Source organism: Oryctolagus cuniculus, chromosome 6, assembly GCF_051225735.1.
Source record: "Oryctolagus cuniculus isolate XC-2025 breed Fujian yellow rabbit chromosome 6, ASM5122573v1, whole genome shotgun sequence".
NCBI lineage: Eukaryota > Metazoa > Chordata > Mammalia > Lagomorpha > Leporidae > Oryctolagus > Oryctolagus cuniculus.
This window is the reverse complement of record NC_142872.1, coordinates 155,185,045-155,257,133: the sequence shown is the minus strand read 5'-3', so window position 1 is coordinate 155,257,133 and position 72,089 is coordinate 155,185,045. Positions and strand designations below refer to the sequence as shown.

Sequence of the window (72,089 nt, the reverse complement as noted above, 5' to 3'; positions counted from 1 at the left end):
GAGTGAGCCAATAAGTTATATAAAATGTTAATGATTTGTTGGTATTACTGACTTGAATGATCTTTTCATTTTCAATGAGAGGACTTGCATCTAATCTGGGGTAGACATCGAGGTCACTTTGGACCTTGATAATTTAACAGAGAACAGAGGCTCTGATAAGGACAAAGGGCAGAAGTGTAGGGAGTGAATTTTCTTCAGACAGAAAGTATGTGTGAAAGCCTTGAGACCAGCTTGGCAGATCCAGGGATGTAAAAGCAGCCTGTCTGTGCAGATGGAGAGAAAGTATGCAGACAGAAAGAAAGTGAGGCTAGGGAGTCAGGTAGAGCTAGATTACCTGGACTTCCCAGACAATGATGGCCTTTGCCTTAACATGATGGCAATCAATGAATATTTTTATTTGAATGTATTTATCATTTTGGTTACCACAAATTGAAAGGAGAGTGCTCAGTTTTGTGTTGCTTCTTTTTCTCTGTTGAGAGACCTTGTGCAAGAATCTTGAAGTAGCTGAGCCTTGGTAGATGCAATGGCAAAATCAAGGGATGAAACTAATTTTGAAGGCATAGAAGTTCTTTATGTCTGTGACCTGAATTACCCTGACATTCTTACTTTGTTCCTGTGCCTTGGCAAATTTGATTTCCTTTAACTGATAGCAATAACTCCTACACCAGCTCTTAAGATAATTTGCTTTTTGAAAACCATGTCTTAAAAATGTGAATGTCAAATGCAGTTATGAATTGGAAAAGAGGGTACAAAATTATCATTTATGCAGATGATGTGATTCTCTCTCTAGAAATTCTAAGCATCACTTAAAAGACAATAAGAACTGAAAAGAAAGCTCATAAAGAAAGCTAAGCATAAATGTATTTTCAAGTCCTTGAGGATTTTTTTAATATACTAGCAATAATCAGGCAGCACATAGACCAAAATAATTTATAATAGCAAAATATGAGGGTACTTCATGGAGGTGGAATTAAGATGTTTATTTTGATATCCATGCATGTGAGGAGTGTTCAAAATGTTCATGTAAAATGCATATTATAGAAAAACTATGCATGGATGTTTTTATAACTGTCAAGGGTTGTCTAAGGCCCCTCTCAAATTGTTATGTTTACCCATAAATAATTATGCCTTGTTAAAGTCTTTGCATATAGATCTTGAGATGAGTTTACCCCAGAGTACTTAGATAGACCCTAAATCCAATGATAAGTGTTCTTACAAAACACAGAAGAGGAGAAAACATAAACAGAGAAGAGCATGAGCCCATGTGACCACAGAGACAGGGACTGGAATGATGCAGCCCAGAAATGCCTGGGCCACTAGAAGCTGGGAGAAGCAAGGAAGGATTCTTCCCTGGCGTCTGGGATGAGTACATTCCTAGTAACACCTCAGTTTTGTACTTCTGGCCTCTAGAAATGTAAATTTCCTAGATTGTAATACTTTATTATATCAGTAACAGAAAACTAATATAGCATCCAAGTCTGCTATGTTCTCTATGCATGTTCTGGTGAGGGGGAAAACCATTCCTTTGAGCATGGCATTACGTGATTGCTATGTCAGATATTCTGTCATATACTATTTCGTGTATTCCATGTCATATGTTCTGTCATGTGCTATCATGTGCTATATGTCACATGCTCCATTGCATGAGCTCCATGCCAGGTACTGTGTGTTCTGTGTTCTATATCATATGTCCTGTCATATGCTCCATATCATATGCTATTATATGCTCCATCTCATGTACTCTGTTATGTGATCTTTGTCATGTATTATATGAAAATGTCATGTGTTCCATACCATGTAATCTATGCCATATTTTCTTTGTGTGCTCATATCGTGTAATCTCTATCATGTGCTGTATGAGGTATTATATGCTGTATGTCAAATACTCTATGTGATGTTCTCCATGAGGATGTCATATGCTGTATGACAGAATTTCACTAAATTAGTGCTTCTGTGACTGACAACTTAAATCATCAGGAGTGCACCAAAGAAGTACCCCAGCTGAATCCAATGATAATATCTTATCAAGAAGTTTATGCATGGGTATTTTAACAGCTCCCCAGTGCTACTAGTGTGAGAAGTCAGAGCTTACAAGTGTCATGCTATGATCACTAAGGTTTTATGAAACTTTAAGGTTCAAGAATATCTTGGCTTTTCAGTATTGGTATAATTCTTGTACTCTCTGACTTGGACAATGAGATCATCTTTTCCAAATTACAAAATCACCCAAAGAGTAAAAAAATAAGTTATTCTGCACATCCTATCATACATAATTGCACTTATCCAAATATTCTCAAATATATACATGTCTGTCCTATGATTGACAAGAACTCTGAATTTGTTTATAAATTGATTTTTAAATTTTTTCATCCAAAATAAGGGAAATAAACAATCAGTGCCTTTTCATGATATGCCCTATGTCCTTATGTTCAGAATATTTTACACATGCTCTGCTATATAATATCAAAACTACTATATAGACAGTGTTAGACCCATTTTATAAAGAAAGGATTGAGGTTGAGGAAGCTCAGGAGGTTTAATCAGGTAACTCAGTAAATGGACTATTGAATCAAGAGGAAAATTGAATGCTGTCTGCTCCAAAGAATGTGCATAGTATTTTTTCTGATGGTAACGTTTTACAGTGGTGAGGAATGATTTTTTGGACAATAAAGAGTCTGGAAGTTATTCGAGAAACAGACAAATTAACTAAAGAAATCTCAGTTTGGAGCATTACAAAACTTAGCATTTTCTTGCCTATTTGTTTATAATTTGTAATAGGCTTACCTTCAGAAACCATTAGTAGGATGATCCTATTCTATGTCTACATCTCCTAATGTTTAACTAAAATGAAAGAATACAAGTATTCCATTGTTGTTGTTTGGGACAATTGCAGACTCTTATGTTTAAATGAACCATCTATGTCTAGCTGCATTTAAATTAACAATTAACCAATTAATAACCAAGATGACCTCCTATGGTCCCTATCTACTGCCTTTGTGCAGAGACCTCCATGACAAATAGGGCTGACCTACATAACCCATAGGATGTTATAATGATGGTGTGTAACTTCCAACCTAGAGGATTAAAGGCTTTGCAGCTTCCTCCTTGTTTTCTTTCTTGAATCACCTGTTTTGTGGAGAAGCCAGCAGCTGTATAGTGAGGAATCTCAAGTGGTGTTACTGAGAAATTTTATAATGAAAACTGAAATTTCCTTCTAGCAGCTAAACTACCTAGGTGTATAAGTGAGGCATCCCACCAGTGGGCCTCCCATCACAGCTGAGTTCTTAGATAACAAGTCTAGTTGACACATGGCACCCTCTTCAGGGATCCTGAGTTAGGATAACTAAGCTAAATGGCTTCTGAAGGGCTGACCCAGACTACGAGAAAGCACTTTTTGTTTTTGCCACTAAGTTGCAGGTTAATTTGCAATGCTTTGACAGATAATTAGTATGAACTTCCTTCCTTTCATCCTTCTTGCTTCCTCCCCGCCTTTCTTTACCTTTTTCTACATCTTCTTTCTTTTCGTCCCTCTTGTTTTCTCCTCTCGACTTTCCCTTGTTGCTCACATTTTGTATCTTCCCAATCTTCCTCTCTATCCTCATTCTTCCTTTCAACCTCCTTTTCCCTTTGCAGCAAAGTTACAATGAACTCTTACTTCATTGTGATGAGTACCACATAAATAAAATAAATAAATAAAGGGGCCGGCGCCATGGCTCACTTGGTTAATCCTCTGCCTGTGGTGCCAGCATCCCATATGGGCACCGGGTTCTAGTCCTGGTTGCTCCTCTTCCAGTCCAGCTCTCTGCTGTGGCCTGGGAGGGCAGTGGAGGATGGCCCAAGTGCTTGAGCCCCTGCACCTGCATGGGAGACCAGGAGAAGGCACCTGGCTCCTGGCTTCGGATTGGCGCAGCGCCAGCCATAGAGGCCATTTGGGGAGTGAACCAACGGAGGAAAGACCTTTATGTCTGTCTCTCTCTCACTGTCTATAACTCTACCTGTCAAATAAAAAATAAATTAATTAATTAAATAAATAAAAAATACACAGTCCTTTATTGCAAGGAGTGTTTAGCTCATACTGAGTTATGGACACAAATAGATATTACGATGTTATTTTGGAAATGGGATGATGAATAAAGGAAGTGCAACGGTAGAGAGGGAGTGGTTCAAATCTCTCTGGGGAAGTCAAATTTTCAAAAGAATTTTCACCAGAGGGATTAAGAGGGCAGTGGTGATATCCATGGAATATTTCCCAGCCAAACGTAAAAGGATTTACAAAGATCGTGAAGGCACAAAAGCGAAGGACCCATTCAGGGGGTAGAGAATGGTTTCTATTTTGCCAAAGTATGATTTATTAAAGATTGAGGTAAGAAATTAAATTATGATTTCATCCAGCACTAAATAGTAAGGATGGTGATATCATAAAAAGTAATTGAGATTTAGTCTATTCATATCAGTCTCTCTGAACCTTGGTTTCTTAATCTGTAATACACAACCTGATACCAACCTCATAAAGAAAGCACATTATAGGATGACATTGTAGGTGCTCAGTGGGTATTCCTTTCCTCCAGACCACAATCACGCCTTTAAAGTGTTAGATTTCAAAATGTCCCCTAACTTCTACTCGCAATTAGTGTGCTAAACATGATTTTTTAAAGATTCATTTATTTTACTTGAAAGAGTTACACAGAGAGAGAAGGAGAGGCAGACAGAGAGAGAGAGAGAGAGAGAGGTATTCCATCCACTGGTTCAATCCCCAACTGGCCTCAATGGCCGGAGCTGCACTGATCCAAGGCCAGGAGCCAGGAGCCTCCTCTGGGGCTCCCATGTGGGTGCAGGGGCCCAAGGACTTGGACCATCTTCTACTGTTTTCCCAGGCCATAGCAGAGAGCTGGATAGGAAGTGGAGTAGCCGGGACTTGAACCGGCAGCCACATGGGATGCTGGCACTACAGGCGGTGACTTTATCCACTATGCCACAGCGCCAGCCCTTATATTATTTGATGCCTTGATAATAAGGCATCAAATCATGTTCCTCTTTCAGTAGATGTTAAAATGAGTATTTTCTCCCCTCTGATGAATACTATTTGGGCAATTCTGCAGAAGAACTCTGTATCTTTTGACTCTTGGAAGAAAATGAGTGAAGGATGGGAGGGGAAAGAGCAACTTTTCTGAGAATTCAGGAACTGCAAACTGTGCTATGCAGGCTTCTCTTCCTGAGAACAGAGATCCTGGATCTTGCTACATCCAGACTGTTCATGCTGAAAACATTTCCTCTGGATTGTAATGTCCCTGAGAGGAGTGAATTCCAGGTCAGTACATCCCTTCTTTATGAGAAATTACTGAGGTTGCATTTGAAGATTCCTCTTTCTAGCCCTTTGAACTTTTCGGAAGAGGTATTGTCGAGTGAATTCCAGCATGCCTTAGATTTTTCTAGATGAGATGTCTGTCTGTATAGATGGGTTCATATATGTGCCTCACCTTTTCCTCGGTTGTTGTCCCCAGTTCTTATTTTCAAATGATCTCACCCTATGGTTTTGCAGATCTGTGTCCTCCATCTTATGTCTGCATCAAATTTTAGTTTTCTGGCTGTCAGCCAGTCGCTCTCATTGGAAAGGAATCTAAAGACTGCATTCCCCAGTCAGGTGCACAGTGAACACACTGAAGTCTTCCTTAGGTTGTGTTTGTTTTCCTCATATACCTGTGGATGAGGAATATGGGAAATCTTAGCTGATGTTCACAAAATGTGTTTTCAGGAGACCCTAATGTGACATCTGTCAACTTGCTGGTTTCCAGGCTTGGTTCAGCCAATTGCCTGGCTAGGGGTGGATTGGTGATAGGAACAGGAATGCTCCCCCTTGGTACTAATTTACATAAAGAGCTCGTGGACGTTGAAGAGAGAAGCAATATTAAAGATAATTATGTACAAACCCATCATTGTAGAGAAAAGAAAATTGAGACCATTAAAAAAAAAAAACCTGGATATTCTTATCCTAAGTCTCACCTAGGAAGTAGCAGAAAGTGAATGAAATTCCAGGTTATGTTAACTCTTTTGGTTTGATTGCATAAAGTATGTTTTAGCATCTAGGTATAATTTTGAATCCCAGTTCTCACTCCTGGTTACATGACCTAGTGTTGACAGCACTATCGCATAGATTGTAGATAATTTATGTAAAACATCTGACACATTATTGGTCCTCAATAAAAGTTAGTTTAAACCATTGACCGGGGGGATAATGTCTAGGGAAGAACTCTGTGAGCTACATCATTTAAAATCAATGTGAGGCATGATAATCCATTTTGTTAATTGATTAACAGTTAAAGGTGTGGAAGTCCTATAAATTATTGCTGGGAGACCCCTCTCTTCTCTGTGTGTGTATGTGTTGATTTTACTCTTGAAGTTGAAATGAATGTCTTGTTTGCCTACCATTTCTATTTAAATGGGAAAATCAGCTTGAACTATGTAAGTTCTTTACATTATCGACAGTGATAAGGATCCTGAAACCTGATTATAGCCAATGCTTTTTATTCTCTTCAAAGAGGGAGTTGGGCCACAGCCATGTTTTGGGATAAAAGTAACTTCTTAGGCCAACTGGATACCATGTAGTACTATCTGTGATCAATTTCTTATTGTGCTACCTATGGAAATGAATGATAGGAAGCTAAATCCTTATTGCTGTTTTTCCTCTACAAATTATACAAATCAACCTTTGAATATGTTGTAGCATTTAAGGGAGCACTTTGATGTTTCGAGGCTCAGTTTTGATTCTCAAAATAATCTTGGGAAGCTCACAAGGATGATTATCTTCCCTTTGTACAACTAAGGTAACTCATCAGTGAACACCTACATTCTGAGAGCATGCCATTGATCCTCAGTGAACACTCTTCCATATTGTCTAGTCTGCTGTCATGGCGGTGAACCCAAATGCTTAAATCTCTTCACTTCTATTTTTTAAAAAAATTTATTTAAATTATACAAGTTTCATGTATTTCATATATACAAATTAAGAACATAATGATATTTCCCACCCTGTCCTCCCTCCCACCCATGCTCCAACCCTTTTTCCTCCTCAATATACCATTCCCACTCTTATTTTTACAAATATCAGTTCACGATCGTAAAGGTGACCGTACACTAGATAAAAAGAGTTCAACAAATAGTATGAGGTAGAAAACACTGCTCTTCAATGGAGAAGACAAGGGCTGTAAATAATCATCAGATCTCAAAATGTCCTTTTCACTCAAATACTTTACATTTTAGGTACTCTATTAGTTACCTGGAATTAGAGAAAACATATACTGGTCATTGTAAGTCTAGCTTATATCATTCAGTGTAATTGTTTCCAGTTGCGTCCATATTGTTGAAAAGACAGGATTTCATTTTTTGTACAGCAGAGTAATACTCCATATTGTATATATATCATAATTTCAACATTTGATGGACAACTGGGTTGATGCCATATCTTAGCTATTGTGAATTGTGCTACAATAAACATGGTGGTACAGATACCTCTTTCACATACTGATTTCTTTTGCTTTGGTTTAATCCCCAGGAATGGGATGGCTGGATCATATGATGGGTCTGTATTCAGATTTCTGAGGGATCTCCATAGTGTCTTCCACAGTGGTTGTACCAGTTTACATTCCCACCAACAGTGGATTTCAGGGTATCTTTCCCCCCACATCTTCACCAGCATTTGTTATTTGTTGATTTCTGTGAGAGCCATTCTAACTAGAGTGAGGTAAAACTTTATTGTGGTTTTTAAAAATATATTTATTTTATTTATTTGAAAGACAAGAGTTACAGAGAGAGAGAGAACCAGAGAGAGAGAGAGAGAGGGAGAGAGGTCTTCCATCCACTGGTTCACTCCCCAAATGACCACAATGGCCAAAGATGAGCTGAGCTGAAGCCAAGAGCCAGAAGTTTCTTCCAGGTCTCCCATGTGGGTGCAGGGGCCCAAGAACTTCTACTGCTTTCCCAGGCCATAGCAGAGAGCTGGATTGGAAGTAGAGCAGCCAGCACTCGAACCTGTGCCCATATGGGATGCTGGTGCTTCAGGCCAGAGCTTTAACCCCCTGTACCACTGTGCTGGCTCCTTTATTGTGGTTTTGATTTGCATTTCCCTGATGGCTAGTGATCCTGAGCATGCTTTCAAATGTCTGTTGGCCATTTAAATTTCCTCTCTTGAAAAATGCCTGTTCAAGTCATTTGCCCATTCCTTAACTGATTGTTTTGTTCTCTATAAAATCTCTATAAAGAGATTCTGGATGTTAACCTTTTATCCATTGCATGGTTTGCAAGTATTTTCTCTCATTCTGTTGGTTGCCTCTTCACTTTGCTAAGTGTTTCTTTTGCAGTGCAGAAACTCCTCAGCTTTATGTAATTCTGTTGGTCAATTTTGGCTTTGATTACCTGTGCTTCTGGGGTCTTTTCCATGAAGTTTGCCTATGCCAATGTCTTGCAGGGTTTTCCCAATGTTTTGATGGTATTAGGTCATAGATTTAGATCTTTGATCCACTTTGAGTGAATTTTGTGTAAGATGTGAGGTAGGGGTCTTGTTTCATACTTCTGCATGTGGAGGTCCAGTTTCCCCAGGACCAGTTGTTGAAGAGACTATCCCTGCTCCAGGAAGTGATTTTAGCTCCTTTGAATGTTTTTGTGCCAGTACCAGGCTGTTTTTATTATAACTGCTATATAGTATGTCTTGAAATCAGGTATTGTGATGCCTCCAGATTTGTTTTGGGTATATAAGGTTACTTTAGCTATTTAGGGTCTCTTGTATTTCCATATGAATTCTAGCATCATTTTTTCTATATCAGCAAAAAATGTCATTAGTATTCTGACTGAGATTTCAATGAATCTTTAAATTGTTTTTGGTAGGATGGGCGTTTTGATGATGTTGATTCTTCTAATCCATGGACATAGAAGATTTTTTTCATTTTTAAATATCTTCTATTTCTTTCTCTAATGTTTTGTAATTTTCATTGTAGAGACCTTTGATATCCTTGGTTAAATTTATTCTAAGATATTTAATGCTTTTTGGAGCTATTGTGAATGGAACTGATCTTAAAGGTTCTTTCTCAGTCATGACATAATCTGTGTATGCAAAGGCTATTGATTTTTCTGTGTTGATTTTATATCCTGTCTATTTACCAAACTCTTTTATGAGTTCCAATCATCTCTCCATGGTGTCTTTTGGATCCCCTCTATGTAGAATCATATCATCTACAAATGGGGATAGTTTGACTTATTCCTTTCCAATTCATATCCCTTGATTCCTTTTTCTTGCCTAATAGCTCTGGCTAAAACTTCTAGGACTGTATTGAATAGCAGTAGTGTGAGTGGGCATCCTTATCTGTTTCTGGGTCTTAGGGGGAATGCTTCCAGCTTTTCCCCATTCAATATGATGCTGGCCCTGGGTTTGTCATAAATTGCCTTGATTGTGTTGAGGAATGTTCCTTCTATATTCAATTTGCTTAAGGTATTCATCATCAAAAGATGTTGTATTTTGTCAACTGCTGTCTGCATCTATTGAGATAACCATATGGTTTTTGTTTTTCAGTTTGTTAATGTGATGTATCACATTGATTAATTTGCAAATGTTGAACCATCCCTGCATACCAGGGAAAAAATCTCACTCAGTCATCTTGATGAGTTCCTGGTAGTTGACCTCAAGTCACTCTTCAAGTGGGTTGCTGTGTGGATTTAATGGGTTAATATCTACATTTAGAGTCTTAAGATAGTAGCTTGCAGTTTAGATTATAGATATATTTTAGCTTTTATTGCATTGTTCCTGCTCCCTCTACCTAGAACATTTTTTTCTTCCTTACTTTCTACTTACACATCCTTCAAAACCTCTTATGTGCCACCACTTTTTGCATAACATTTAATTGCTTTGTACAAATTGGGTTAAGGAAATTTGTATGTGTTTGCATTATTCTTTCATTATTGCAATTCTAGTACTTCTTACATGGTTTCTGTAATCTACTATTTCCATCTCCCTTTCTGGCCCCTAATGAAGACCAATGTTTTTCTGTGTCTTGCTCATGTTCCTAGGATTGTACCTCACGAAGGTCTGTACCTTGTGACTAGTCCAGTGCCTCTAAGGAATGCTCAACAGGAGTTCTCTATTTGGAATTAGACTGCCTTTAAAAAAAACACAATTGGAAAAGTGATGCTCGAGTGATTAGCATCACTCAAGATTCAGATGGTCTTATGTCCCACCCATGCCTCTGTGCTTCTCTGCTCAGGCATGGAAGGTCACGAGTCAGATCGCTTGATGTCTTCTGGGGAGAGGAAGCAAATGCCTTAAGTTTCCTTCTCACAAAGAGTCAGGAAGTTCAGAGTCTGTATGCTCTCTTCTTTGCTTCCGTCATTGGGAAAAAGGCTATGCCCAATGCTCTTGCTATCCAAAGAACTACCTTCTTGTTGCTGCTTAAGTTACTTTACTTCCCCTCAAGGCAATTAATTAGCCATGAAGCCTGCCTCTACCTATGTTCCCTGATTTGGGTTCCGTCATGGTATTTTGGGACTAACTGGAGACAATGCAGTTGATTTAGAACATATGTGCATATCTCAGGAAATCCTCTGTAGAAGTCATCAATAATAATAATTAAGAAACTCTCTGCTTGCAGGCTGACATAAATATAATTACGTGGGTGAGTTCAGCTTTAAACACGAATGTGCTTCCTGTTGGGGATCCCAAAACAATCTGCAAGCTATCCATCTAATTATTTCATGTAAGCTATGTCAGGGATAATAAAATGCATCAAACAGATTTGCAAAAGAACTTGGATTTCAGGAAATGTGAAGAGTGAATTCATGTTTACATATTTTTCTCCCCAAAACTTATCAAAAGGAACCAAAAGTGACAAAAGAATTAGAAGAAAGAGAAGGAAAACATTAATATTCTTGTACTCATGGAATGGATAGCTCCAGATGACTAACTCTGGAGAGCATTTTCAAGATAAAGATTCCTTTGAACCAAGTAGAAACAGAACAGAACATTATGTTCTAAAATTAGGAAAACAACTAAGTTGTCTCCCAGCTCACTTCTATTTAACTGTAGTCTAGAAAGCAGTAGTAAATGATGTTTTTCAAGTAGAGATAATTTGAAAGATTGGAAAGAAGAAATAATTGTCATTACTTGTTTGTGGAGCAATTGTACACGTAGAAAAGGAAATAAAATCCTATTTAAGCAAATAAGAACAGAATTTTGTAAATGAAATTGGTATTTGAAAAATAATTTTCACATAGTTTTTCTTTAAGAAAAGTTTGGTGGCCGGCGCCATGGCTCACTTGGCTAATCCTCGCCTGTGGCGTCAGCACCCCGGGTATTAGTCCTGGTTGCTCGTCTTCCAGTCCAGCTCTCTGCTGTGGCCCGGGAGTTCAGCGGAGGGTGGCCTGAGTGCTTGGGTCCCTGCACCCACATGGGAGAGCAGGAGGAAGTACCCGGCTCGTGGCTTCAGATCGGCACAGCACCGGCCATAGCGGCCATTTGGGGAGTGAACCAATGGAAGGAAGACCTTTCTGTCTGTCTGTCTGTCTGTCTGTCTCTCTCTCTCTCTCACTGTCTAACTGTGCCTGGCCAAAAAAAAAAAAAAAAAAGATTTATTAAAAAAAGAAAAATTTGGTGATTTAAATATTTTAGTTCTTTATTAAATATATAAATTTAATAATCTATAAATTTGATATGAGCTCACCAAAGTATTAATTAGTTTTTTCTTGGTAGTGGGTGAAAAATTGTTAATGGATCACTAAATTCAATATAGTATAGTAGAAAGATTCTCAACCTAACAAATATTTAGGCGTGTTACAATGTCATAAAAATTTAATTGCTTCATTCTCATACATAAATAGCAAGAAAGTTGTTCATATGAAATAGTAAGTCTATAAATATATTGCATATGTGTGGAAACATAATTTAAGGGCATAATTTCAAACCAGTGGAGAAAGGAATCTTTACTAAGGGGTGTTTAGACAAATAACAGGCCACTTGGTTAAAAAGAAGAAATCGAGCTACTTCTCATTGCTCGTATTTAGCTTAAAATCACTTTTTACATATTAAAATTTTAAGTTCAATTATGACAAGAGTATTGTTAGAAAATAGGGCAAGGCCTTCATAAGAAAATATGTCTCAAAGTTATTGAAGTAAAAAGAATGTAAATTTGGCTTGCTAATAATTTGAAAAGATTGTTTTATGGCAAAGTTAGGATTCACACAAAGCGATGAACAGCAAATTAGAGACAACTGCTTGCAAAACATGAAGGGAAACAAATGAAGACACTGCAATGTTTTGGAATATTCAAAGATAAATTTTCTTACAAATCACTGAGAAAATGACCAAAAACTCAAGAGCAAGACATAAAGATAATGTATAAGGGCAGTTTTGTGTCAAAAAATACCATGAATGTCTTATGAAAATCATGAGCCAAAAAGCAAAACAAACAAACAAAAAAACCCCATTCTCCTAAAGTAGGCATTCATCTGGCAGATTAAGACTCCCATGTTCTAAATGGGAATGCCTGGGTTCAACACCCAGCTCCATCTCCAGGCTCCAGTTTCCCACTATTGCGTACCTCAGGACACAGCAGTGATACCTCAAGTGACTGGATTTCTGCCATTCAAATGGGAGACCTGGAGAGTGTTACCAGCTCCAAGCTTCAATCCAGACTATTCAAAGCCATTGTGGGCATTTGGAGAGTGAACAAGTGAATGAGTACTCTCTCTGTCTCTCCCTCTCTCAAATAGGTGAATACATTATTTTAAAAAGATACCCCTTCCCAGGGCTGGTGCTGTGGTGTAGCTGGTAAAGTCGCCAACTGCAGTGCCAACATCCCATATGGATGCTAGTTCAGACCAAGCTGCTCCTCTTCTGATCCAGCTCTCTGCTATGGGCCTGGGAAAGCAGTAGAAAATGGCCCAAGTGCTTGGGCCCTTGTGTGGGAGACCCAGAGGAATCACCTGGCTTCTGGCTTCGGATTGGCCCAGCTCCAGCCATTGTGGCAATTTGGGGAGTGAAACAGCAGATAGAAGATCTCTCTTTATTTCTCTCTCTCTCTCTCTCTCTCTCTCTCTCTCTCTGCCTCTCTGTAATTCTCCCTTTCAAATAAATAAAAACAGCTTTAAAAAAAATAAAAGATATCCTGGGGCTGGCGCTGTGGCGTAGTGGGTAAAGCTGCCGCCTGCAGCACCAGCATCCCATATGGGCACCAGTTTGAGACCCGGCTGCCCCACTTCCCATCCAGCTCTCTGCTATGGCCTGGGAAAGCAGGGGAGGATGGCCCAAGTGCTTGGGCCCCTCCACCTGCGTGGGAGACCTGGAAGAAGCTCCTGGTTCCTGGCTTTAGATCTGCGCAGCTCCGGCTGCTGCCGCCATCTGGGGAGTGAACCAGTGGATGGAAGACCTCTCTCTCTCTCTCTGCCTCTTCTTCTCTCTCTGTGTAACTCTGACTTTCCAGTAAATAAATAAATAAAAAAAGATATCCTTTCCCTTAACAACTATTAGCTATCTCTTTTCATGAGAAGATTGGCAAAGACCAAATAATTTGACAATTTACCATATTGGTTAGGATCGTTGAATATTCTGTGTGTGAAAGTTTAAGTTGATACTGGTTCTTAGAAAGGCAATTTTTGGATTACCTTTAAAACTGAGCATATTTTGTACAAGCAAAGTAATCTCCAGAAACTGTTTTTTCAAGATAAATTTATATGAGCTCAAAGTGGTGTATGAAAGAATATTTATTGGCTGGCACCGTGGCTCAATTGGCTAATCCTCCGCCTGCGGCACTGGCACACAGGGTTCTAGTCCCGGTTGGGGAGCTGGATTCTGTCCCGGTTGCTCCTTTTCCAGTCCAATTCTTTGCTGTGGCCCAAGTGCTTGGGTCCTGCACCCACATGGGAGACCAGGGGAAGCACCTGACTCCTGGTTTTGGATCTGTGGGGTGCGCTGGCTGCGGCGCACCGGCCGCGGTGGCCATTGGAGGGTGATACAATGGAAAAGGAAGCCCTTTCTCTCTGTCTCTCTCTCTCTCACTGTCCACTCTGCCTGTCAAATAAATAAATAAATAAATAAAAAGAAAGAATATGTATTGTCATTCTCTTTGTATTTAGTAATAAATATGCTGTCTTAATTTAATAAATTACCAAATAAAGTCATAAATTACAATATCTTATTATGATAGAAGATAGGAGTTCTCAATCATCAAGGAGCACTTTTCACGATAATTTCAGGATGTCTCCTTTTCCAGCAGGTGTGTCCAACCACTTTTAAAATCAGGCTTTCAAGCACTCCAAAAAAGAGGAAAAAAATTATTAGCCACATTACTCAATAAGTGAGGAAAATGCTCGTGGAAATTTTGCCTATATTTCTTTCGCCAGATTTCAGATGGATATAACCACTCAAAAGGAAAAATCTAGAAAATGTAACTTAATTGTCCTCTCAGGAAGCATAAATAGATTTGAAAATAACTCTCCATTTCATTCCAGAAGTTATAGTAGGATACAAGTCAGCAGATTATAACACATATCTAAAATAAAATGTGATATATAGATGAAAAAGAATAAGCTGTATTTGCATGTTCAAATATAGAATAATCTCCAAGAGACAGAAAAACAAAATGAAGAAAAAAAGATTATGAATGGCTAAAAAACTCCAGTTCTTCAAAACAATATAAAATAGATATATCTTATGTTAACTTCCTATCCTGACAATGACAAGGGGAGATCAGAATTATATAAAATTAAGAATGAAGAGATAAAAGTTATAAATATATGCTCCATGAGACTCAGTAACACATTTATAAATCTAGGAGAGATTACCAAAATGGTTCCCAATACAAAATAGAAAATGTGAACAAACCAATGATGAAGAAATTAGAAAGATGATTAAAGATGTGCAGAGGAAAAGAGATACTTCAGAGCAAGATAGTTTCACAGTTGAGTTCTAGGTGACCTTTAAAGAGCACATAATATTAAAATTATTGAAATAAAAATAAAAGTGAGGACAATGTATGCAGTACAATTCCATTAGTGACAAAAATTTCTGGATGAATGTACACAGTATTTAAAAGAGGATGCCTATGAAGTTGAGGAATATATATCTGGACAGGAAAGGGAGGGAAAAACTTGCTTCTCCTGGCATGCCATCTTAGATTCCAGGAAGTATTTCTTATCCCTATTTTGAAACAATTTACATGAAATTTTTTAGAGAAGAAGGAAGAAAATGCATTTAGGAGATACCTCTCCCTCCTGTCTTAAGCACAGCACCACATGAACCTGAAGAAGTTGGGAAGACCTGGGTATCAATACCTGTGGAAAACGGTTAGTCACCTAATGACCGTTTTGCATTTTGCATTCTTCTTTGGGTAAATAACCTTCACTTACAGTTGGTCATATTGCCTCCTAGATAAATGAGTACATTTTCCAGTTTCCCTTTAAATTAATCATAGTTGTGTAACTGTCCATTCACATGCAAGTGGAAAGCTTTGTACCACTTTGAGGAATTCTTCTTAAAAGGAAAGATCAATCCTTCTTCTTCCTGTTTCTCCATTTTGCTTTAAATGTGGACATAATTGCTGATGCTCAAGCAGCCATCTTGAATCATGAAGGTGAACCGTATCCAAAGGATGAAAGGTGGAAAGAATCTGGATGCTGGTACCATGTTGATTTATAAAACCTGGAAAGACTAATTTTTGACTTTTAATGAGGGGGATCTATGTGATTTAAGCTGTTTTTGAAATTTTTTTTCTGTTGTATGAGACTGAATTTTGTCATTATTAATATGCCTTGCTTAGGGCCCATTCTCTCCTTATATCACCAATGCAGTGGCCATGCTGAACCTGAGATCCTACTGCCATACTACCTCTTTTGCCGTAACACAGATTCCACAACCAAGATTAAGGCATTGAAAGTGAAACTATGTCAGGATAGAATTTGGAAGCATTAATTAAAGAGTCAATATTTATAATCTTACATCTATTTTTACCAAGCAGTGAAGGTCACCAGGTGGCCTGCTTATCCTTAGGTTAAGGGATTCTGAGAAATCTGAAAGACACCACCCTTTTCCCCAAAGATAGGAAGTTTTTCTGATGAAAGGATTTCAACAACAAAAAAATTTTTAAAGAATATTTTTTCTCAATTCCTTTCACATTAGCTATCTATGAAAAGCTCCTGTAGCTAGCTTTCTATTCAAATTCCTAAAGGGAGACTTAATTGGAAATTAGGGAAAGAAGGTAAGAGCAATAAATTGCTGGGATTCATTTGTATAATAGTTGAAAATCATTTTCATTTTTCTCATGATGATAATATTAGTATTCATAATACTAAAATTAAAACTCAGTAGATAAAATACTTAAAACTCAGTATATGCCAAGTTTTCTAACTACCAGAAACCATGCTGAATGCTTGAGTTATTTTATTTAACCCACATAATCCTGAAAATGTTAGGTCAAATCATTATTAACTTCAGTTAGAGTGAAGCAACTGTGGTATAGTGATGAGCTAGAGACCTGGCAGAGTATCATTAAACAAATATGTAGCAAAGGCAAAATTCAAGTAACCTCCATGATACATACTCACTATATTGACACAAAATCTGCAAATAACATGTCATGCAATTAGAAGTGTAAGTAAAGATGGAAAGTAGGAGATGATTATGGACACATCTCCAAAATTCCCAAAGAAAATATCAAATTGAGTCTTGGGTCTTCTATAAAAATATGAATAAAATAATTCAAATTCAGATAGTATAAGGTTAAGTTAATATCTCATAATCACCCTTTTGCATTAATAGAATAAATGAACAAAAACAAAAGAACGTCATAATAGACAAAAACCCAGAAATGACAAAATTCATACCAATTCATGGTTGTAAAATGAATTTGCTCTAAATGGCTGTACCAGTTTCCTGTGGCTGCTATAACAAATTACCACAGACTTTATGATTTGCAGTAAAATAGAAATGTTAAACCTTATATTTCTATTGATCAGAAGTCCAAAGTGAGTGTCAATGAACTAAAATTAAACTGTCTGCAGAGCCATTTTCCTAAAGTTGATTTTCTTGGCATCCTCAGCTTCTAGGTTCTGCTCACATGCCCTGCCTTGTGGCTCCCTTTCATCTTCAAATCCAGAGGCAGTTAGATGTTTCTCACATTGTGTCATGTTGGCATGCCTGTGTTCCTCTCTCCCTTAACAGTGCCCTGGTCATTATATTGGGATAACCCAGATAACCCAAAAGCTTCTCATCTCAATACCTCGATTTTATTAGCAATCATTATGCAACACTCCTTGCCATGCAATGTATCATATTTACAGGTCCCAAGCATTAGGATGTGAATATTGTTAGGATAGTTGTGTGTGTCCACTATTTACGTGCTACAACTAGGAAATAAAAGACTTATCTCAATGCGTGTATGTGTTTGTGTGTGTGTGTATATATATGTATATGTATCTCAACACTGGTATTAGTTCTAGTGTATGAAATATTGCAGCTATCATTCTTTTAAGCAGAAATTTATAAAATGGTGAATCCAAAATAGCTTGGTATCCTTGCTACCAAAGATAGAAAAAAGTATCACCCCTAGCTTTGTTGGCATAATGGCCTTGTTATTGATTGGTATTAGATAACATGGAGACTGGGAAATACATCTTGATTGAAAAAGCATTTGATGTGAAATGCTTCAACTGTTCGAGGTCAGATGGCTCCCATGTTTTTCAAAGCCAAGTCTATAATTCAAGCATTGGAAAAACATATCATATGCAATCTCAAGCTTAGGCTCAGTGTGGGCAGAGCAACCCCAGGTCATTGCAGAACCTGAGTTGAAGAAACTGTTTCAATATATATTTGCTGAATTAATGAGTGAATGAATGAAGTAATTAATGAAGAAATAGATGGAAGTTATGGTTGAGTTGATGAAGCTCTCCTATTTCCTATATGTATTAGTATTGTAGCCAGTAACTTAGCTTCGTAGATGAGCCAGCTGTGAACCAATATTGTGTACACAAAGGATTTGTCTTAGAAGACCCAAAGACAGTTATTTAAAGATGTTTGATATTTTTGTGGCCCCATAATTTATTGTTGCAGAAAACATTTGGTGTAGGTAGACACTATTTCGTGGAAATTTGCCTGAAATACTGACAAATCTCCTCTCTCTCCAAGAATATGTTCCAGAAAAATCAGGGTCCTATCAAATTAGATGTGTTTAATGCTGACCTACATATATCCCCACACACATGCATGCAAACATGCAATTTTACAGGCAAAATATGGTGACTTCTACAATGACAGTAGAATAAATCATTGTGAAGCAAATCACCATACACATTAAAATTAAAATTCAGAATAGAAAACATTATATGCTATGTAATAATTTATATATGAAAGACAGTCAAATATTTATGAAATATTTTTGGTATTTAGTGTGATTTGGGTAGATTTTGATTATTTTCTCTTTTCTTTTTACAATTTAAAAAGTTAGCATGTATTTGTCACATCACAAGATATTATTACATTAAAAAGAAATAATTGTCTTACTTTAGGCAGTACTTTGCATTCATAAGTGTATGAAATCACTAAACTGATTTATGTAATGTCATTTGCCTTCTCAGTTTCTCCACCCACTAGATTATCTTCCCTTTTTCCAGAGTTCATTATGTATTTCCCTCCTATGGACTTCTCATATTGAAATTCACTGTACAAGTCCTTTAAGAGCAGAATTTTACTGATTTTTCTCTGTTTGGCATCTATAGCCATATGTTCCTCATTGTGGAAATTACTTCTTGCTGGTGCAAAGTATGAGAAAACATATTTCTTGCTTTTAGAAACTAAGTGAGATCTGGTGGAGTGCTGGCTTTCTCTCTTAACTGGGAGGATAGCCCCTACCATCAAGCTCTTGGGATTAAATCCCCATTCCACTAGCAAAATCACCTTGCACAAATCACCATAGGGATCTGGGAAGGAAACAGATGACACTGAATTGTGTAACCCAAGAAGAGTTTTACATGGAAACTGTATGAAGAATGGGTCAAGAGTAGGAAAGCTACAGGAAACTATACAGTATCCCCAGTGTTAGTACTACCAGGGTTCCTTTACCACCCTGAATCCTTGAAGAGATAAAGAAATATTTTTCTACAAAGAGAAGGGAGCTGTTGGTGGCCATGCTCCTGAAGTAGGGATGCAGGAGAAGGAATTGTCAGGTCTGCAACTGGGGATTCCTATTGCTTTGAACCCAACAAGAAGCCTAAGGGCAAAGAAGCATTTGGGAGCAATTTAGGCTCCGGGGTGGAAGGTGGTGCACAGAGCAGGATGGAAAGTGGGCATAATTGGAGGGAGCAAATGGAAGACCAATGTGTTACTGCACCTGTCTGGGTCTTGGTGGTGGCTCACCTCCAGTCAGAGTTAAATGAGCAATAATAGCATTTTTCTCAGAATTGTTGTGAGGATTGAATTAATTAACACATGTCAAATGTAAAGTAGTATGTGAAACGTAGCAGATAAAAATGAAATATACATATAGTTTTCTCTGCTCACCACAATCGCTTATGTGACATGCATTCTGACACTTGCTTTCCAACCCATTTTTTTTTTTGCCTTGAGCTTTTATTTATTAGTTCACTGGGACCATTGACTTCTGGACAGCCTCTTGCGCATTTCTAGAAGCTATGATTTCAGTCCACAGTTCTGGCACAGACGTTTGCAAACTCCATTTTTCAAAGAGAACACTCTGTTTTCTGTCTAGGATTCTTCTTCATAAGTTGATTAGAAATAATTTAGTTAAAAATTTTAATATGTAAATCAACTTTTTATCCAGTTGTTATCTTAAATACAATTTCAGAATCCTGTGTTTCATACAGCCAAATAATTATAAAGACCTTCTATGTTTAAAAAAAGATATTTATTTTATTTAGTTGAAAAACAGGATGAGAGAGAGAGAGAGAGAGAGAGAGAGAGAGAGAGAATGAATGAGAATATTCCACCCACTGGTCCATTCCTCAAATTGCTGCAATGGTAGGGATTAGGCCAGGCTGAGCCAGGGGCCTGGAACAACATCTGGGTCTCCCACATGGGTGTCGGGGGTCCAAATACTTTTGACATCTTCTACTGACTTCATAGTTGCATTAGCAGGAAGGTGGATCTTAAGCAGAGCAGCCAAGACTTGCACCAGTGCTCTGGTATAGGATGCAAACATCACATGCAGTGGCCTTATCTTCTGTACCATAATGCCACTTCAAGCTCTCATGTTCTTATAGCACAGTATGTTTTTAAATATGTTCACAAGTATATTTTGTTTAATCTTTGTAAGAGTACCATTAGTGCTTGGCAATGGGGCATACCTATCTCTTTATACCTATATGGAAACAGGCTTAGAAGCTTGTTCCTTGCTGCTCGCCAGTACACAGCTAGTTAGCATTAGACTGTGGACTGGAATTAGGTCTCTAGATTCCAGTAAACATTACTGGAGTCCTAATTTAGAACTAGAATAGATCTTAGAGGTCATATTTTAATAATCACTGCACTGTATATCTTCATATGCTTGCTATGGCTCTGATACTAAGTATGGCTAAATATGAGCATTTTCTCGATTGTGTGGCAGAAATATACAATATAAGTAATTCATAAAAATTCTGGAATTTAGTTTTTAGCAGAACTAGTATTTTAACCCACAATATCTAATTTCCAACTAATACTCTTTCTAATTTTGCCAATATTATTACGATCTGCATACCCATAGAGTCTATGGAAGATTTCAGATTCCATAGGCCCTCTTTTGGTTCATTTTATCTGCAGACAGTAAAATCTTGGATGTATATTTTTAAAGACTCATTTATTTATTCGAAAGGCAGAGTTACAGAGAGGCAGAGGCAGAGAGAAAGAGAGAAGTCTTCCATCCGCTGGTTCACTCCCCAAGTGGCTGCAACAACTGGAGCTGGGCCAGTCTTAAGCCAGGAGTTAGGAGCTTTCTCTGGATCTCCCACATGGGTGCAGGGGCCTAAGGACTTGGGCCATCTTCCACTGCTTTCCCAGGCCATAGCAGAGATCTGGATCGGGACTCATACAGGAGCCCACATGGGATGCTGGCACTTCAGGCAGTGGCTGCTATACCACAGCGTTGGCTCCAAAGATTTGTTTATTTACTTGAAAGGCAGAGTTACAGAGGCAGAGAGAGAGAGAGAGAGAGAGAGAAGAGGAGATCTTCTATCTGCTGGTTCATTCCCCAAATGGCCACAATGATCATGGCTAGGCTGATCCAAAGCCAGGAGCTTCTTCCAGGTCTCCCACATGGGTGAAGGGACTCAAGCACTTGGGCCATCTTCTATTGCTTTCCCAGGCGATAGCAGAGAGCTGGGTTGGAAGTGGAGCAGCCAGGATTAGAACCAGCACCCATATGGGATGCTAGCACTCTAGGCAGTGGCTTTACTCGCTATGCCACAACGTCGGCCCCTGGGATATATTTTTGTAAAAACACTTTAAATTTAGTAGGAGTTGATTGATTTCAAAATATGAAGAGTCTGCAAATGTTTGTGAAAACGTGTATTCTTCAAAAAAGATATTTTTGAATCAAAATAAAATTATTTTTAAATGCATTTTTCCTTGAACTTTGTCAGGTAGCCTCATATGGATAGTCTAGGAACAGACCCACACATAAACTGTCAAAGTTTCCTACAAAGGTACAAAGGCAATTTGATAGCCAAGTATTAGTCTTTTCAACCAGGGTATTTATATATCCACATGAATAATCTCTATTCATAACTTACATTATATATATATAAATATAAATTAATTCAAAATGAATTACGCATCTAAATATAAATGCAAAAGCTCTAAAATTTCCAGCAGAACACTTAAAGAAAATATTTGTGAGCTTAGACAAATAAAATGTTTCTCAATATGACACCAGAAAGTACAATATATAAATGAAAACAAGATAAATTACACATAACCAAAATCAAGAACTCCTACTCTTCTAAATTTACTGTAAGAGAAAAGAGAAGGGAGACAATAAATAGGAAATATTTGCTTCAAGTCCCATACCTTATACAGGATTTGAATGCCTGAAGAAATCTCAAATAATGGTATCAAATAAACCAATCAAAGATGGAGAAAAGATTTGGATGGACATAAGTACATAAGTATTTGATATTGTCAGTTATGAGGGAAATGCACCAATACTATTACATACCTGTTGGAATGGCAAAGACAAAGGTGAAATCACAACCTAATAATACCAAGAATATAAGGATACAGAGCCACAGAAAACCTCACAATACTGGCATGAATGGAAAATCATACAACTGCTTTATAATGAACAGGGAAATTGTCATAATGGTAAGCATCTACATAAAACCCAGGAATTCCACTACAAGGTAACTACCTAAGAGAAATGAAAATGTATGTTCATACAAAAACTTGTATGAAGACATTTACAGTGACTTTCTTCTCATCATCAAAAACTGGGGAAAATTAGTGAAATAGCCCCAGCTAGTGAATGGATCAACAAATCATGTAGCCTCCCTATATTCTCAGCCACTTCTTTGCTGCTCAAGCCAATCTGGAGCCTTGCAAACTGTAGTGATTGAGATCCAGCGGTTCCAGAGAGTACTTTAAGGAGTCCTTGCAAGAGTGGGATGAAGTGTGCTGGCTTTCTAGCCCTCCCTACTCATTGTAAATTGGAATGGGCCTCAAAAAATTGGTGGAAAAATGGAATCAAAAAATAATAAGCATTTTCCATGAAAACTTTTGAACCCTCTTGGATATCTTGTTACCTATGTTGCATTTATATATTGAGTTTCAAGGGAAAATTTTATTTACAGAAGTCATCCATTGCTCAAAAATAGTTTGGGAACTACTTGCCTCATCAAATTGTCTCCTACTTTTATAAAGACTGATACCTATCTGTGTTCTCTTGCTGGCTTGTAGCAGAGCTAGCCCTGGAACACAGGTGGCAAACTCAACCATTTGCAGGACCAGATAACCTGAATGAAGTGGGCTGGGAGAGTGCTGTGGCCAACAGTGTCCATTCTTCACTCTCCCCACTGCCGTGCATCTGTGAATGGCCAGAGATAACTGTATCTTTTCTTTTTTATTCAAAAAAAGTTTGGAATGTAGATTTTCATGTGAAAGGTCTTGCTTTTTAAGAGTTGTTAACTCATTCCATTTTTTCCTCACACACTGTCTTGCAAAAATAAAAGCCATCTGTCTGTGGGCTAGAATTGGCCACGTCCCTGGCTTGTGAGCCCTGGCCTCAGCAAGACACCTCAGCCTATGCTTTGTTCTTCACATTGGATGGTCATCTACCTCACTCAAGTGGTGTGCTCTGAAACCACACAAGTGCAATAGAGAGCCACCCTGGAGCTTCATAGCCATGCGAGCAAGTACCCTCCATATCAAACCAAATAATGGTCTTATTGGACAGAAAATCCCTTACTTCTGGCCTTCCCTTTCCCCAGAAGCGCTCAAATGGTCCACTTCCTGCACCCACCACCAGAAAATCTTTCTCTCAATTTAAATAGAAAGGATTTTGCCTACAGAGCCTGTAAATTATATTTTCTGACAGCAGTGCAAACTAGTTTAAAAGACACATCTTTAGCAGGACATTGTGGCATAGCAGGCTAAGCCACCGTTTGGAATTCCTGTGGCCCATATCAGAGTGTGGTCTGAGTCCCACCGCCACCTCTGCTCTGATCTAGCTTCATGCTCATGCATCCTGAGAGGCAGTGTGTGGTGGTTCAGAAGCTTGGGCCCCTGCTACCTTCGGGGGAGACCAAGATGCCATTCTGGGATTTTGGTGTTGGCCCAGTCTAGCCCATCATTTCGTGGGCATTTAGGATATGAATCAATGGATGAAAGATCTCTCTGTCTAATCCTCTCCTTTGCTCATACTTTTAAGTAGATGAAAATAATTAAATAAGCATTTTTAGAAAGACACAGGCTTTTGAGTGGATTAACCACTTCCCTGGCTACATAGCCTTGGAGAAATGTCTTCACAATTTTGAGACCCCCACGTTCCTCAACTATAAAATTAGGAAGATGGTATGTGAAGGATGGATATTTTCTAATAATTAAATCCTATAATGTGTTCAGCACAAGTGGCTTGCCATTTAATTCACTTATTGTCATTGGTATAATTATTATTTTAATTTTATTATTATAATGGATATTTTTAATACTTGAGGCAGAGTCTGAGCTCTGCCATTTACTAGCCAAGCAACCATGGGCAAGTCATAAACCCCTCTGACTGTGTTATATCCTCTTAAAAAATGGGAAATAAAATACCTACTCACAAAGCTTTTTCTATTCTTGTCAGTAATATTGTATCAAGGGGAACTAGCACAGTTTGTGGCCTACCAAAGCTCTCAATAAATAATTTTTATGAATATATTGCTGTTATAGATGTCTTTGTCAGTCTGACTCAATAATGTCAATTATGTGCTTATGGTTTCTTTTCTGTAAGGGATCAAGCTGTGCAATCCTTTTTTAGGAAGTTAGGATGATGTCCAACACACATTTCCCAAGAAGGAGACATGTTGGCACTGTGCCTGGATGTCCAACCTGCAGTGATGTCAGTGGATCATTTTGGAGCATCTGCCTCTTTAATTCTGAAATGCAGCCAGTGTATTTTTTCCTCCCAAGAATCTAGGACTAGTAGGAGGCCCCTGGAGGCTCCTTAATCTCTTAAAGATACTAAACTGAATCCTTGCATGGATGTTCAGCTGAAACCTGAGGTTGGGATAAAGTCCATTTAAACTTTTAAAGCTCTCTGTGTGGGGCTGGACAAAGCTCTTAAACATTTTATGGACCCCTAGGCAGCTACTTAAAGCAACTACAGCTCCCTGAGAGCCAGGCACAGCAGTGAGCTGTGAAAACACAGCTTGATAGGTTCCATTCATTCATGTAACACTTAATCTGCCACAACCTCATGTCATTTTCTCCATTGTTTCCTTGCATTTGTATTGGATTTTCTTGAGACTATACTTGGTCTCCCCAGTTGGAAAAGATGGCACCAGAATGCAGACCAGGCCTAGAATGCCACCATAATTATTATCATATGTAAGATGGTAGAGTTTAGCAAAGAAATATCCTATTCATCTTCTATCTTGGTTTTTGCTACCATCCATTAATTATAGTATTGTTGTTTTATTTTTTTTTTTGTGTCCTGCTTACAGACTAGGAAACTTTAGCTCAGAAAAGTGAAGTGAGTTTCCAGAAAACACTATTTGAGAAAGTGGTAGGACTAACTTTTCACCCAGACCTGATTTTAAAGCCATTCTTTAAGCTACATGATAAATCAGCATCCCTTAGGATAGGTCAGGGGGAAATTTTTGTTGTTGATGTTGGTAATGTTAATGTAGCTTGGCTGTAGTTTATTATGGTTATCTGATAACTTGGAAGCAGCCTATTACTCAGACTCATATCTGTAGCATCCTATGTTAAGATGATTTAAGCTCTAGGACAAGCCCAAGGGGAGGTGGCCCAGTAGACTTTCATAGCCTCCTTTTGCTGGATTTTTTTTTTCTAATTTCCACAATCACTGGCATGTTGCTATCCACAGATTCATCCCTAGAGGATATGAATCCCAGGTAATACAGTGGTGGATCTGTTTTCAACCTAATGTTCTTAGGTAAAATCAGAAAATAATGATTAATAAGCATAGGTGATTATAAAGGTAGGGAGAGAAACATATCTCTAAAAGGAAATAGGTGGGATGGGCAGAGGTCAGCTTTCTGTTGTCAGTAGAGGCATTCAGGGTACCTATATAATAATTTCTGAATAATAATATTGAATATTAATTACATCATGGCTATGAATCTGCTGGTGAGTGTGTGTGTTGCTACAGTTGGAGGAGTTCCTTCTCTCTAACCCTACTGCCTGTCTCTCTTAATCTCTCAGCAGCCTTAGTTGTAACAATATGGGAAGCCCAAGATTTACCTGTAAAATTATGAAATTCTTCAAATAGATAGTGAAAACTGTGAGTAAAGCATTTGCTAGAGGCCAGCAATATAGAGATTAATGTGTTGAGCTCTTTTGCCTTCAGAAGTTGTTTCAAAATATATAAATATATCCAAACCTTAATGTTGTGTACCTTAAATATATACAATTTTAATATGCAAATTATACCTCAGTCAAGCTAGAAAAAAAGTATCTTGTCATTTAAAGTTATTACCAGTTTGTGCAAGGTCAGTCAATTATGGTCTGCATAATAAATTATTAAAGATGGAGAGACAGAAGTATGGAAAAAGGAAGAGCTGTACCATGGTCACCTAGTTCACAAATACGGGCCCAGAATGGGAACACAAGTCACTCTCCCTCCCTCCTCAACCCAAAATCACTTCTGTCACACCATGCTTTCTCTTAGACTTTTAAGAAAGATGTGTTGAAAGAATGCATGGGCTTGGTGGGTGAGAGGTATGGGAGAAGGAGCAAGAGGAGAGATAAGGGAAGTGGGGTTGTTTAAATTTTTGAAGCTGAGCTGTGTTGGCTCTGAAACTCAATGCAACCAGAAGCTACTGAACATGTCAGGAAAATGATGTAGGTTTAAAGGCAGGGAGTGAGCCCTTCGTCTACACATAAGCACCCTTTGAACAGTAGAGTTTCCATGTATTTCCCTACATCATTCACTTTTCAGAAACAAATATGTGCTTCTATCCACTGCAGTAACAGCACTGCAGTTTTACACTGCCCTGTCTAAAACGAAATTTGAGGAACCGGATACACCATCTTTTGAAAACTACCAAAATGCACACATCAAGAGGATGGGAGAAGTCGACAGAGGTTAGGGTAGATATCTTCCTAATTTCCTCTGTATTGGGCACTCAGACATCTCCTGAATGAATCATTTGGCTCTCTCCGAAGAGAAGAGATTTGGAAGGATGTCTGCAGCTTAGTGTCGTCCTAGTTCCATAACCACATCTTTTCATCTCGCAAGGGAAAAAAGACCTTAGCACCTCATTGAGGGTGCAATGTTACTATTCAAGGAGACACTGACAAGCCATTGAGTGAAGAACACTGAAGCATTGGCTCAGCTCCCACAGATTTCAAGCAAGCATTCAAAAGGAGGAGGCTGAATAAATTACTCAACATCTGTATCCTCAGACTGGAAGCAGCCCCGTGATGGGCAGGGGGTGGGGGAAATAATTTTGCACTGTTTTATACTGGAATTAATCGATGTCTTAATCTTTTCCCTGACACTAGAAAATAGTGTCACAGAGCTTGAAGCCACTTTAAAGATGAACTCTCTATGCAGGATCCTCATTTTATGCAAGGGAAAACTGAGACAGCATTTGGAAAAGGGATTATCTTATCCTGGAATATTCAGCAAGTTAATAAAGTTAGAACTGAAGTGAAGATTTTCTCACTTGTGTTCCAATTACCTGTATTTTTACTTCAAAGACAGAGACTAAAATTCTCATTTTTTTAAAAAAAAGTCTTCTTTAGTTTTCCATAAAAAAAACAAATATAAAACATATAAGAATCATTCTATTCAATAATTTAAATGATATAAACATCAACGTTACAATATTTATAGTCTCAGGACAGGAATTTGGCCTAGTGTTTAAAACTCAGGTTAAGATGCCCGTTTGCCACATCAGAGTGTCTGAATTTGATGCTCAGTGCCACTCCTGACTCCAGCTTCCTGCTGATGTGGATAATGGGAGGCAGTGGTGATGGCTTAAGCAGTTGGGTTCCTGCCACCCACATTGAAGACCAGGACTGAATCGCTGGCTCCTGGCTTTTCCGCCAGGGGACTATTGCAGATATTTGGGAGAATGAATCAGTAGATGGGTTCATGTACTCTTTTTTCTCTCTCCCTATCAAATAAATAAATATTTTTAAATATTGTAGGCTAAAAGGAAGTTTCAGAGATTATATAATCAATTTTTTTCTTTATTTCCTCATGATTGCCTACAGCTCTGGGGAAGTAGAAATAACTGGTACAAAGTCATATGTGAATTAATGGCAGAGCTCTGCCTTATAGCTAGAATGCAACTTCCTGATCTTAAAGGAAGTGTTGAGTGATGGATAATAGTTTCTTTCACTACAACCCAAATGCTAGTATATGATGTGTTTATTTTACTATAGTTGCTTAACAGATAAATGGAGAAGTTTCAAGGCTGAAAAGAACTTCAGTTGCCTCTTAAATGATAATAACCCCTTATCAGAGTCTCTGAATATGTCAGACAAAAGTATCTGCAAGTTAATTTTATTCTTCAGCATCTAGAATCTAAAAGCATCCAGAGGTCAGAAGCACGGTATAGTAGAAGTATCATAGAAGAATACATAAGAGTTTTTTTTAAGATTTATTTATCTATCTATCTATCTATCTATCTATTCGAAAGGCATAGCCACAGAAAAACAGAGGCAGAGAGAGAGAGATCCTCTATCCACTGGTTCACTCCCCAGATGGCCACATTGGCCATATCTGGACCAATGAGAAGCCAAGAGCCAGGGTCTCCCATGTGGTAGCAGGGGTACATGGACTTGGGCCATCCGCCAGTGCCTTCTCTGGCCATAGCAGAGAGCTAGATTAGAAGTGGAGCAGGGCTGGTGCCATGGCTCACTTGGTTAATCCTCCGCCTGTGGCGCGGGCATCACATATGGGCGCCGGGTTCTAGTCCCGGCTGCTCCTCTTCCAGTCCAGCTCTCTGCTGTGGCCCGGGAGTTCAGTGGAGGATGGCCCAAGTGCTTGGGCCCCTGCACCCACATGGGAGACCAGGAAGAAGCACCTGGCTCCTGGCTTCAGATCGGCGCAGCACTGGCCATGGTGGCCATTTGGGGAGTGAACCAACAGAAGGAAGACCTTTGTCTCTCTCTCTCTCTCTCTCTCTCTCACTGCCTCTCTCTCTCACTGTCTGTAACTCTACCTGTCAAAAAAAAAAAAAAAAAAAAAGTGGAGCATCCAGGGCTCAAACAGGCACCCATATGGGATGAAAGCAATGCAGGCAGGGACTTTACCTGCTATGGCACAACACTAGCCCCATAAATAAAGTGTTTTTTTAAGATTTATTTATTTTATTTGAAAGTCAGAGTTACAGAGAGGCAGAGGCAGAGACAGAGAGAGAGAGAGAGAGAGAGAGAGGTCTTTATCCTGTGGATCACTCCCCAGATGGCCTCAATGGCCAGAACTGGTCCAATCTGAAGCCAGGAGCCAAGAACATCTGGGTCTCCCACGTGTATGTAAGGGCCCAAGCACTTGGGCAATCTTCCACTATTTTCCTAGGCCATAGCAGAGAGCTAGATCGAAAGTGAAGCAGCCAGGACTTGAACCAGCACCCATATGGGATGCCAGCACTGCAGGCGATGGCTTTACCCACTATGCCACAGCGCCAGCCCCATCAATAAGGTTTTGAAGTTATAATATATTGCATGTTGGATGTCCAGTTTTGGATGCAAAGGTGAATATATACAAAAGAAGGAAACATGGACTGGAAAACACATTATGCAACATTCAACCTATGAACAATATTGCCAATCCTCATCTGAGAATACAAGAATGAGGTGAATCAGATGACATGAGCCAAACTCTGGTCTTAAAAAAGTAAGAAAAAAATCTAGAAACTATAGCTACAATAACAAAATTGCTTATAGCAGTGGTCTTTTAGAGGATGGAGAAAATTTGTCAAGATTGCTTGGAGAAAATTGGAGGAAAAGCTGACCAGAAGTATGTGAAGGGATTCCTCTGTGGCACTGCATGATTGATGTCCTTAGAGAGTGTGAGGGTGTGATGGTACTGACCCACAAGCTAGGAAACCTTTGGAATTGTATGATACCTGAGTGGGCAATCAGAAATTTAGGACAAAACATTAAGGATTTGCTGGAGATGGGCCAAGCGGCATCCAGCTTCCATACATGTAGAAGGAAAGTAGAGATGTAAGAGCAGTTCTTGAGAAAAGGATAAGTTTCAGAGACTAAGATATCCAAAGAAGAACTGGTGGAAATACTAAAGAGGAGAATCTCAAAGGAGAGAGATTTGTGGTTAGAGTCAGAAAAGCTGTTGCTTAAAATTTTAGATATGGAAAAATTTGTTTTGGAAATGGAATTATTCTAGTTGTCAATGACAGAAAATGTTCTTTAAATGGGACAGATATAATGCTTGTTGGCATCAGGGAAGTAAAGGACTGATTAAAAAAAAATGAAATGATAACAACAACAAAAAAGAAATAGCACTGATGGATTACCTGCCTACATACTGAAGTTTCTTATGATGATAATAGATGTGCGATGCAGAGACTCTGTGCCACTTGACAAAAGCTCTGGTGAATTACAGAGAGTTGTCAAGAAAGTAGAAGACTTTGACAAAGGAGAAAGATGGAGGTCTGACCAACATGAATGGCAAGGAACCAGTACAGGTTACTGCCCCACTACTCCTCTGTGGAGGGGGACCTGGACTGGGTATACTGTAAGTCAGTTCAATCTGTGTGTGTTTGTGGATCTACAATTCAGTTTGAGGCTAGAGGCTTAATCACACTGCATACCAGTACAAATCCATTCTCATGGAATCCTTTATTTTTTATTATTTTAAAGAGGTCACAAACCTCCTCTCAGTGACCCTTGATAAAAGATGATCTAGATTCATAAGTAAGATAAATGGGGCATGGGAATTTATGAACTCTACAAACTGGAGAATCATAAAAGCCAATGATATAATTCCATCCATCCTGAAGTCTTGAGAATAAGGGGAGCCAATGACTGGGAAGATGGTGAGATGAAATGTTTCAGCTCATTATCAAGAGGCAGGAAACAAAGAGGCAAATTCTCCCTCTCTCTTTTTATCCTATTTAGGCTCTCAATGAATTCTATGGTATCTAACTACATTGGGAAGGAGCATCAGCTTTGCTGAGTCAACCAATTCAAATCCTAATCTCATCTGGAAACACCCACACAAGACATACCCAGAAGTACAGTTTAATCTGAACATCCCCTGTTCCATGCAATTTGACATTAAATTGAACCACCTCAGGCAGGATGTCTGCTACAGCTCACATTCAACCTGTTTGGACCTTTTGCAATACAATAATGCCCACCTCCTCACTCCTTTACAAACTTATTATTTAGACAGCAGAAATGGCTTTCAATTGTTTTAAAAATACTCCAAGGGCTAATTACATGTCACCCGAACTATAAAGTCTACCTTTTGCATATTGAGCAAATTTCAAAGAAACAGGTGATACATGAAGGCAGATAGATGTCATTAGAGAATGACCCAGAAGAAATAGACCTCTCTGTGCTCTAGAAGAAATCAATGGTCCTGAGTGGGGGAAGGGGTGGTGGGTGTGGGGGAGGTGACTGAGCACTCCTCGGAAGAGCCATGGGAGAGCAAGTCTTTGGGAAGGTTTCTCTTGGGGATAGGAGATGGCAGACTTATTTGTTTAGACCCAACACTCATTCAAACAAAAGATATTGAAATAATGTCTACAGAATAAAGACTTGAGAGTACAGAGAAAATGTAAGGGGCTTACATGTGAGAATTTTGAACATCAGGGCCAAGAGGCACGGAAAGCTGGGGGAACTGGTGGGCAGAGTCTGATCAGACTGTGCAGGTAGGCTCTGGTGAGTTGTTTTCTGCGTTTGCTTACAGTTCCAAATGCAGTGTTTGCTGAAGAATTATGTTGTGTGGCAGAATAAAAGTAGCTTTAAGAGGCCAGTGTGTCGCTCCCCGTCTTCGTGGAGGAACGACACAGGACCCTGCGCTGTTCTTTCGTCTGCTCGGCTCTCCCCGGGTTTGCTGCTGGTTCTTCCCGGGTTGGCTACTGTCCCTTCCACCTCCGTGGAAGGGCAGTTCCCCCTGGCCACACTCCCCACTTCCGCAGGGGAGCGGCACACTGCCGGCCGGCTCTCTCGGGGGCTGCACAGGTGTTCCCCTTAGATGTTCCCCTTAGATGTTCCTAGTGCATGCCGTCTCTCTCCTCCTTTATAGTCCTCCTCTGCCAATCCTAACTCGGCTGCCCACAAGCCGAGTATGCTGCTCTCCTCCAATCAGGAGCAGGTCCTACAGTTTATTGGCTGAACTGGAGGCAGCTGCGTAGAAGCTGTTTTCTCCTCTCCCAGCGCCATATTGTGGGAGGGCAGATGCATAGAATAAGTCTTAATTCCAGTAACTTAGTCTAGTCCGAGCTGCTCCCCACACCAGTGTAGGCAACCAGAAGTTTGACCATGACCTCCCAGGACAGCTGAGAAGGGGGTTTAATTACCATTGACAGTCTGTTTGCCTATGTGACATTATTCCCTGGCCTGTGGCGGCCTGCAGACCTGAGTCTTACTCTGCGAGACTGCAAGTCTTTTGGATTACATTGGTTATGTAGTGTGAAGACAATTAGTGTTTGTCTTTCCTCTTAATGTTAAGCTCCAAGAAGGCAGAGGCAGATTTTTTCTTGCTGTTTCTGCTTTAAATATACTAGATGCTCAAAACATGCCTGGGCCAGCACTGTGGCTCACTAGGCTAATACTCCGCCTGCAGCGCTGGCACTCTGGGTTCTAGTCCAGGTTGGGGCGCCGGGTTCTAATCCCAGTTGCTCCTCTTCCAGTCCAGCTCTCTTCTGTGGCCCGGGAAGGCAGTGGAAGATGGCCTAAGTGCTTGGGTCCTGCACCCGCATGGGAGACCAGGAGGAAGCACCTGCCTCCTGGCTTCAGATCAGCACAGCGTGCTGGCTATAGTGGCCATTTGGGGGGTGAACCAATGGAAGGAAGACCTTTCTTTCTGTCTCTCTCTCTCTCACTGTCTAACTCTGTAAAAAATAAATAAATAAATAAATAAATCTTTTAAAAAATGCCTGTAGGTGAGCTAAAAAAAGAATATAAAGAAGTAATAAATGACCTTTGTAGAACTTTCTAGAGATCAAGAAGTTTTTATCCTATTTATTTTGAACACTATACATGGGTTTATTTCATTAGAGAGACCTGCTCTTTGAAATAAAGATACTAGTTAGCTGTAAAGAAAGACTTTACACACAAGCACATTTGTGTGTAATATACACACACACATATCTATTTACTACCATGTTTGGCTTTGAAAAATACTTATCAATGTAGAAAGAAAGACATGAATTTTCCCACTAGATGACTGATATTTTCTAATATTATCTAAATATTATATAACTTGATTTTTTTTCTTACAGTGTGAAAATCATTTGGACTTCCTTCTTAAAATCTAAGTGGCTATAACCATGTTTGATTCCTCTCATTAGATGAGATTGCCAAAGTAACCTTGTCGAGTTTTGAGGGATCTTTCCTGTTAGGGTTGTTCCAGTATTGAAAGGGAGGAAAGGAAGAGCCAAGATCCACAGCGAGGCTGAGGAAGCAGCAGCGCTTTGTCATGTCCGCTCAAGGACATAGCTTGGCATTATCAGAGCACAATCCCTGTGTGATGAGAAACAAGTACTCCTTATTTACTTTGGTTATATCCTCACCCTATCAGATGAAACAATTAGCTGTCAATTTTATATGGAAACCAGAAAGAAGATATTCTTATTTTTAAAAATGCTATCTTCTATTTATTGTGTATTCTGTTTGTTATTCAACTGCTCTAAGCAGACACTGAATGATGTTACACTAGGGCAGAGTGTTGAAAAGGAGACCCATAAAACTTATTTTAAGGCCCATTTATTATCTGGAGTTTTGGATTCTTTCCTCTTTTGCAAATTTGCTTTCCCCTCTAAAAGTCTCCATCCTTGAGACGTGCTTGAAATGAAAGCCAGTTCTTGCTAGACTTGCAAAATTGCAGCACAGGCAGGCAGAGCCCCAGGGAGAGGCCATCTCATCCATCAGGCCCACTGGCTTTTGAAAGCAAGAGGCCTGTGAATAGTCAAGATGATGAATCCCAATGGCTGGCAGCATCAGGTACACAGGCTGGAGGATGCCAATGCAGATTGTGGTAACTCTTGGCACACAGCAATGCAGGGATTCTCTTAAGAGATCAACACTGCCTGACATGGAAATAGTGCACACAGAGATAGTATGCAGATTGTGCATGGCTTGTACAGGAAAATCACAGCAGCTGATTATAAGCAGGGTAAAAGCTGGAAAGACAGAGTCAGCTGAGACACCAGATATTTTGTAAGCGAATTCTGCTTCAATAGCAGTGAAAGTCACCATTAGAAAGATCTCTTGCTAACCTCTGCTCTTCCCTCTGTCTGATCCAGGTCAACTCATGATTCAAGTGGACAAATTTATTGAATACATACTATGTAGCAAGCACTGGGCTGGCCATTGGCAGTAAGTTGTGAGCAAGGTAGACATTGTTTCTGTTATTAGGATTGAAAAGTAGCTAAAACTTTATAATACAGTATAATGAGGGCTACAAAACACTTGAACTGCTTAGGCCATACACCTGAGTGAATATAACCTGCTTGCCTCTTGCTGTGAGGTTGCTGGTCAGGTCCCTAAGTTTCACTACTGGCCTATATTAATTTCCTAGGGCAGCTGTAACAATGGACCCCAAACTGTTGAGTTAAAAGAACAAAAGTGTGTGCCCTTGCATTTCTGGAAACCAGAAATCTAAATCAAGGTGTTAGCAGGGCCATACCTCTTCCGAAGGTTTTATGAAAGAATCCTTCCCTCTCTATTCCAGGCTCCGGTGGATGCAGGTGTTCGTGGGCTTGTGACAGTGTAACTCTGATGGATGTTGGCCAGCATCTTCGCATGCCTTTCTTCTCTGTGTTTGTATCTTTGTGTGTGTGTTTTCTTCTTGTCCTCGAGGGACAATAGTCTTTGGCTGTAGGGTCTACTGTAATCCAGTATGACTTTATTACATTTGTAAATATCCTATTTCTGAATAAGGTTCCATTCTCAGATTCTCAGGGTTAAGACTTGAATATATCTTTGAGGGGACATAATTCAGCCCTTTGACAGCCTGTTTCATGAATGTGTGTGTGTGTGTGTGTGTGGTTTATGTGTTTTTTTTTTTTTTCTTTTACTATTGTCTTTTGCAGCACTAACTAGTCCTTCTGGCAGTTTATCTGGCTTGGTATTCAACCCTCCTGAAATACTTGGAACTTGACTCTCAACTACCCCTGTCTCTTTGTGCTTTGGGATGCTTTGAGTGAAAGAGCTCTTCCACTCTCCTATGGGATTTGTGGCTCATGTGATGCTAATGCCTGGGCGTGTCTACCTCAGATCCTGGGTGGAGACAGTAGCAAGGGTGATCACATAAATGAAGCAAGGGAAACTGACAAGCTCATGTGAGTTTAAGCGACAACGTGGAATGAGAAGCAGTCCCTGGCTAAGAACATGCCCCTATTTTTCCTAAATGCTTGTTTCACACAATGTTTTTTAAATTAATTTATTTATTTGAAAGTCAGAGTTACACAGAGGAGAGGCAGAGAGAGAGATCTTACATCCGTTGGTTCACTTCCCAGTTGGCTGCAATGGCCAGAGCTGTGCCGATCTGAAGCCAGGAGCCAGAAGCTTCTTCCAGGTCTCCCACATGGGTGCAGGAGCCCAAGGACTTGGGCCATCTTCTACTGCTTTCCCAGGCCAGAGCAGAGAGCCGGATCAGAAGCTGAGCATCTGGGACTCTAATTGGCTCCCATATGGGATGCTGGCACTACAGGCATCAGCTTTACCTGCTGTGCCACAGCACCGGCCCCCACCATAATGTCTTGTAGATGCCTGACTTTCAAAATCTGAGTCACTGGTTTAAAACTGAATAACAATCCACTAATTACAGCAGCAAAATCTCCAAATGTTACTATATAGTAATATAAGGAAGATAGCAATATGTTTGCTTTACCAGGTTTTATCGAGTCACAACATTTTTTTTTTTAAGATTAATTCTACAAACCTCTAAATTCCAAAGCTTTAGTGGGAGAACCAAAATCTTCTCCGAAGTTTTAGTAAATACCTAAGAACTAAAAATTCCATTTTCCAAACCTGTATCTGGATTCGTTCCATGTAAACCGGAAATAAAACTAAGTCCTTTTATCATTTTCTAAAAGAAGCCTGGTTACACCCAGCATTGGACTGGAATTCATTGTAAGGGGTCACATCACTAAGCACAGGAATCCCACCCCCTGATGCCAGCACTGTGGCTTAGCAGGTAAAGCCACTGCCTGTGGCAGCAGCGACCCATATGGGTGTCAGTTCCAGTCCAGGCTGCTCCGCTTCTGATCCAGCTCCCTGCTAATGTGCCTGGATAAGCAATGGGAGATAGCCCAAGTGCTTGGGCCTCTTCACTCACGTGGGAGACCTGGAAAAAGTTCCTGGCCTTGCTTCAGACTGGCCAGCTCTGGCCATTGTGGCCATTTGGGGAGTGAACCAGCAGATGGAAGATATAGATAGATGATAGATAGAGATAGATAGATAATCCACTCTCCCTCACTCTGTGTCTCTCTCTTTCTCTTTCTCTCTCTGTAATTCTGCCTTTTAGATAAAAATAAAACAAGTATTTTAAAAAAGAAAAAAAAGAATTCCACCCTCTCCCCCTCTGTTTCTCTCTCTTTCATTCCCATTCTCTTTCCCCTGGGTCTCCTTTCCCTTCCCCATAGCAGATGGGTTGCCTATCACTGAAGCCGTAGTATCAATCCTACCTATATCCTGTAGGAATTCACCTACCCTAATGGGGGCATTTTTCTATATATTTTCACTGTATTAACTGGTCTTTTACTAAGAGGAATATCTTACCAGATGCTAAAAGAATACATACTTTCTCCATCTCATTATGCTGAGATGGGAAGTCATTATGATTTTAAAGACTTAATTTGCAGGCTTCAATTATTTTACTTTACCACCTATTACCATCTTCTCTCTTATAAGTTGTCATTTCCTATCTAAAAGGAATGGGACTTTTAAAGACTTCATTGGCATGTACTAGTATTTTGGCAATTTGGGAGTTAAAAATGTAATTTTGCCAATTGTCCATTTAAACAGCCTTGAATATGAATGCAAAACAGAAAAGCATTTGGCCTCACTGATTTTTTTTTTCAATTTGTGCTTGGAAACCTGGCATCTCTCAGAGTGACATCAACAGAAACAAACAATCCTCACAGTTCTATTGTATTTTGGACTTTATTTCAATACCAAAGCACATATCAATAAGTTCTACTTGAAAATACCAAGTTTTTGGATGCGGATAAGGGTGTCCTGTTACTGGAAGATAAGCAAAGTCAATATATTTTCCCACAATGAGATGGGATACTGTAAGACTTAATTCTTACTGTACATTAAAATAATTGTGGGAGTGGACTTTAAGATACATTGATGTCCTAGGCCAACCCAAAGAGATTCTGATTTAATTGGTATGGGGTGGGACCCCAGGAGTGGTGACTATTTTAAAACTCTCCAAGTCATTATTGTGTGCAGTTCAGAAACCCTGGTGTAGCACAGTGTGTCTCCAACTTCAATGAATGCATGATTCCAACTCTGTATGTAGGCCTGAACATGCCCTGGCATTCTGCATTTCTATGTAGTTCCCACGTGGTGCCCATGCTGGGGTGCCTGAGGACCACACTTGGAATAAGGAAGATGTAATGGAATCGGCATTGTCTTGAATATTGGACAGATCTGAGGATCAGCTTTCTGTTTGGTTTTGTTTGTATTACTGAAATGCACTGAATTTTCATCCTGTTTTTCATAAAATAGAAGTGAAACATTATGCATTTCAGGGTCAATGCATATAATAGATGCGGTATAAAATGCAGCCAACAAGAGTATGGCAATCAGTAGCTACCTAGAGTCTACCTGCATATTACTTCCCTCCTCTCCACCTTCCTAAACGTCTCCAGCTTTCAAAAAGCACAGAGGCAAGGGGTGCTGTCTAGAGTGTGGTGGTTATGGAATATTATCCTTTGGAGAAAAAGGATGAGGCCATCAGAAATTACAGTGGTTCAGTGGTCAGCAACCCAGGAGTCTGGAGAAAAAAATAAACACCTGAATTCACAGTTTCGAATAGAAATCTTTGCAATTTTGGAATGTAAAATTTATCCAGGGTCAGGCTTGCTTATATTTTTTTTTTGTTTTGTTTTGTTTTGTTTTTTGTTTTTTTTTTTTTTTTTGGACAGGCAGAGTTAGACAGTGAGAGAGAGACAGACAGAGAGAAAGGTCTTCCTTCCGTTGGTTCACCCCCCAAAATGGTCGCTATGGCTGGCGCGCTGTGCCGATCCGAAGCCAGGAGGCAGGTGCTTCCTCCTGGTCTCCCATGTGGGTGCAGGGCCCAAGCACTTGGACCATCCTCCACTGCCTTCCCGGGCCACAGCAGAGAGCTGGACTGGAAGATGAGCAACCGGGACAGAATCCGGTGCCCCAACAGGGACTAGAATCCAGATTGCAGGTGCTGCAGGTGAAGGATTATCCTAGTGAGCTGCGGCACCGGCCTGTATTGGTCTTTTCATCTAGAAAGCCCTCCTTATTCTTCATTACACGTTAGAACCACTATGTCCCTACTTTTAAAACAAAATTATCCTCTAAATGGAGAAAGATGTTGTTTCTTGGGTATTTTAAAGGATGCAGATTGTCTAAATTATTACTATGGGGCCAGCCAGGGGAACATACCAAATTAGTCTGGAAGAAATGTTTGAGGCCAGAGTTTCAATGGCAGGTTGAGTTTGAACCATATGCCATAGCCATTAGGAAGACCTGAAGGATTTGATAACATTGGATAAGTATAGCATTTTTGAAATGTTAATATGCTTCAGTGTGTGATGGATCTGAAGAATGAAAACAGGAGAAAAGTAGAGAAGGGGCTATCACTCATGTGGCAGTATTGACTCATGGTGGGTTGTGTAGGGCATGCCATCTCAGTAGAGAAGACAGATGGTCAAGCAGACACAGATCTTCTTGCCTTAGTGAATTTTCCATCCTATGAACTCCCATCCTAATACTGAGACAGAGAGTAACCAACCAATGGTTAATTAAAGGTTTAACAAGTATCTCCAGGGAGAATTTTGAGTGCGATGAGAAGAAATAAGAGGGGAATCTGTTTTCTTTGCTGAGACCATAAAAGTCTATCAAATTACACTCACACTGGGACTAGGAGTGTTAGGTGAACTTTGCAAAGGTGAGTGGAAAGAATGAGGCAGAAAGCATATTATTTTCAGCTCAATTGAGTATGCCCCTTACTAACGGAGAGACTGTGGACAAGTTATACATTTCCTCTCTTACAAAATTAGGATGGTTGGCCAGCACCGCAGCTCACTAGGCTAATCCTCTGCCTGTGGCACCGGCACCCCGGGTTCTAATCCCAGTTGGGGAGCCGGATTCTGTCCCAGTTGCTCCTCTTCCAGTCCAGCTCTCTGCTGTGGCCCAGGAAGGCAGTGGAGGATGGTCCAAGTACTTGGGCCCTGCACCCACATGGGAGACCAGGAGGAAGCACCTGGCTCCTGGGTTCGGATCAGCACAGTGCCGGCCGGCCGTAGCAGCCATTTGGGGGGGTGAACCAACAGAAGGAAGACCTTTCTCTCTCTCTCTCTCTAACTCTGTATGTCAAAAAAAAAAAAAAAAAAAAAACAAAATTAGGAATGTTATAGATAACTTCAGGGATCGGCATATTGCTTGAGACTGCATCGACATAGTGAGGCTCTGGAGTAAGTTATCTAGACTTTCTCATTCAGTACCGTTTGCTGAGCACTTACTATGTCTCCATGTTAGAAAGAGTAACTGCCAACTGAATATCCCTCTGGTCCCCAGCCTTCCAGCCCCTTGAAGAGGAGAATATGCCTGCTTCTGATTATAAGGAGTCTGACATGTTCAATTTTAATATAAATAATTAAACTTCTGATATTGGATTATAGCATTTTTTCCATGAAATTATGCTTTGGCAGCCAACTTGTGAAAGCAAATAAAGCTGGGTGATACAGAATTGATTGGATACTAATTTTGGCTTGGCTGTCAGATAGGATATAATCATCCATTTTTTCTTGCATCCATTCAACTACTAACTGAACACCAAGTATGTTTCACATACAGATTGAAGTGCCAGATAAATACAGTGATAAACAGAAAATGTACCTGCTCCAGGAATTTCCATTTCCCAGTAGAGAGAATCAAGGTTTTAATCCAGTGATTTTAAACTTTGGTGAGGATCCAAGTTACCTGCAGCTGATTGTTAAACACAGGTTGCTGAAGCCCACCCCCAGGAGCTCTCGTTCTCCAGCGTGAGATGAGGCCAAGTTCACGCATTTCTGAAATGATTCTGGGTGATGTCAATGGTCCAGAGGTCTAATTCTGAGAACATCTGGTGTAAGTAAATAAATAAATAAAAGATAATATGATGCCAGTTAGTAATAAACTTCAAGGAGTAATATAGTGTAGGGAAAGAAAACAGAATTACACAGTGCAGTGGGTGTTGGAGCTTCAGAAAAGACCCATCACTTGGCAGAGACTGGATTGAAGGGAGGGGACAAGGCTCAGGGAGCACCCTGGCCTGGCTCTGGACCCCCAGGCCCTGTGCTCTTAGAATTCCACATACCCCTTTCTATCAGTGCTTTTAGTCTGATGTGTTGTTGCATTGGCTTTATGTTTTACTACGTTGTGCCAGGAATACAGCTCTTATCATACTTGAATCCTGAAAACCCCAGGACTGGGAAATTGCACATTAAATGAGGTAGGCACTATTTGAAACACTTTATAGCAATGAACACATTCAGTCCTCATAGAAGCCATGCAAGATATTCCCTGTTGTCATCCCCACTGCACAGAGGAGAGAGAGGTTAAGTAATTTTCTTAAGATCACAGAGATAGGAAATGGTAGAATTAAGATTTGAGCTCATATATCATAAAGATGAGATGGATGGGTAGATAGATTAGATGTTGAAATTGAGCTAATAAGAGCTATCATCTGGCTTTTATATTTTAGGACAGAGGATTTGTGATGCAATTAGAAGAGAGGTAGATGTTTGCCCAGTAGAGGAGGAAGAGAACTGTGGGTAGAGGAATATGGAAGAGAGAAACTATGAGGGAGCCAGGTGTAGAAGGACTGAGATTAGCTGTGTGGCAAAATAAAATTTGCCTGGGCAGGTAACAGGCTGTTGCTACAAGAAGGCAGGATGTGACACTGGAAGCTGCAGACAACTACTTTCTCCCAAGGGACCCTGACAAGTTGTGTTTTAATCTAATTAATACATTCAGGAAGTAGGGCCAAGAGGAATGTGATTATTTAATTGTTTTGTTCAAAGGGTATGAAGCAGGCTATTAGTCTGGGGTCATGACTTCAAGGTTTATTTCAGGTTATTACTGAGGAGGGTTTTGGAACAAGAGTGGCTGATTGATTCTTTCCCCGCTGTTACCCTCATTAATTTACAAAGATTCATTGTGTTGGTGCTAATTTGCAGAGTCTGGAAAGAAATGTAAAACAGATTGAGACTGATAAGGATTGTTTTGTATCTGCTATTCTATCTTGTTCCTTCCCCTACATTTTTCCTTCTAAAGATTTTCAGGTGCATAATTTCCAGTCTGATTATAATTAACTCCTTTTCCACATGACAAAAGTTGTCTTGAATGATTAAGCAGCAAGAAGGAAGTAGATGCTTGGCATTTCACTTCCAGTCCAGCAAACACTTGGCTCCCCTAGTTTTCCCTCTATGACCTGAGCAAAGTCTTCTAACCTTTGGTGCTCCGATTCCCCTTCTGGAAAGTCAGGGTAATAAGATGCAAATCTGTCCAGCTTACACCCCTGCCCCAGTAAGCATTCTTAAATGGCTCCCATGATCTGCAGTAGGAGATTAGGGCTTGATGTTTCAAAACCTTGCATGATTGGCTTCAAATTTCCTTACCAGTCTCATATTCTGTTCACTCATTGTTTCTGTTCTGTGATAGCAAACAATGGTTGATGTTTGCTCTAGTCTTTCTCTGGAGAGCCTTCCCATGGCTTTGAATATTTGCCATACTCCTTTACTACCTTTAACTTGTCATCACTTTATGGACCTTTTCTGGCTCTGAGGCAAATTACTCAATAATTTAATGTGTCTTCTTGGTTTTTCCATTAATGCTTGCCACATGGTATCCCCATTGTTTGTCTAAATGCATATTTTATTGTAAAGATCTGTCTGTCTCCTTCACTTGGATGTCAGCTTCTGATGATTGGGTCCCAGAGCACTTCTTCCGCAGGTCTACAGCTGAAATTTCCAAGAAGCTGGGGCAGGCGTTTAGCTTAGCAGACAAGATGCCAGTTGTGTCGTCCATGTTTCATATCAGAGTACCTGACTTCAACACCCGGCTGTGACTCCTAACTTCAGCTTCCCACAAGTGCAGACCCTGTTAGGCAGTGGGTGATTGTATATGTAATTGGGTTCCTGCCACCCATGTGGATGGGAGACCTGGACTCATTTCTTGTCTCGACTTGTTTCTCTCTCTCTCTGTCTCTGTCTAAAATCAATATATTTTTAAAAAGTTAAAACTTGTAGGCAAACTGACTGGCAATAATAGAAATTTACTGTGTTGATGGAATGAGTAAGTGAAATAATATCTGACTTGCCTGATACCTAGGATTATGATGATAAAATCATACGTTAAATGCTGAAGCTATTTGTAAACCAGAACTGACAAAATAATGTGAAGTTAGGAATCACTGCTTTGATGAAGTGCTCTGAAAACATATTCTAACTCCATTTTGATCATTGGGACAAATATATTTTCTCTTTTTTAAAAAATGACGGTGTACACTGCATTTTAATCATGAAGGTATTAAATATTTTCTCTTTTTTTGCCCAAAGCAGTAATTTATTTTTGTAATCAATAAACACAGCTGCCAACCAATGTGCTAGGCACTGGAGAGAGAATGAAAACTAAAAAGCGTAGCCCAGGCCTGGTAGGTCTGAGATGCACAATGCACAAGGTGTAAGGTTCTGTCAGAATTTGGGCTGGTCACATCCTGTCCGGTTGAATACAAGCCTGCTCAACTCAGTGCCTGCCCTGTGCACTGGGCACAGGTAATATCCTATCCCCTGGGCCTTTGTTCACCGTAATGCTTTCAATTCTTGCTTGGTTGGATCCCGTATCTGAACATGTTCTTTTTTTGCTTAATGTGCTGGATACGGGCTGTTCACAGTGCCCTAGCCTATTTTCAAGACTAGTGGACCAGATTCCAACTGCCATGAGCTGTGCAGAAAAATGCAACTTAGCTAGTTCTTTAAAGGATTGCGTGTGGAGCCCCCACCTCAGTGTCTAGGAACACTGGCTGCCTTTATGCCTTTCTTTTTCCTTTTAATCTCCCAAACAACTTCATAGACTCATAAGTATTGACATAAAACATCCGAACTTCCTTTGATAAACAGTCACAATACAGCAAGAAAAGCAGCCCGAATATGATTTTTCCTTCTGCTCTCCAGTTTCTTATCAGACAGAGATGCTTTGCTTCTGTAATCACTAGTAACAGTTATGAATTTCTTCAGTCAAAATTGTTCAATTCAGCACCTCGCTAGACTTAACTATTCTTGGCAGCCTCTGGCTGTGACCAATGGTGTCTGGTGATCATTTCGTGAAAAGCAGCCTGTCTTTCATTGCCTCGGCCTGGCCCCCTGCTCTCCCGTTGCCTCTAACAGGAGGTTAGCTAGGAAAGAGGTGGGGAGCGAGGAGGGGTCAAATCTGTTACTTTTTATAGAAGTGGAGTGAAAATAATTTCCTGTGAAAGCTGAGGACATTCCTTCATTAGTTTTGCTTCCTGCTCTGGGTCTTATACGCTGGGTGATTTCTTTTTTTCTTTTGGAACTTCTATGGGCCAACTTCCTGTGCCTGAGGCTGCAGAGATAGAATTTTACAAGCTCAGCCCACCTACAGCAGTGAGCTCAGGATAGTGATGAATGAAGAAGACAGCGCCTAACCCTATGCCTTCCCGGAATATCGTGGACGCAAGTTCAAAGCAGAATCCTCAAAGAGGTGCTCTGGAAAGCAGCCAGCCAAAGATGGAAGATTTAAGGAGGACTCCGTGGAGAGAACATGCTCCAGTGCCTTCCCCTTTGGATCCCAGAGCTAATCTCCACATTGCTCTTGCACGAATTCATCTGTGTGTATTTGTTGAGAGCAAGTTGTGTGGCCACACATGGCTCCAGGTGCTGGATGGGTCAGGCAATGGCCAGACACAATTCAAATAGGCTTGCACAGAAACGTATTGATTCATATTACTAAGGAATCGAAGCAGTCTAGCTTCAGGCAAGGCTGAATCCAGGTTTCAGCATCTTTAGGAATCTGTCTCTGTTTCTCAGTACTGAATTCTTGTGTGAATTTTATTCACACGCAGGCTTTTTCTACTCATTAACGGGCAGTCACAGACAATGTCAGTTTACATTCTGGCCTCCGCCCTCATTGATAAATGGCTGTGTCTTTCCCATGATTTCCAGAAAAAGTCCAAGGCCTGCTTCTTGAAGACACAGCATGGATCTTATGTCCCACCCTAAACCGGTCAGGATAGCTTTAAATGACGAGGCCTATTTCCTATGCCCAGCTCTGTGAAAGTTAACGGTTGTATCAGCTCTGCTTGGATTTGGTTGGCCTGAGAGTGGGGGAGCAAAGGAAAATCTAGTTCTGTTGCTAGAGGAAAGGGAATAATTGCAGAGGAGACACACACACACACACACATATCACACACATATATATGTTAAACATCCATTTTAACAAATGAGTGAGTGGGCTGGATATAGACAATTTGTTCAAACTTACAGAGCTAGTGAAATGTTTAAAAAATGACTCTTGCCAAGGCTCAAGTGTTGTACTTATCTTAAGATGAAAATCTCGGGGCTAGCGCTGTGGCGCAGCAGGTTAACGCCCTGGCCTGAAGTGCCGGCATCCCATATGGGTGCCCTTTCTAGTCCCAGCTGCTCTTTTTCTGATCCAGCTCTCTTCTGTGGCCTGGGAAAGCAGCAGTAGATGATGGCCCAAGTCCTTGGGCCCCTGCACCCATATGGGAGACCCGGAGGAGGCTCCTGGCTCCTGGCTTCGGATCAGCGCAGTTCCTGCCATTACAGCCAATTGGGGAGTGAACTATTGGATGGAAACCTCTCTGTCTCTCTGTCTCTCTCTCTCCTTCTCTTTCTCTCTCTCTCCCTCTCTCTCTCTGCCTTTCTCTGTGTAACTCTGACTTTCAAATAAATAAATAAATCTTTAAAAAAAAAGAAGAAGAAAATCTGATAAAGGCTTCCCTGAGGGTTGATGGCTACCTATAGCCTGGCAGATGAGGGACTATGTACCCTGGAAGACTTAGAATGGGAAATCAGTGCCACTGTTCAGCATGCAGGTAATGTGACCCTGGAGCTGCCAGAGGAATAAACCAAGAAGAGTCTCCTATATAAGTAGATGGCTTCATTGCAGCATGTGGAGGTGAAGCTGTTTGCTCAGATTGGCTACCCTTCCCCCTGAGGGCTCCAGCTACTCTTGGAGGAAGTGTTGGGTCCGGTTGGAACCCCCCCCCCCCAAAAAAAAAAAAAAACAAAAAACAAATCACAAAAGGCAGGCTGGATGCAACAGCAAGAGGATTTTATTACCAGCTAGCTGGGGCTCTTACCAGCACGTACGACATAGCACAGTGCTAGGAGCCCCGTCTCTCTCCCTCCCAGCATTTTTACGCACTCGAGTAAACAAGTACATACATCACTACACACGTAGGTGAGTTCCTTATTCCTTATATGGCAATTACCTGAATTTATGCATTTTATTGGTGCATTTGAGCAACTTAGGGGCTAGGCGTCATACAGGAAGGTGGAAGAATCTAAATTCCAGGAATAGTTTCACTCCTCCAAATGTATTTAATCTAAGCTAATTTAGGGTTTGGATTAATTACTCATAACTGAACTCCACAGAAAGACTGTTAGATGGCTCTGAAGTGAGTAGACTATGCTGGCCTCAAGGTCAGTGATATGGCCCAAACCTGTGAACAGATGCTGGAGGACTATGTCAAGATGGTGGTTGAGAGCTTGGAGGGAAGCCATCACTTTCACCTTGACCTGGAGGCCTGCAGAATGGGGAGCAAGCACTATTGGCACCTGCATGCCATGCTAGTCAGAGTATGCAAGGACAAAGTAACTAAAGGTGGCAATGGACATCTGAAGCCCATGCCTGCACATAGCTACATGCTCCTTTCTCCAGCCGGGTGCTCCTGTTCTGCACTCCACATAAGTGCTGACAAGCTCACATAGGAGATGGAAAATTCAGATACCCGTCCTGCGTCCTCATACAAGCCCTAGGCATCCTGCACACCTGAATCAGTGAAGATGCATTCTTCTTCATTGGCAGAGACAGAGGACTAAGGATGTTAATAACAAAAGCAATAATAACTTGTATAAAAAAAGTGACTCTCAAATACAAACTTTGTGGCATTATGGCAAGTGCCTGCTTTACTGATCCAGTATTTTGTTCAGTTTCTCTCTCTCATGTTCAATATGCATTTCAGGAGTAGGCATTTTGGCACAACAGTTAAGACACTGCTTGGGATGCCCACTCCCCATGTTGGATTGCCTGGTTTGAATCTCAGCTATCCTCTTGTTTCCAGCTTCCTGCTAATATACATGCTGGGAGGTACATATGATGGCTCATGAACTTGGGTTCCTGCCACCTGTGTGACAAACCTGGATTGAGTTCTGGCTTCCTGGCTTTGGTGTGGCCCAGCGCAGGTTGGCACAGGCATTTGGGGATTGAATCAGTAGATGGATATGAGAATACAAGAGATATCCTCTCTCTCTCTATGTCTCTCTGTGTCTTTCTACTTTCAAGTAAAATGAAAATAAATAAAAATTTTTAAAAGCATGCATTTCAGTTGTGTAAGAGGCACACTTCTTATTTTTAAGATTTACTTATTTGAAAGGCAGTGTTACAGAGAGAGAGAGAGAGAGAGAGAGAGAGAGAGAGACACCCTCCATCCACTGGTTCATTTCCCAGATGGCCTCAGTAGCTGGAGCTGGACCTGTCCAAAGCCAGGAACCAGGAGCTTCTTTGGGGTTTCCCACATGGGTGCAGGGCCTTAAGCACTTGGGTCATATTCTGATGCTTTCCCAGGCACATTAGCAGGGAGCTGGATTGGAAGTGAAGCAGCCAGACCTTGAATTAGTGTCTATATGGGATACCAGTGAAGCAGATAGTGGCTTTACTGCCTACCCACGGCAGCAGCCCCAACAGGCAGATTTCTACAGTGGCCCTTGGTGATGCCCAACTCTTGTTGCTACAAGTTCATGTAATTTTTCTTCACTTCACTCTGGGGGTTGAACCTGGTATCTTCCTTCTGATCAGTAAAAGTGGAAAAGTGATGTTAGTTTTGTAATTTGATTATCAAAGATTGTTAGTTCCATCTTGCTAGCAGATTGCCAGCTTTAATGAAGCAAGCTGTTTCTCTGAAGAGGGCCACATGGCAAGGAACTGATGGTAGCTTCCAGCCAACACCCGGCAAGGAACAGGGCCCTCTGTTCAAGAGCTCCTGATTGATCTTCAAGGAGCATATACCTGATGGATTATTCTTTGAATCCCAGGCTGGACTACTACTATTGCTTAAGATAACTTATCCATTCAGTACATACAAGTGATTCAATCTGATATCACAGCTTGACCTTATTTCCTGGCAGCTTAGCAAAACTTGAGAGGAGATGCCAGTAAGAGAGTGAAAACTACATGGAAGTAATGAGGTGATAAGAATAAAAGATGCTGGATGCAATCAGACACATTCACACCGAGTCTTGCACTGGATCTATACTCCACTCTATGTGAATAAATCACCTATAGCCCTTTATCTTTTGACAAAAATACTACAGATTGTTGAAAACATAAAACCCTGAATGATTTTATTTTACATAAATCATTGCTTTGGCCACTCTATCTACTTATTTTTCTCAATGATGAAGAGAAGGAGAAATTCATATTTTAGTCTGTCCTGTGCTGTAATCCCCAACAATAACTCGCCCTGTGGAGTAGAGAGTAGGGGAAGCTGAGAGAATGGCTGAAGGCTGCACCCTGAACCGGTGAGTGTGGTGTCCCTTCACTCCACAAGGTCAGCTCTTTCTGCTTAATATACTTCTGGCAGTATCAAACTCGTGATAAATCCCATTCCATTTTTCATGTCACAAATATTTGGCCAGAAAAAGAAAAAAAGAAAGATTTAATCTTAGAGCAGCTAAAGTCAAATTCATAAATAATGATGTTTTAAAAGGTGAGCCATTCCTATTCCACACAAATGGCAAGTCCTTGCATTATTCATTTTTGAGTTGATCTTCTCTGAATTCTTAAATTTTCCTCTGGGTGGGGAAAATATTACGTTCAAACCTGTCTTGCTTGAAAAAGCAACATTCATGGATTCTTCTGGGAATCTGTACTGTGTGGTATGATTATGTTTTGAGACAGACTCAAATAATATGTCAATTGATTTCTTACTTGCCCTACTCATGGTTATTAGGCATGCTGTATAAATAGATTTGTAGCTGTCACATGGAAATACTGGAGGAAGATGGAGAATTCAGATTTCAACTCTGAGATGATAAGCCTCAGAAAAGAAAAAAAAAAACAGCCTTGAAAATTCTTCAACTGCATAACTGTAATTACTGGTCTAACTTCTGCTTTTGAATTCACAGACTCAGCAGCTTTTGCTGATTTTTGAGGGGAAGGGAAAAGCAAGCGTTTAAACCAGGAAAAACTTAAATTCTCTTTATTCTGGGCTACCTCTGGTTAGTGAACAAGACTGAATAAGGAAGCGAAAGCGTGTGGAAACCTGGAGAAAGGTTGTGAGGTGAGAAACTATTGAGAATAAATGCTTAGTGAAGGTGCGGGTTACATAAAAATAGCTAGAAATGTGAAACCTTGTATCTTAGAGAAAACATGCAGGAAATAGTGATAGAAGATGTGATATTTTCAGCTAGATTTTAGCATTTAGTACTTAGCTTTGAGATAAGGCCTTGGTTTTCCATACATTAAAATGTATGCGTAAAGGGAAGGGTATGCTCATCGCACCAGATGAAATCATGAATGTGACTGTGTCTTACAAACTCCAACTGTGGATAGCATTGATATTGAGCGTTTAAACTCAGTCCCGGCATGTACAAGGCCTAGCACATAATGACCTGCGTAAGACAGATAGGAGAGAGAGGAAGTTCTGATGGTAACAGAGCAAGAATAGAAAATATATGGAGTGGGATCATGAAGCAATATTGTAAAACAGCCCAAATGCAGTCTCTGGAGGACATGTGACCTTCAGAAAGAAAACTACTCCTCAGTCCCACGCTATATCTTCCATTTAAGAACCTCAATCAGAATTGCTAGTGCTGGCAATTATTCTTGAGAAGCTCCAAATATGTATTTCTATGTGCTACAAAGTGGTTTTAAAAGTTAACGCTACAGGAGAGCCAGAAATAGAAAATCATCAGTGAATATGGTAGAGAAATAGAGTGGGCATGGATTATCTGTTCTATAAAACAGGAAGGGCTTATTCTGGAGGCAAGAATAAGTCATGCTGTTTAAGCAGTTATACTAGCATCCTAAACATTTTACATCAAAATGAAAAACAATAGTAATAGCATATTCCATCCTGGCTTTCTTTTAAAACCTATTCCATATATGACCTTTACACATATATACTCCATTCTACTTCTCTTGTCCGTATTTCCTGTGCTTCTGCCGCATTAAATTTCTAGATTTTCCTTGAACACAAATGGTTTTCACTTTTTGTTTTAATTTTCCCAGTTCTGTTTCTTCCGGATAAAGTGCTGTTCTGAATATACCACAACAGAGCTAGGAATTGTTCTTTAAAATTCAACTCAGGGGGCTGGCACTGTGCCATAGCGGTAAAGCCACTGCCTACAGTGCCAGCATCTCATATGGGCACCAGTTCGTGTCTGCTTCCGATCCAGCTCTCTGCTATGGCCTGGGAAAGCAGTAGAAGATGGCCCAAGGCCTTGGGCCCCTGCACCCATGTGGGAGACCTGGAAGAAGCTCCTGGCTTCAGGTTGGTGCAGCTCTGGCTCTTGTGGCCACTTGGGGAGTGAACCATTAGATGAAAAACTCTCTCTCAGCCTTTGCCTCAGCCTCTCTGTAACTCTTCTTTTCAAATAAATAAATTAAAAAAAAATCAATGCAGATACCACTCTCTATTACCCGTTTTTTTTTAAACTTTTATTTAATGAATATAAATTTTCAAAGTACAGCTTATGGATTACAATGGCTCCCCCCCCCCCCATAACTTCCCTCCCACCCGCAACCCTCCCCTTTCCCTCCCCCTCCCCTCTTCCATTCACATCAAGATTCATTTTCATTTCTCTTTATATACAGAAGATCAGTTTAGCATATATTAAGTAAAGATTTCAACAGTTGGCTCCCACACAGAAACATAAAGTGAAAAATACTGTTTGAGTACTAGTTATAGCATTAAATCACAATGTACAGCACATTAAGGACAGAGATCCTACATGAGGAACAAGTGCACAGTGACTCCTGTTGTTGACTTAACAAATTGACACTCTTGTTTATGGCATCAGTAATCACCCTAGGCTCTTGTCATGAGTCGCCAAGGCTATGGAAGCCCCTTGAGTTCTCCGACTCTTATCTTGTTTAGACAAGGTCATAGTCAAAGTGGAGGTTCTCTCCTCCCTTCAGAGAAAGGTACCTCCTTCTTTGATGACCTGTTCTTTTCACTGGGATCTCACTCGCAGAGATCTTTCATGTAGTTTTTTTTTTTTTTTTTTTTTTTTTTTGCCAGAGTGTTTTGGCTTTCCATGCCTGTGATACTCTATTACCCATTTTATGCCTTCTGAGTGGAATTATTCACTGTGTTCCATCCTTCCATAGTTATTTGCCCATGTTTTCATGTTTCTTTAATAGCATTTAACAAGGTTGAATTAAAATGTGAAATGTTTCTTTAAGTTAGAGACTGAAGTTTTTAACTTATTACTCCAGCACATAGTGTAGTTATTCAAGTATCCTAAGTTCTCTATGAGTATTTGTTAAAAGAACAAATGATAGAGTTCCATTTTGACCTATGATGTAGAAAATTAGAAAGGCTTCCTTTAACAAAATGTGAAAGTTTGATAGAATACAAAATCATAGCTTTTGTTCAACCCAGAAAGACTTGAAACTAAAGGACAGTCACACAAACTGAAATCCAGGGGATGACAGGGCTTTCTGCAGAGAGACAGAACATACTTACTCACTGGTGGCAAAGTGTAAAATGAAATGATGTTGAGGGTAAACTGGCAGTTAAGAAAAATTAATATTATAAATTGTAACAAATCATTAGATGTCAAATGTGGTTTAGTAAAACGTCTGGAAGCCAAAAGACAAGGCTATATTCATGTTAATAGTATAATTTAATTATAAATTGTGTTGTAAACACAAAATATTGTATTCATAAAAAAATGAAAGGTATACCACAAAGTATCAAGAGTCAAACCAATTAATAGAACCAGATTCAGAGATGATCCAGATATTGAAGGTATCCAAAAAGTCACTTAAAGTAGCAATAATTAATGCTAGTTTTTAGGGGAAGAGATAAATAAGACATATAAGTAGATGATAAATTTCTTTCTTTTTAAAATATATTTATTTATTTTATTTGAAAGCCAGAGTTAGAGAGAGAGGATAGGCAGAGAGAGAGAGAGAGGTCTTCCATTCCAATGGTTCATTCCCCAAATGTCCACAATGGCCAGAGCTGCGCCAATTCAAAGCCAGAAGCAAGGAGCTTCTTCCGGGTCTCCCACAAGGGTGCAGGGGCCCAAGGCCTTGGGCCATCTTCTACTGCTTTCCCAGGCCACAGCAGAGAGCTGGATCGGAAGAGGAGCAGCTGGGACTTGAATAAGCATCCATATGGGATGCCAGTGCTTCAGGCCAGGGCTTTAACCCACTGCGCCACAGCGCCGGCCCCGTAGTAAATGATAAATTTCAATGGAGACATGGAAACTGTGATAGTGTGTCAAATAAAAATCATCAGAAACGAAAAGTGAATAAAGAAATAAGAATAGAAAACATCTATGAGTACAGACCCAATATGACCATGGAAACGTTTGATGAATTTCAGTATAAATCAATAGAGATTACCCAACGTGACAGAGACAGATGGGAAAAAATAGTAACAAACACAAAAGAATGCAGCATCAGAGGCCAATAGGAAAATTCAAAAGGTCTAACAAACATAAACTGGAATTATAACAGAAAGTGGGAATACAAATATTTTCTAAAAGTAATTAAACATATTAACTCACAGATCTAAAAGGCTATGATTGTATCAAGTAGAGTAATAGCAAAAACACTACTAGATCATCTACAGACAGCATATTAACCCTTCTGTAGACTAAAGATAGACAGAAATGCTTGAAAAGAGCTAGAGAAAAAAGGCACAATAAATAATAAAGAAGCAAGTAGATAAGTTACTGCAGATTTATTCATATTCTGGAAAGCCAAACAACAATAGAGTGACATCTTAAAAGTACTAGATATTGGAGCCGGTGCCATGGAGCAGTAGGTTAAAGCCTGCAGTGCTGTCATCCAATAAGGGCACCTATTGGAGTCCTGACTGCTCCACTTCTGATCCAGCTCTCTGCTGTGGCCTGGGAAAACAGTGGAAGATAACCCAACTCCTTGGGTCCTTGCACCTGTGTGGGAGACCTGGAAGAAGCTCCTGGCTCCTGGCTTCATATTGGCTCAGCTCTGGCTGTTGTCATTTGGGAGTGAACCAGTGGAATGGAAGACCTCACTCTCTCTCTGGCTCTACCTCTCTCTGTAAGTCTTTCCAATAAATACAATAAATCTAAAAAAAGGTACTAGACATGAACACAATTCAACCAAGTTCTGTGGCACTTTATAACAAGGATGGCTATTCCTTCATTGTCCAAAACATGTTTCTCATTTATGTTTAAGACCTCATAGAAATTGTCTTTAATGTCCATATTTCTACCAAAATTCTATTCATGATGGTTTAGATATTCTTCAAGATAATTGAGGTTTTCCTCTACAGGTCTCTTTTTTATCTGAATCTTCACATGTTTTTTTAAGGATCTGTTCATCCCAATGTAGGTTTTTTGTAGAGTTGCACTCCAAAACTTGCCCAGCCTGGATCACCTAATTCTAAAGCCTCTTCTCCATAATTAGGTAATGTAATGTAGCAGCATCCCACCCTTGGTACTAATTTTTCACTTAGCCTTCCAAGATTGCTATAATAGAATACCATAGGCCACTGGCGTGTAAACCACAGATATGATTCACATAGTTCTGGAGACTGAGAAATTCATAATCAGGGCACCAGCAGATTCCGCGTCTGATGAGGTCTGCTTCCTAATTCATAAATGGTACCCTCTGGTTGTGTCCTTACATCTGAAAACAGTTCAGTAGCTTCCTGGATTTTCTTCCAGTTTGGATTCATTTATTTGAAAGGTAGATGGGTGTTCAGAAAGAGGGACAGACAGACACACAGATACACAGATTGAAGGTGTGAGGGGAAAGAAATAGAAATCTATTTGCTAAATCCTCAAGCGCTCACAACAGTCAGGGCTGATCCAGGACAAATCCAGGAGATAGAACTTCCACATTGGTGGCAACCACTTAAGCCCTCATCTGCCTCCCTAGTGAGCTTTAGCCATAAGTTTTTTTTTTTTAATTTTTTTGACAGGGAGAGTGGACAGTGAGAGAGAGAGGCAGAGAGAAATGTCTTCCTTTTGCTGTTGGTTCACCCTTTAGTGGCCGCCACGGCCGGCGTGCTGCGGCCTGCACACCGCGCTGATCCGATGGCAGGAGCCAGGTGCTTCTCCTGGTCTCCTATTGGGTGCAGGGCCCAAGGACTTGGGCCATCCTCCACTGCACTCCCGGGCCACAGCAGAGAGCTGGCCTGGAAGAGGGGCAACCGGGACAGAATCCGGCGCCCCGACCGAGACTAGAACCTGGTGTGCCGGCACCGCAAGGCGGAGGATTAGCCTAGTGAGCTGCGGCGCCAGCCAGCCATAAGTTTTATCAGAAGCGGAGGAACCAGAACACAAACCAGGTACTCCAATGTAGGATACAGTCATCCCAAGTGGTATCTTAACAGTGGCTCCAAATGCCCACTTCAGGGATGTCTTCCATCTTCCATTCCATGCCTTCCTTTTTGAAAGCTACCAGCAAAATAAAAGAGAAGGAAAGAAAAAAAAATCTCACTTGTCTTTTGTGTGAGTGAGCTGCTCTTCTCCCCCAGGCGGGGTGGTTCTAGCCTCACGCCACGGGGTCGACTACCACACTAGGCTCCTCTCCCTGCACCCTCTCAGCTTGCTTTGAGCGTGTTATGACTGCCACCTTTACACTCCAGCAGGGGAAGGCTAGCTTGAGACAGAGGTGGAAGTTCAGCTCCCTGTGGGTCACCCTCCAGCAGACCCAAAACTGGGAGGCCAGATCTAGGGTGCCTGCGGTGTGCAGAGCTGGGGCCACTTCGTACCGCAAGTCTGGCCATCCTATCCCTGCCTTGCAGCCAGCACCAGGGCAGAAGAAAAAGACGCGACCTTCCTCAGCAAAGTTCCTGAGAGCAACCCACGGGGGGCGGGAGGGGGGGCACTTTGGAGCTCTGCATTCTCATGGCTGGTACAGAAACAAATGGATAGACCAATGGAACAGAATAGAAACACCAGAAATCAATCCAAACATCTACAGCCAACTCATATTTGATCAAGGATCTAAAACCAATTCCTGGAGCAAGGACAGTCTATTCAATAAATGGTGCTGGGAAAACTGGATTTCCATGTGCAGAAGCATGAAGCAAGACCCCTACCTTACACCTTACACAAAAATCTACTCAACATGGATAAAGGTCTAAACCATCAAATTATTTGAGAACATTGGAAAACCCTGCAAGATATAGGCACAGGCAAAGACTTCTTAGAAAAGACCCCAGAGGCACAGGCAGTAAAAGCCAAAATTAACTATTGGGATTGCATCAAATTGAGAAATTTCTGTACTGCAAAAGAAACAGGCAGGAGAGTGAAGAGGCAACCGACAGAATGGGAAAAAATATTTGCAAATTATGCAACTGATAAAGGATTAATAACCAGAATCTACAAAGAGATCAAGAAACTCCACAGCAACAAAACAAACAACCCACTTAAGAAATGGGCCAAGGACCTCAATAGACATTTTTCAAAAGAAGAAATCCAAATGGCCAACAGACACATGAAAAGATGTTCAGGATCACTAGCCATCAGGGAAATGAAAATCAAAACCACAATGAGGTTTCACCTCACCACTGTTAGAATGGCTTACATACAGAAATCAACTAACAACAGATGCTGGAGAGGATGTGGGGAAAAAGGGACACTAATCCACTGTTAGTGGAAATGCAAACTGGTAAAGACACTATGGAAGTCAGTTTGGAGAGTGCTCAGAAACCTGATTAAAGCCCTACCATTCAACCCAGCCATCCCACTCCTTGGAATTTAACCAAAGGAAATTAAATTGGCAAATAAAAGAGTGGTCTGCACCTCAATGTTCATTGCAGCTCAATTCACAATAACTAAGACATGGAATCAACCTAGATGCCCATCAACAGAAGACTGGATAAAGAAATTATGGGATATGTACTCTATAGAATACTATACAGCAGTAAAAAAAATGAAATCTGGTCATTTGCAACTAAATGGAGGAATCTGGAAAACATCATGCTGAGTGAAATAAGCCAGTCCCAAAGGGACAAATATTGTATGTTCTCCCTGATCGGTGACAACTGAGCAGCTAAAAGGAAACATGTTGAAGTGAAATGGACACTATGATAAACAATGTCTTGATCAGCCCTTGTCCTGACTGTAGAGGAACAACTTACTACTTTATTCCTTTTAGTATTTTTTTGTTCTACTTAATACCATTGGTTGAACTCTTTAATTAACACACTTATTCCTAGGTGTTTAAATTTATCTCAAAATTGATCCCTGTTAAAAATAAGAGTGGGAATAAGAGAGAGAGGAGATGTACAGTTCTGCACATGCTCACTCGGACTTACCTCTAATGGTAGTGTTAGTGACTTGCCAGGGGATTCCAATACAATCCCATCAAGGTGGCATGTACCAATGCCATCTTACTAGTAAAAGTGATCAGTTTCAGTTCATAATTGATCAAATAGATAGGATAAGTGTCAAAGGGATTACATAAATAAGACCAATGTCTGCCAATAATAATTGATAGAATTAAAAAGGAGAGAACGAGGCCAGCACTGCGGCTCAATAGGCTAATCCTCTCTGCCTGTGGTGCTGGCACACCAGGTTCTAGTCCCGGTCAGCGCACAGGATTCTGTCCTGGTTGCCCCTCTTCCAGTCCATCTCTCTGCTATGGCCTGGGAGTGCAGTGGAGGATGGCCCAAGTGCTTGGACCCTGCACCCGCATGGGAGACCAGGAGGAGGCACCTGGCTCCTGGCTTTGGATCAGCGCAGTGTGGCCATTGGAGGGTGAACCAACGGAAAAGGAAGACCTTTCTCTATGTCTCTCTCTCACTCACTGTCCACTCTGCCTGTCAAAAAAATAAAATAAAAAAAGGAGAGAATGATCCTACATGGGAAGCAGGATACACAGTAGACTCATAGAAAGGCAAAAGCTCTAAACAGCACTCTGGCCTCAGAATCAGCCCTTAAGGCATTCGGATCTGGCTAAAAGACTGTGCACAAGGACAGGCACATGTATATGACTGATAATGCTCAGAGACAGCTGATAGAGCTGTACCATCTATGTACATGTTGCAGCCATTCCAGTAGTAAGGATCCATTCTGTTTGGTTGTGTCTATGATATTCTGTTTGAGAAATATTTTGAATGATCATTTTGATTGATCGCTGTTGAGCCTATGTAAGCAGTTACTCCCTTACCTGCTTATTTGTATATGTTAAGTTTTCTCAAGGAGAAGGAATAGTATGAGGATCTTTTGAGGTTAGGGAAGTTGGGTATTAAATCCAGGATCTGACACTTACTAATGCTATAACCTTTGTGAAATTTCTTAAAATATCTGAGAGTTTTATATGTAAATTTGTGATATTAATTTGACCAGTTGCATCATACTTTATTAAAGCCAAGATTACCATTTATATCAAAAAATAATAATAGCTGACCTCCTCTCCGTCTTTCCAATGAGACAGTTCAAAGAATGGAGCAATCAAATAGATAAATAAATTGTAGGATATATTTAAAAGAGCATAATGTCTATAGAATTTTATTTAATAATTTGTTGCACTTAAGTATGTATAACAAATATTATACAAAGTATACTAAATTAGAATAATTATTTTTCTGAATATCTTTGTCTACTCAAAAATTGACACAAATTCTTTCCAAGTGTCTTTGACATCAGTGTTTCATTGTCTGTAGGAATATTTTATATATTTTGAACCAAGGTAAGGAGACCTAGACATAGGAAACAGAGAAAATAGTTTATGCCTTAGATAAACATTTAAAATCATAGATAACACTTTAAAATCGGGTGTTTGTTTCCTGTACTTTGTGAGGGATCTTTAAAAGGCTTACTTACTATATGCAACCCTAAAACCTAGAATACTTGTTCTCTGAGATGATTTTATCAAGTTGTTTAGCTTGATCAACTCTCCTAATTGATATCCTGTTGTGTGAAAACAAGGTTATTGAGAGAGAATCTCGTAACAGGAAGGAGGCTTCTCCCTGCATTCAGGTCATTGTATTTATGATTTAGGAGATGGACACTCAGTAAAATGTTAGATTATTTCTCTGTTTGTTGTTGTAAACTATTTTGTGAACACTTTCAAAGTCCTTATATAAAATAGATTAACTTATTCTTGACCAGTCCTTTCAGCTGATTTTAAAATGTATCATGCTGGCTGGCGCCGCGGCTCACTAGGCTAATCCTAGTGATCCGGCCACAGCGGCCATTGAAGGGTGAACCAACAGCAAAAGGAAGACCTTTCTCTCTCTCTCTCTCTCTCTCACTGTCCACTCTGCCTGTCAAAAAAAAAAAAAAAATGTATCATGCTATTTGGGAGTTGGAATGGTATGGCTATACTCCAGGTATCATTGGTGGAATACTTTGACTTTGAAGACCCCAATGTTGCATTCAACTTTATGATACTATTAATGTGAAAATTAGGTAGGCCAGGCCGGTGCCGCAGTTCCCTGGGCTAATCCTCTGCCTGTGGCACCGACACCCTGGGTTCTAGTCCTGGTTGGGGTGCAGGATTCTGTCCTGGTTGCTCCTCTTCCAGTCTGGCTTTCTGCTGTGGCCCGGGAAGGCAATGGAGAATGGCCCAAGTCTCTGGGCCCTGCACCCGCATGGAGACCAGGAGGAAGCACCTGGCTCCTGGCTTCAGATTGGCGCAGCATGCCGGCCGTGAAGGCTATTTTCGGGGGTGAACCAACGGAAAAAGGAAGACCTTTCTCTCTGTCTCTCTCTCTCTCACTGTCTAACTCTGCCTGTCAAAAAAAACCAAAAATTGGGTAGGCCAAATATGCAGTCTTTGCACTGACCATTTTTCCTACCTGGTGTTTCACACATCAGGAGAGAAAAATTCAGCAACACCTGCAGTTGTTAAGGATGAACACAATAAGTTAAGTGATAGGAGAGAAGTCAATTTTCTTAAGCAGGGTTAATTTCCATTATTTTCTTTATCTTTTCAACATAGTTCGTGGTAATATAGACCTGTAACTCGCTCCCTCTAAGTTTGTTTCCAAATGTAATTTCCCTTGCTCTCTTTTCCCTAATTTATACCCAATTTACGTGAACTTGAGTTTTCCCTAAAACCTTATTCATGTTTTTCTTAATGCAACTCTTTCACCTATAATAAGAGCATATACATCCCTTGAATGACTCTCCATATAGCGCTAATTAGGTATATGTCTTTGCAATACATTTATATATACATATTATTTTGACATATCACAGTGTGCTCTTAATAGAGATTTTATTGTATTTATTTGTACTTTCAGCTAGAGTTAGGGTAATGGGCTTGGATGAGCCACATTGTAATTGGCCTTGAGTGGCCTTGAGTAGCTTTATCTTGTGGACATGAACTGAGGATTTTCTGCAATGTGCAACATGTGTTGTCACTTCATTGTGAATTTTGTTTTCTTCACTTACACTGTCCTCTGGAATTATTTTTGGCTGACAAAGTACGTGTAAGAAGTAATGCTAGATATGGTACAGCATAGTTAGAATATCAGATTACATATACCTCTCTTTCAAGTACAGGATTGAGCAAAGAGAAGATAAAGATCAGAAGGTAATTTGAACCTGGTGGAAGTCCTTTGAGGACGTGACGGGCAGGGTCCCATCACTATACTGTTGAACAACGACAATGCTCGTTTGAATTCCAGTTGGCAGAAACATTGGCTGGGGATATATGTCAAGGGACTTCACAGAATTGAAGAGAATTATATCCAATGTATAGCATGAGTACTGAAAACCAGTTAGCTTTCCCGTTCTCCAGAATGTACCAAGTCTCTCCCACATGCTTCACATGGTTCATGTGCTCATTTGTTGAATGAATGCCCTGAGAGTAAATTAATGACAGAATTCTGAGTGGAAATTATTGCAAATAGTAGGTGGTCACTACAGACTAGGATATATTAAGTCTCTTTAGGTTATTGTTTGTGTGACAGGACTTTCAAATCCTGGTGTGAAATCATCTGGTCACATTTTTGATAGAATAGAGGCAACATTAGATTATACCTCACTGACTAATCAGTTATTCATGTGAGTCCAAATCTTCCTTCCTGACTTCTTTGCTCAATTGCATTTAAAGTCACACCTATACTAATTTACTTCCATGTATTACCTGTATCTCTGAACCTAAGAAAATTATTCCTTCAATGATGGTTTCTCTGTCCTTGCCACTCCCATTAGGTAGGATCCTTTATTTGAAAGCTCAGGAACAACTCAAACCACTGGGAATGGATGTAGGAGAGAGGGAGAAATTGAGGGATGGAAGAGGGAGAGATTTTTCCTTAATGTAAATGGAGAATAGCTAAATTTTGGTTACAGAGTCTCACATAACATTTGTGGGACCTCCTATTCTTTGTTTATCAGCTTCAGTATTGGATAGACTATTGCCAGTGGGTGGGATAACATCACAGTACATAATACAAATGAAAGAAATCTCTCCCAGAACTGATGTCAGAGTAGGGGTGATTCTCACTGACCCTGTTTGGTTACCAGCCCTTAGTGAGGCCAAGTAAATGGCAAACCATGATCGTTCAACATGAATCTCTCACGTATTCTTTTAGAATGGAAATGGTGTACTTAACAGAGAACCCTTCTGGATCTCTTTAAGGTGAAGGGAAATGTGACTAATGAGAAAATGAATGCCATCCAACCACTACACTTGTGTATTCTTCTCTAATCTTGTGTCTTCGAAAATCCTAAGGATAACTTGAGTGGAATTATAAGTGCCTTTTCTCATGCCCTTCGCTCCAATTGGACCCTTCTTTCTCCAACTCTAACATAAAAACATCCTAATCTTTTACCAGTTTGTTTGTTTGTTTGTTTGAAAGTCTGAGTTACACAGAGAGAGAAGGAGAGGCAGAGAGAGAGAGAGGTATTCGATCCACTGGTTCACTCCCCAGATGGCTGCAATGGATGGAGCTGCACTGATCCAAGGCCAGGAGCCAGGTGCTTCTTCCTGGTCTCCCATGTGGGTGCAGGGGCCCAAGGACTTGGGTCATCCTCTACTGCTTCCCCGGGCCTTAGCAGAGACCTGGATCAGAAGTGGAGCAGCCAGGACTCAAACCGGCTCCCATATGGGATGCCGGAACTGCAGGAACTGCTGCACCACAGCACCAGCCCCCACCAGTCTAACCAGTCTATTTTAAATCTCCAGGAAACCCTTAGAATTCAACAAATCATTCCTTCCTCTGAATTCCTATGGTATTTATCATTCAAATCATATTTTCACTTCAAGCCGATTCATCAAATATTTCTTGTACTTGTATCATAGGAAGATATTCTGCTGGAAAAGTACAAAATTGAGATGCTGTTTTCTATTAGGACTTTTTTTTAAGACTTATTTATTTATTTGAGAGGCAGAGTTACAGGCAGAGAGAGGGCGAGGCAGAAAGAGAAGTCTTCCATCTGCTGGTTCACTCCCCAGCTGGCCTCAATGGCTGGAGCTAAGCCATTCAAGCTAGGAGCTACAAACTTCCTGCAGGTCTCCCACATGGGTGCAGGGATCCAGGCACCTGAGCCATCTTCTGCTGCTTTCCCATCAGCAGAGAGATGGATTTGAAGAGGATAAGCCAGGACACAAACTGACATCCAGATGGGATGCTGGTGCCACAGATAAAGCTTAGCTCACCATGCCAAAGTACCAGGCCCTCTGTTAGGACATTTAAAACACACTGGGTGAGATTGTCCTGAAGCCATATGAAGATTTAGCTGTTTTTGAAAAGATGCCCTCAGAGATATGCATTTTCCTATTTCCTATTTTGTTAGTGTCATTCATTCTGTTTTTGATGCCAAATCTCTAATGTTTCTCTTAGTTAGAACCCGAATCTTATTTCTTTTGTAAAACCAAGAAGAATGTCTATCTCTTCTACTCATGGATTTCCTCTTTAAATAAAAGAAAGCACTAGACTTGCAATAGCTATTGCTTGTGTGTGTGTTTCCTTTACCCACTGTAAGTGTCTGAAGTGTAAGGGGTGTGTTTATTTAATCCTCATTTCAGAACATTACTTGTGATAGAGCAAGCATCCACTAAGTAGAAAGAAGCATATCTCTTACCTATTGTGTGAGAATTTCAGTTCTTTAGGAACTAGCAGTATGGAAGGTGCTGTGTTACATGGAAATCACCGATTTAATAATTTCAGAAGCTTCCATATTCTTGATAAGGATCTTACATGGCAGCCTTAGTATCCCCATTTTATGGATGCAAAAACTGAGGCATGGGTAGGAAATGATGTGCCAAGTCCTAGGACCTACAAATGGCTGATCTGTTATTTGAACTGGGCAGTCAAGCTTCAGAGTTAGGGCTCTTCACCATTTCATACTGCCTCTCAAGGAGAAGATATTTTTTAAGTTCATAATGTATTCTTGGGGTGTCGCTCCCCCTCTTCATGGAGGAACGACACAGGACCCTGCCTAGGCTTCATATCCGAGTCACGGCACCATTATGTCGCTCCCCCTCTTCGCGGAGGAACGACACAGGACCCTGCGCTGTTCTTTTGTCTGCTCGGCCCTCCCCGGGTTTGCTGCTGGTTCTTCCCAGGTTGGCTGCCGTCCTTCCACCTCCGTGGAAGGGCGGTTCCCCCTGCCACTTTCCCCACTTCCGCGGGAGAGCGGCACACCGCCGGCTGGCTCTCTCGGGGGCTGCTCAGGTGTTCCTTCAGATAGATGTTCCTGGTGCATGTTGTCTCTCTCCTCCTTTATAGTCCTCTTCCACCAATCCCAACTCGGCTGCCCACACGCTGAGTATGCTGCTCTCCTCCAATCAGGAGCAGGATCAGCTCCTGGAGATCATCACTCAAGTTGGCAAGAGGCAGCTGTGTAGAAGCTGTTTCTCCCTTCTCAGCGCCATATTGTGGGAGAGCAGATGCATAGAATAAGTCTTAATTCCAGTAACAGTCTAGTCCGAGTTGCTCCCCACATTGGGGTTTGGCAACTACTATTCCATTTTGTGTCCCACAGTTTATTCTAACTTTACTTCCCTTCCTATCTTAATTGTACAAAAAGTAAAAGCCCAGTGCTAATGGAAGTGCTGACATATTGCTAGGATAATACTCTCCCTCCAAAACTAAAACTAAAAATAGAAGGCCCATGGTTGGGAAGCTTGCCTAGATCCTTTCAAGTGCTAGAATGTAATTCTCTCAGTCCACTTTACATCACTGTAGAGATAGCATTTCCATTTGACCACATGTGAATTTCATTGGAATACAAAAGATTCAAATGCAAACATGGCCCAGATATGTTCCCTTACACAGAAAATGGGCAGAAACCAGCCGGTGCCAAGTGATGCAGTCAGAGGTCTCTGGCTCAGACCCCCATGGAGCTTTCATCTGCTGGAACCATGTCACTCATCATGGCATTTTGTGGGGAACCACAACTAAAAGGCCAAGGCACATTCCCATAAAATGGTTATCATATGCAAGTCTGCAGTTTCTCTAAGAGCACCCTGTGGTTTCAAATTAGCAGTTCACCACAGAGGTAAAGGCCGTTCCAGGGGCCTCCTTCTCCAGTTCTCCCCAGAAAAAGAAAGGAAATCAGTGAAACATAACTGTGGAGATATGTAGTTCATTCTTTGCAATCATCAGTTACGTTGACTTAAAAGAAAAATCGTGTTGAAAATTAAGATGTTGCATCTTCTAACAGGAGTGGACAAGGCAGTGATAGGAGAATCTTTGACTCCCAGTAATATTCGAAGTCTCAAAAGAGAATACCTTTGTGAGAACTAGGAGAAATTGAAGAGAAAAATAACCATGATTTTCTCTCACTTACAAATGTGTTGTAGGCCCAGCAAGGTGACTTGTTTTGTTAAAAGTCACATAGGCTCTATAAATAAGCAAGGTCTCAAACATGGCCCTCCTAGCCCATGAGCCATTATTCCCCTGTGATAAATCCAAATTTGAGGGCTTGAAACTCACCTGTGTCACTAACTACATGAGTCATGAGAATACTGTGAATGCTTCTTAACCTTCTGGAGCTTTAGTTTCCTCATCTGCAATAAAGGACATTGTTTTCATGGTTGTTTTAGACGTGAGAGATAATGCATGTTCAGAAACATAACTGACAATGATGATCAGTTTTATTTGACAAACTGAACACTAAACAACAGCAAGTGTGTTTGTTAATTCTGCTTTGCATTATATAACCACCAGTTCACAAAATCTAGCATATATTCCTCTGCAACCTAGCTGTTATTTTGTTTCTTGGTTGGTTGGTTGGTTGTTCACCAATCCAATAACGATAATGTTAGATACTACACACACAAAAAAAAAACTAGTGGAAACTTGCTATGATTGGTATAGCCATATTAATTATACCATGATCTGTATTGATCACTCATTAATTAGGATCTACATTGCAGAGCGATTTTGCCTGAGATGTCCATGCATTAGTCTCTTACTTTGCATTTCTTATGACTTAGGCAATATTCTTGGGCTGGTGCTGTGGCTCACTTGGTTAATCCTCTACCTGTGGCATCCCATATGGGTGCCGGTTTTAGTCCTGGTTGCTCCTCTTCCAGTCCAGCTCTCTGCTGTGGCCTGGGAGGGCAGTGGAGGATGGCCCAAGTGCTCAGGCCCCTGAACCCACAAAGGAGACCAGGAAGAGGCACCTGGCTCCTGGCTTCAGATCAGTGCAGCGCCAGCCATAGCACCCATTTGGGGAGTGAACCAACGGAGCGAAGACCTTTCTCTCTGTCTCTCTCTCTATGACTCTACCTGTCAAATAAAAAAAATTTAAAAAAGATTTAAGCAATATTCTAATACATTAATCTGAAAAGAATGTAAAGCAGTGGAATTCCTGTAAATTAGAAAAGGGAAATGTTTCCAGTGGGAAATGACAACAGTATCAGTCTTGAATCACTTGGCCCTAGTCATTAAGTATTTGCATTGCAGACAGAGAACAGGATTTCTGGTATGTGCTGCCTGAATCTGTCACATAGTTTCGACCTTGAATACTTGTCTCTCTGTGGTTTAGTGGCCTCAACCATAAAATCAAGCTAATAATCCTTTGTAATACACAGAATAGTTATGAGTTGGGTAGCAAATACAATGACAGTATTTGTAGCAGTATTTGCAATAGTAATGGCATCATTTACAGGTCATGGCCATGTGCCAGGGACTGTGCTAGCTGCTTATGATACTTCATTTTACTTTCATAATACATATCTAAGGAAGACATGACAATTAGCTCTTGTAAACTAGGGGAAATGTAAACCTTGGTAGTTAAAGTGACTTGCTTGTCAAGGCCAAATAGGAAAGCTGGCTTCTCTCCCTAAGTGCTTTGACTGAATGACCATAATCGATCACTGTCTAGTCTGCCTTCTTGTCACAAGGTTAGTGCTCAGTAAGTATTCGTTTCCCTCTTTCTTCTAAGTCCATTTTTATACTTCTCAATTGCTGTCATTAGCACTGTGCTAATTCAACAAATGCAAGGGGAATTCAAAAAAAGTGTGTGGAGAAGTAGAATTGAAAGAGTTTATTTTGATTCAAAAAATGTTTTGAAATCAATGCTCAATATTTCTGTAATATGCACATTCCATGAACTTTTTGAAGACTCTGGCATTTATTGGTCAAGTTGTGAGCCCAAAGCACTGTAATTGGAAAGAGGGAAAAGGCCAGGAGTTTGACCAAGCTGGGGACATGAGTCAAATAGATGAAGTAACCAGAGTAACAGAAGAAGCCTGAGAAACGAAATAATGAGGATGAGTGGGTAAGGGTAGTTCTGTGCAACCTAATGCTAAGGTAACTCACAGACAGTTTCCACTGGAACAGGAACTAAAGGGCAAGAATGGGAGAACGTTCAGAGTGTGACATGGAAAGGAACGAAGAATAAGATGATGAGAGCAGCAGCACGGGAATGTTGTTCTTCTGCACAGAAGAGAGCGCTCTGGAACCTTTCTTGCTAGTGTCAGTGAGACAGCCTTTGGAGGCAGCCTTGGAAGACTTCTCTGATTTTCAGAACACATTTGTAGAATCAGGGAAAACGTGATCCTGACACAGTGCCACACTTCACTGATTTTGCAAATAAAAACTGAAAAGGCATCATGGAATTCCAGGACAGTTATTCTGGCTGTTATTTTTACTGTGTGCTTAATAATATTTTCTCTACATTTATATGTACTTCCGATTTAATATATGTGTGAGATGACTAATAAAATCTGCCACTTGTCGAGCATTTAATGTATATGACAGACTGTTCAAAGTGCATAGTATTTATTATTCTGTACTTTTTGAACACTATTATTTACCAGGGCCTATAAAGACCTAGAAAACAGCAATATTAAATTTCTTATAAAGAGAGCAGAAGGTAGATTTCTGGCATGTTTTATAAACAGCAAGATTCCAGTGAAGTCAGAAAGAGAGAGAGAGAGAAGTAGATTGAAGAAAGCCTTGTAGGTCCTTGTAATATTTTTGGATTTTGTTCTGCATGAGAAGGATCCATAGAGACATGGCCAAAGTCAAAGAACTTTGAGTCCATGGGATCAGTGTTTGATTAGGTTTCCCTGTCTCACCAAAGCATTGGCAATCGGGAGAAAGCTACTTCATAATATGAGCCTCAAGTTTCTAAATCCCTGAGTGTACATTGTAGTGATACAGATTTAAAAAAAAAAAACAACATGAGAATCAAATGATTATATAAACTCCTTACTACAACTGGAATTTCTTCCAAGGCAGTTGTCTGAATGAGATTATATGAGCACAGCTCCTTGCAGAATAAAAGGAGCTCATGAATATTTGTTGAATAAATGTTAATTTAGAGTCAATGTCTATGATGTTTTGTAAGCTGCGATATTCAATTATTATGTTGTTCATTCTTCATTTTATAACTCTTCTCCAAGTCTCTTAAGAGAAAGAGAAAATAGTGAGAAAGTAATTTCTTAGCTCACTCTGGGGCAGGATCTCAGATACAGTTATCTTGTTTCAGTACAGATGCTTAGGTGCAAACAATAACGTGGGGGAGCTTGTAAATGATATGATGTCATAGTGGACACAGTCTCTTAGTGCTGGAAACGAAATGTGAGGAATTGCTGTTGGCTTGTGATAGAACTAGGCGTTTTTCCACAGAGAGAATTAAGTTCATTCTAGATCTCTTGGATTAATGTTAGTGCATTCTCTTAATAGAAAGAATTCTGCATTAGAGTAGGCAGCTGTTTTTACCTCTCCAGCTGTATCTCTTCAACAAACTCAGTTGATATTCATGTAGAACACAAGCTCTGATTTGGGGATGATTGCTAGATTAGCCTACAACAGAGGTCTCTCTTTCCTGCTTCCATTACCCCTTGAATGGCTTTTCTGATTGTTAAATCCATTTTCATTCCAAACAGAAGAACAAATTCCAGCAATTAGTGAACATTTTGTAGTTCTTGACCTGTTTATAAAAGCATGTTTCTGTTGTACATATTATATGAAAAGTCAATGAGTAGGGCATGCTTCATTAATTGCAGCTGCTCTTCTGTGTGCCAGTAATTTTTTAACCATATGCACTAATGTGAAACACAGTAGTTCAAAAGAAAAAAAGCATAAAATGTTTATTATTTACAGCCAAACCTGATAACTAAATAAATGATTCTAAAACTCAGCATAGTGCTTATGAGTAAAAATATTTAGCTTAGGTGGGCATTTGGCTTAGCAGTTGGTTTGCTGTTTAGGATGCTCACATGCCTGAGTTCCCCCCACATCCAGCTTCCTGCTAATGCAGACCATGGGAGGCACTGGTGATAGCTCAGGTATTTGGGTTCCTGCCACCAACATAGGAGACCTGGGTTGAGTTCCTGGATCCTGGTTTCATCTTCTGACCCTTGCCAATTTGGGTATTTGGAAAGTAAACCATTATATGAAACTTTCTCTGTCTCTAAAATAAATAAATCAAATTAAAAAAAATTAACCTCTGAAATTGCATTAACAAACAAAATAAATGAAAGGAAAAGGGAGTTCAAGTTTTAGTTCTTGATGTTCGTATACTAAGGAGAATGTTGTGCAGATACCTAAGCAACATTTGTCTTCTTTGCTTCAGAATCTCAGCATGAATTTTGTCCAGTTACAGGGACTTAACCATTATCTAATAATTCTGGCTGTCATTGTTATTCTTTGAAAGTCTAAACAAAGTTTGTATTGTTTGCTGGAAGGATCTCTTATTTGCATTAAACCATGAGTTATGATATAAAAAAGAAATTGCTTTAAGTAAAACAGTAGACAGTTTTGCAAATATTTTCAAATAATACTAAGTCAATCATTTAATGGTACATTTGAAAATTTCATTATTTTTAACATAATGCCATAGTATCATTCATTCCATTAGTTACACATTTCAATACCTGTGATAAGGTATAATTTATATACCATAAAATCCACTTATTATAAGTGAACAGTTCAATGATTTTTCATAAATGAACATAGTTGGTAGCTGTCACCAAATTCAGTTTTAGAAAATTTCCATCAACCTAGTTTCCTTGTACTCATTTACACTAAATCCTTGCCCCCACCCAGAGAGAACCATTGATATACCTTTTGACTCTATGGATCTGCCACTTTTGAAATTTCTTATAAATTGACTCATGTGAGTTTTCTTAGTCTTTTTTCTTTCATTTAGCATAATATTTTTAAGTTTGTGTTGTAGCATGCATTGACACTTTGCTCCTTTCTTGTTATTGCCATAGAGTATTCCATTGAATGGTTATAAATTTTTAAAATACACTTCCAGCTAATGGACATTTGGATTGTTTCCACTTTGGGGCTAGTATTAGTACTATGGAATGTGTCTCCCTGTGAGCAGAATGCACTCCTGGTTCCTTCCCTTTGGGCTCCTCCATTTGACTTGCCTTGGCCAATGATTATTTGGCAGACTTGAGGCAAGCAGAAGTGTGCTTGCATGGTAATGTTCCTCTCTTACACCTCTGACCCCTTCAACCTGAACTCTATATGAAAACACGTGGCAAAACCTGAATCTAAACAACAGCAAAGAGACCAACCTGACATCACCAACACCCTGGACACAGCTTCCCAGCTGAGTCCAGCTTAGGGCAGCCAATCCCAAACTTGATGGCAGGAGTGTGATGGGTAATACCTTTTAAAACCACTGAATATTGGGGCATTGTTTGTTATATAGTGGTACTGTAGCAATAGTGAATGGATACAAAAGCCATGACTAGTCTTGCTACTCTTGGTTCACCAAATTTATTTCACATTGTTGTCACTCTTCTCTAGCCACTAATGAATCCTCCCAGCTTCTCAGACTCACCGTGCACCTGTCTTCCTCATAGTCTTCCTCCAGCATGTTATTCCTCTGTCTGGAATATTTCTGTTCCTGTCTGTTGCCTAATGAATCTCCACTAAACTTTCATATCTCAGTTTAAATATCTTTGCTTCAGAGAAAACATATGCCTTTGCTGAGTAACAAAATGCCTAAAAGAGTTGTAGTTTAAAATGATAATTTTATCCACCTGAAACTGTGGGTCAACAATGTAGAATGGGCAGTTTTTCAGGTTGGCTGTTTGTGCCACTAATACAGTACCAATCATCTAGAATATCAAAAGCAATAGTTTGAGACTTATCTTTTTGGCATATGCTGGCTTTCAGTTGAGCCATATTCTCCAGGAGGCTGACAAGGATGCAGGTTCCCATTTGCAAGACAGAGCATGGCCTAATGTAGAGATACTTATTTTCAAATGCCTGCTTGCATCATATTTCCTCATATTCTATTGGTAAAATGAGTCACATGGTCAAACTCACACTCCCTATGGGAGAGGACTACCCGAGGGAAGCACATGTATGACACCCAGGGGGCCTGCACAGTCTTGTCTCTGGCCCTAGTAATTCACATCCCTCTAACATGCAATATACACACATTGATCTCCTACTGAGAGCGCTAAAATGTCATGTAATCTTGATCTCGAAGCCCCGAATTCCTCTTTTTGTCTTACATATTTTATTATTTTTTAAAAATCAGTTTGCGTTATGATTACAGGTTAGTGTACCACCAGTCCCAAAATCAGTTTACTTTATGATTACAGGTTAGTGTACCACCAGTCCCTGATCACAACGAGTCCAGGTATAAAAGGATCCCCCTGAGTACAGCTCCTGGGTTGTGATTCCTGTGGATGCTGAAGTAAGAACTAAAAGGATAAGACACGCACTCCCTAATACTTGACATACTTTTTTTTTATTTGAAAGGTAGAGTTATAGACAGTGAGAGAGAGAGAGAGACAGAGAGAAAGGTCTTCCTTCCGTTGGTTCACCCCCCAAATGGCTGCTATGGCAGGCGCGCTGCACCGATTCGAAGCCAGGAGCCAGGTGCTTCTCCTGGTCTCCCATGCGGATGTAGGGCCCAAGTACCTGGGCCATCCTCCACTGCCTTCCCGGGCCACAGTAGAGAGCTGGAATGGAGGAGGAGCAACAGGGACTAGAACCGGCGCCCATATAGAATGCCGGCACTGCAGGTGGAGGATTAACCAAGTGAGACAGGGAGCTAGCCCCCTTGACATACATTTTAAAAGCTGGAACAAAAGAACTGTAATAGATATTCCCATTCAAAATGGGAAGCAATTGGAGGCAAAAGAATTAAATTGGAATAAAAAATAATAGTTACTCACTTATAGAAATCAATACAGCCAGTATTTGAGCTCCTTCTACTATGGTTGTATTTACTGAGATTGGTTCTTTAGACTACTTGTCCATATATACTCTGTTTTACTCTTGGTATCTGTTACTCTATCCTCCAGGACAGTACCACTTACCACCAGGAAACAGTGTAGTGACTTTGTCCAGCCTGCTTCTTATCCAAAAACAAACAAAAGCAAAAACCAAATAAACAATAAGGAGGTCCAGAGAGCAGTTTCCATTTCCTTTAATCTTAGATTTTATAACTTCCTTTAAACTTTTTTGGGTTGGCTATGTATCATATACAGCCATTCTATTTATCAAAATCCACATCCACAATTCTTTTCCTTTCCTTTCCTTTCCTTTCCTTTTCCTTTTCCTTTTCCTTTCTTTCTTTTCTTTTCTTTTCTTTTCTTTTCTTTTCTTTTCTTTTCTTTTCTTTTCTTTTCTTTTCTTTTTTTTACAGGCAGAGTTAGACAGTGAGAGAGGGAGAGAGATAGAAAGAAAGGTCCTCCTTCCGTTGGTTCACCCCCAAATGGCCGCTACAGACAGCGCGCCGTGCTGATCCGAAGCCAGGAGCCAGGTGCTTCCTCCTGGTCTCCCATGCGGGCACAGGGCCCAAGCACTTGGACCATCCTCCACTGCTCTCCTGGGCCACAGCAGAGAGCTGGACTGGAAGAGGAGCCATCGGGACAGAATCGGCGCCCCCAACTGGGACTAGAACCCGGGGTGCTGTTGCCGCAGGCATAGGATTAGCCTAGTGAGCCACGGCGCCGGCCCACATCCACAATTTTTTTCAAATAGCCTTCTTGCACTACACTCATTCATGGTTGTTTTCAAATTAGTTTTCTGTAGAATTAAGATTCTGAGAAGTAATTTTGTCTTGCTGAGGTGATCTATTAAATATAAATTTATATCTTTTATAGATCTTAATGAAAGTGTGTATAAATGCACCCTTAATTTAATCTGTGATCTGTAGCCATTTCTTACATGAACAATTTTATTGCTAGCCGAAGAGACTAAAGCTGCTAAACAGTTTTATTTTTCCAATGCAGAAAATCCTGGTTACATAATATTTCCTTTGAATTCTGCTTACAAAGTTAACAGTTCTGTTTTTAGCTTAACTCTCTTCCCCTACCCTATCATATACAGCTAAAGGAAGCCAATCGACACTTGCATCACTCTTCCTGGTAATCTCCCTAGCCAGATCTGCAAATTCATTAGGAACATTTTCTCTTTTCCAGTTAATTCATATGACAGTCTGGCACTGCTATACAACACAAGTAGATGGTTTTACAACCTCCAAAAGCAGTTTCGTTAGCACTTCTACAGACTCCACAAAAATTTTGTTCTCAACATTATAAGATGTTGATAGCTGTTCCCTCACAGCTTTCCATACTCCATTTCCTACCCATTCCCTAAGGTCATAAATTATATTTTAGCTTTTTGTATAACAGCCCACTTCTAAGTATTGTTTTCCCTATCAATTAGCTTTTGCTGCATTGCAAAACCACTCCAAAGCTTATTGACTTAAAGTACCAAACTCTGACTTTCCTCATGAGACTGGTGATCAGCAATTTGGGCCATGCTTTGCTGGATACCTCTTCTGGTCTCCCCTGGTTCACTTAGCAGCTGCAGTCTTTGCAACTCAACTGTGACTAGATATGCAAACATCTGGTCATAGGTGCCAGCCGCTGGCTGGGTCACATATACCCTGCAGATCAGCCTGAGCTTCTAAATGTAGAGCAGAAACATGTCCAACAGCAAGAGATGGTAAGTCCCAGTGCACAACAGCTTTTCATACCTCTGTACAACCTCAAATTTCTTATGTTCCACTGATCAAAACAATTTACGCAGCCAAGCCCATTATCAATTCAAGGGGATGTCAAAAGGGTGTGGACAGAGTACAGCATAAATCTCTGATGGTCATTATTCCAGCAATATACAAAGAAGCATTTCTTGATAGCTTGGAATCATGGTATGAGGCCTTGTTTTATACTCTCTTCTTTA

General features: G+C 40.3%; 1 protein-coding gene across 1 annotated transcript; it reads left to right on the top strand.

The window, feature by feature from the left end:
• Nucleotides 1–45,061: 45,061 nt before the first annotated feature.
• On the top strand, nt 45,062–46,044 carry LOC103348172 (mediator of RNA polymerase II transcription subunit 11). Its single transcript, XM_051844021.2, is given in 3 exon segments — nt 45,062–45,255; nt 45,257–45,294; nt 45,713–46,044. Coding segments are annotated over 3 exon segments (564 nt in total).
• The last annotated feature ends 26,045 nt before the right edge of the window (nt 46,045–72,089 follow it).